General features: G+C 33.9%; 2 protein-coding genes across 2 annotated transcripts; both read left to right on the forward strand.

Annotated features, from left to right (window-relative positions):
• The first annotated feature begins 11747 nt into the window (after positions 1–11747).
• On the forward strand, positions 11748–33808 carry LOC133324288 (apoptosis-stimulating of p53 protein 2). Its single transcript, XM_061533133.1, has 10 exons — positions 11748–11897; positions 11940–12053; positions 16361–16628; positions 28787–29001; positions 29116–29437; positions 29519–30667; positions 30737–31520; positions 31598–31815; positions 33381–33583; positions 33671–33808. The coding sequence occupies exons 1-10, from the start codon at positions 11748–11750 to the stop codon at positions 33713–33715; spliced, it is 3468 nt and encodes a 1155-aa protein (XP_061389117.1). The 3' UTR covers positions 33716–33808.
• Positions 33809–53710: 19902 nt separating this feature from the next.
• LOC133324289 (UDP-glycosyltransferase UGT5) lies at positions 53711–56037 on the forward strand. Its single transcript, XM_061533135.1, has 4 exons — positions 53711–53941; positions 54007–54468; positions 55098–55301; positions 55373–56037. Exons 1-4 carry the CDS (start codon positions 53719–53721, stop codon positions 56035–56037), a joined length of 1554 nt encoding a protein of 517 aa, XP_061389119.1. The 5' UTR covers positions 53711–53718.
• Positions 56038–72089: the final 16052 nt, after the last annotated feature.

Here is a 72089-nt window from a genome sequence, read left to right on the forward strand (position 1 = left end):
GATATAGACCCATGGTTCCTTTTGAGAAGATGCATAGAATCACTTTCTGAGTCGATATATGCATGTCCTTCCGTCCATGTATTTTTGTGAACAAAGTACTGGTCGCATTTGTGATCCGATTTGGATGAAAATTGGCACAGTTCACTTACTTGGCCCAAGGACCAACCCTATTGGGATTCGAATTGGAAAAAATCGGTTCAGATTTAGATATATCCTTCGATTTGCACGAAATTTGGCACAGCGTACTGAATTAAGTCTAGAACGATGTGTGTTAAATTTCGTGAAATTTGGTTCAGATTTAGATGTAGCTCCCATATATATTTTCGTCCGATTCTAGGTAAATAGTGCATCAAAGTCCCTATATATCCTTCGATTTGCAAGAAATTTGGCACAGCGTACTGAATTAAGTCTAGAACTATGTGTGTTAAATTTCGTGAAAATCGGTTCAGATTTAGATATATCTCCCATATATATTTTCTTCCGATTTTAGGTAAATAGTGCACCAAAGTCTCTATATTTTTTTCGATTTGCACGAAATTTGGCACAGCGAACTGAATTAAGCCTAGGACGACGTGTGTTAAATTTCCTGAAAATCGGTTCAGATTTAGATATAGCTCCCATATATATTTCCGTCCGATTCTAGGTAAATAGTGCATCAAAGTCCCTATATATCCTTCGATTTGCAAGAAATTTGGCACAGCGTACTGAATTAAGTCTAGAACTATGTGTGTTAAATTTCGTGAAAATCGGTTCAGATTTAGATATATCTCCCATATATATTTTCTTCCGATTTTAGGTAAATAGTGCACCAAAGTCTCTATATTTTTTTCGATTTGCACGAAATTTGACACATCGTACTGAATTAAATCTAGAACGATGTGTGTTAAATTTCGTGAAAATCGGTTCAGATTTAGATATAGCTCTCATATATATTTTCGTCCGATTTTAGGTAAATAGTCCACCAAAGTCCCTATATATCTTTCGATTTGCACGAAATTTGGCACAGCGTAATGAATTAAGTCTAGAAAGATGTGTGTTAAATTTCGTGAAAATCGGTTCGGATTTAGATATAGCTCCCATATATATTTTCGTCCGATTTTATGTAAATGGTGCACCAAAGTCCTTCGATTTGTACGAAATTTGGCACAGCGTACTGAATTAAGTCTAGAACGATGTGTGTTAAATTTCGTGAAAATCGCTTCAGATTTAGATATAGCTCTCATATATATGTTCGTCCTATTTAAAACGATTTGCACGAAATTTGGCACAGCATACTGAATTAAGTCTAGAATGATGTTTGTTAAATTTCCTGAAAATCGGTTCAGATTTAAATATAGCTCCCATATATATTTTCGTCCGATTTTAGGTAAATAGTGCATCAAAGTCCCAATATATTCTTCCATTTGCACGAAATTTGGATTTATAAGTAAATGAAGAACTCAAAATGTGGCCGAGCATGTGACAAGTTTCGATGAAATCGGTTTAGATTTCGATATTTTGCTTTATATTTATTTACATAATTTTGTCCCATTGTAAGAAGCAACTCTCTGTCTGTGTCTGTTAGGATCCCATCTGTTGAATATACCCTAAGTGGTGAAGGGTATCATATATCCGACTTTACTGCTTTCCTTTTTTTTTTTTTTTTTTTTTTTTTGTATTTTAAAAGTAACGTCATTATATGTCATTGAATATCATCATATCAAGGCACTTGGCCAACAAATTTGTCTCGATTTTTTTCTACAGAAATAATTTGGTCACGATTTTGTTCTTTAAAGTTTCTTAAAAATAAAGCAGACACATTGAATTGGGAAGCTACAAAAATACCATTATCCCAAGTATAGCTGGCTACGGAGAATGGTATTTTTATAGCTCCAGAATTCAATGTGTCTGCTTTATTTGTTAAAAATGTTTAAAGACAACAAATCGAGACCAAAGCCTGAGTCTAGCTTCTTAACATTTCGCAATATAGCCTAAGTGATTATGTCTGTATGTATGTATTTAAATTTTCACACGCACACACACATAACTTGCAGCTTAATTGTATCTTCTTAGAATTTACTAAGTGACTTTGACTTTGATGTTTATATTCGCAAAACAAAAGAAATCCGGCTTTTGTAATCACATTTTCATCCCCTTCGTCGCAGTGTCAATAAATGGCATCTATGCCATGGAAATTCCCTACCACAGCAGTCTTGAATGTAAACCTGATGAAAAGATAAATTTAATAGCTTGTGGAAAAACGATTTTTTTCCAGGAAACATTTGTTCGTGTCAGCCTTTTGCTGATATTGAAGTTTATTAAATACGCACGATAAAGGTACACGACCTACCTACCTACATACAAAAATATATATAGTCATTAATTAATGGCTACAGACGAATTATTTAATAAAGACATTGAAGAAAAAAATATGATTCCCTCCCCCCCTCTTGACTATCAATCAACTGAAATGTAATAACACACAATTTATCTGTTAACAAATTGTGTGGGCATTAAGCGTTTTTTTTATATTGCCAGGGCAATTATTTGGTAGATATTTTTATCAGCATGTCCTCAAATTAATTGCTTAATACCTATTTATTAAGAATTTATTGATTAATACTTGTACATAGATTGGTATGTATCTAAGTTTTCTCCTCATAAAAAAATATCATTCCAAAAAAATCTACCAATTTTCTGTTATTTAATATAGCAACATGATTTATTTTATGGTTTTATGGCGGTAGTTTTCTAAACCGAAAACTAATATTTTTCTATTTGAAATATGAAATGACAAAATGTTGACAGCATAGCTAGGGTCAGTATATTGCATTTTCAGTTGTCCTTGTCATATGTTTGGAAAACTAAATCTAAAAACATGAATTGCATTGGCGCAATATCAGGGTAGCAGAATATAGAAAAAAACACACTCCTACGGAAATCTATAAAACAATTGATTACAATAAAAAAAATATTTATTTTCAATTTTTTTCTATACGGGAAAATTGTATCGTAGCATTGAAAAATGGTTCTCAATTTTTTTGAAAGAAAACTATTTTTTTTGTATAGTATTTCTTTTCTATAAAAATGGATTTTATATTTTTTTTCTATAGAAAAAAATGGATCTTAATGTTTCTATAGACAACAATGGGTATACATTTTTTGTATAGAAAAAATGCGTCTAAATTTTTTTCCTATAGAAAAAATGGGTCTAAATTTTTTCTTTAGGAACAAAAAATGAATCTTAATTTTTTTATAGAAAAATCTGATTTTTTTTAATTGTAAATGTTTTTTATGAAAAAATGGGTCTCAATTTTTTCTATAGGAAAAAATGTATCTCATTTTTTTCTATAGGAAAAAATGTATCTCATTTTTTTTTTCTACAACAAAAAATGGATCTCAATTTATTTTACACGAAGAAATGGGTCTCAATTTTTTTCTGTAGAACAAAAGGATTTTTTCTATTTTTTTTAATGAATCTTATTTTTTTTCTAGAAAAAATCTGATTTTTTTAAATTGTAAATGTTTTTTAAGAAAAAAATAGGTCTTAATTTTTTCTATAGGAAAAAATGGATCTCAATTTTTTTCAACACGAAGAAATGGGTCTCAATTTTTTTTTCTGTAGAATAAAAGGATCTTAAATTTAAAAAATAGATCTTAAAAAAATAGATCTTAATTTTGATTTATAGAAAAAAAAAAATATAATTTTTATATACAGAACACAATGGGTCTCAACACAATTTCATAGAAAACAATGGATCTAATTTTGTTATAGAAAACAATTGGTACAAAATTTTTATATAGAAAAAATTGGGTTTGAATTTTTTTCTATAAAAAAACAGTTCTAAATTCTTTTCTTTAAAAAAAATGAATCTTATTTCTTAATAGAAAAAAATCTGATTTTTTATTGAAATAATGGATCTCATCTGTTCTTATAGAAAAACAAAAATTGAGTATCGATCTGATTTTTTATTAAAAAAAACGGATCTCATTTGTTCTTTTAGAAAAAAATGGTTATAAAATCAAAATTGAGTATCAATTTTTTTCTATAGAAAAAAATGTGTCTCAAATGTTTTTCTATAGAAAAAAATGTGTCTCAAATGTTTTTCTATAGAAAAAAATGGGTCTCAAATTTTTTTCTATAGAAAAAAATGGGTCTCAAAATTTTTTCTATAGAAAAAAATGGGTCTCAAAATTTTTTCTATAGAAAAAAATGGGTCTCAAAATTTTTTCTATAGAAAAAAATGGGTCTCAAATTTTTTTCTATAGAAAAAAATGGGTCTCAAATTTTTTTCTATAGAAAAAAATGGGTCTCAAATTTTTTTCTATAGAAAAAAATGGGTCTCAAATTTTTTTCTATAGAAAAAAATGGGTCTCAAATTTTTTTCTATAGAAAAAAATGGGTCTCAATTTTTTTTCTATAGAAAATGGGTCTCGATTTTTTTCCTATAGAAAAAATGAGTCTCAAATGTTTTTCAACAGAAGAAAATTGGGTCTCAAATTTTTTTCTATAGAAAAAAATGGGTCTCAAATTTTTTTCTATAGAAAAAAATGGGTCTCAAATTTTTTTCTATAGAAAAAAATGGGTCTCAAATTTTTTTCTAAAAAAATGGGTCTTAAATTTTTTTTGTATAGAAAAAAATTGGTTCTCAATTCAATTTTTTTCTATAAAAATAATTTTAACCATTTTTCCTGTAGAGAAAATGGATACACATTTTTCGTAAAGAAAATAATAGATCTTACATTTTTTTTCTATAGAAAAAATTTTGGGATTTTGTGACCAATTTCTTTACAGAAAAAATTGGAGAAATGCTCAAGATCTGGTACTACAGACTAATGTATATAGCTCATCTATAGTCATAATATTGCCAAGCATAGAATACCTCCTTAAGCTTTTCTAGGTATCTTTCGTTGGACCTTGAAAGAATCTACGCTTCCGTTGTTCCCTAAAATCATAAAAAATCTAGCCTTTTATTGGTCCTTTAAAATTCCTAGGTTTCTGTTGATCCTCCAAAATGGTTCTAATCGCAAAAAAAAAATTACGCTGTTGGTATTTAAAAATATCTATATACACAATCGCCACATCCTTCCAAATATTTTTCTTGAACCAAATGCCTTGCTGTTGGTGCTTAAAAAATTATTCGTTATTGGTATTCGTTTCGGATCTGACCCTTGAAAAAAAGTTCTTTAAAAAATATACACATTTTTGTTGGCCCTCAAAAAAATATTAAAAAATCAGAAAATATCAACGTTGCTTGGTGGTGAAAACTTGGCAATTTTTTCTATAGGGCAATTTTCTACAACAAAATAAGTTCTTTTTTTCTATAAAAGAAAAAATTTAGAAAGAAAGAATTTATTTTTAGACTAATAATATTAATGTTAATTGCCGACATTATTATCCTATAAAACAATTCGGTTGGTTTATGGATGTTCACATTTTTATGCTCTTTATTTCACCATCACTGTCACTTCATTGGTTTAGCGGGTAAATTTCTTCGAGTTTTTTTTCGTTGGTTGATTTGGCGTGAATCGAATATCGTCTGATGTCAATGTTGTCAGTGGCAACACTTTTCAACAAACACTCAACACACACACATATATACACCCACAATATTTTTTTCACACACACTGACACACCACCTCAACTATTCAATAGTAAAAGCTTACAGCTAGTAACTAAGCTAGCACCACGCACTCCATTTCATGCGGGAGGACTCTTGGTGTCAAGTAAGACAAGCACCACCAGCAGTAGCAACAACAGCAGCGGAAAAAGAAGAAGGCAACAAAAACTGTGGAGTGGAAAAAACCGGAAAACTAAAAATCAGCTAAAAATGCCAATAGTGGTAGACAAGAAGAAAAAAACACAAACAGTGAAGCAAACCAAATGTCACAAAATACACATGCACACACTCGTACACACACATGCACACTCACACGTACAATTTCATAGAACACTTGAAAATTGTGAAATGGAATGAAATCATTTGATGTGATGTTGTTTCTCGCCGCCAGCACCAACAAAAAAAGGATAAAGGAATTGAAAGTGCAAACAGCCATGCTCACCCATATATCTGCAAACAATTCATCCGCACACGTACTCCATAGCGGGGAAGTATGTGTGGCGGATATTGTCTAACAAAAAAAAAAAACAGAAAGAACGGATTGACAATTGAACACGTTTTAGTGAATTGTGGGTGGATGGTGTTCCGTTTGAATTTTTCGTTTCGTTTTTTTATTTTTGTCGCAACGTTCAAAATTTTTCCAAAATGAAAAGCAATGAAATTCCGCTGCGAAAGGAAGGATGGAGGTGGGGATTTTAGTTTAGCGATATTGAATGAAAAGATAATATAATTTTGATGTGGAATAGAAATATGTTATCTTCTATATGTTTTTTATACCCTACATCATGCTGTGGTACGGGGTATTAAGTGTTTGATAATTTGTATGAAACATGCATAAGGATGCTAGACAGATTCATTGCTATTGACTATGAGGCTATACTTTGAATAACTAAGGATTATTTTAAGGACATATCCTGTTGAAATTGTTGAGAATTGTTTCAGATTTAGATAAAGCTCCCGTATATATTTTCGCCCGATTTTTGATAAATGATGCACCAAAGACCCCACGTTTGTCTGAATAGCAGTTTACCGAATTCTGCACCTAAGGCCCAAAGATTATACGATTGACACAAAAATTTGCATAGCAAACTGGTAGTACAAAATGAAAAAATTCGCTGTTGCAAACATAAATTTACTGTAAAAAATAATTACTGGAATGATGTGTGTTAAATTTAGTTAAGATCGGCTCAGATTCATATATAGCTCCCATATATATTTTCGTCCGATTTCAGATGTCCGATTGACACGAAATTTTGCATAACGAACTGACTGGAGACTGGAATAATGTGTGTTAAGTTTGTTTTAAATCGGTTTAGATTTTGATATAGCTCCCATATATATTTTCGGCCGATTTCAGGCTAAATGGTTCGCCAAAGGTCTCATGGATGCCCGATTGATACGAAATTTTGCACAGCGATCTGAAAAAGGTCTGGAATAATGTGCATTAAGTTTGGTTAAAATCGGTTCAGATTCATATATGCCTTCCCTATATATCTTCGTCCGATTTCAGGAAAATTATTCACCAAAGCGCCTATGTTTGTCCGATTTTCGTCCAATTTCATCAAAATGATTCACCAAAAAAAACCATATAACGGTTCCACCCCCTTTTTGAATATTTGGGGGGATTTAGCTGAATTTTCCAACAGAAGGGAATGTCACTTTTGTAGGCTCTTGATGGGTATAAAAGTCTTCGCAAAAAAAAAATAGTATAGGTCTCTATTTCGATATTGCCCCCATATAAAAAGTTCAACCTAGTTTAAGTATTTTGATGATCCTAGGCACATTTTCAAAAGGAATTGCATTAAATTTGGGTGCTTCATGGGTAAGAAACTTCTGCGTTGTCAATATAGGTCCATGTTTTGACATAGCTTATATACAAAGATTCTGGGCCGTTTTTAATTATTTCATGGTCCTAAGCGCATTTTCAAAACGAAGTGGTAGTAATTTGACATTGAGTTGGTAAAAATTTCTTCGCAGAATTCATTTTAACGATTCCGCCTTATTATCGGATATTGAAGAAATGTCAATATCCTGCGCCTGGCTCTTTTTAGTTATTTCAGATCCTTAATGAATTTTCAAACCCATTTGATGATAGTTTGGCACTAGTTAGGGTCTTCTCACAACTTTTTACAAATAGGTCCCCAATATATATTCGGATTTTGAAGGTTCCTGCGCATTTTTTCACCGAAGTGGCTGTTATTTGGCCTTGTATGCTCTTGGTTGGTTACAAAACTTCTCAAAACTGACATAGGTATTTGAAGTCCTAAGCCAATTTTCGAAGTAATTTGGCATTGGGTAGTTTCTTCGCGGAACCTTTTGCAGATGGGTCCTGAGTTGATATAGTCCTCAATATAAATTTTGCGTCTTATTATCGGATTTAGAAGGTTCGTTCTGCATTTTCCAACTGAAGTGGATTTCATTTGGTATTTCAAGTTCTTGGTATACACACAACTCCTTCTCCAAAAATGTCCAATATAGACCCTCATATATAGGTCCTATGCTATTTTTAGGTATTTCATGATCCTTTTCTCATTTTTCCAACGAAGTTGTTGAAATTTGACATTCCAGGTTCTAGGCGTGTAAAAACCGCATTTGCAAAATATTTCATATATAGATCCACACTTTTACATAAAAGTCCCGTCATATTTTGGGGCTTTTATGGTTCCAAGCGCTGTCTCCAAACGAAATTGCAGTGGAATTCGTGGCCGATGCTTCATTAAAAAATATTACCAATAATTCCAATATACAATATCCGACCATATTTAGTCCTTTGCATGGACCTTTGTGGATTTCCCAATCGATATGGTTGTAGTTTGGCATTGGGTGGGTAAAAACTTCATCGTAGAACTTATTATGCGATTGTTATTGATCTTTCTAGGTTCATTAAGGGTACGAAATTTCTTTTTCAAAAAAAAAAAAATCTTATATACCGCAACCCTACACCCCAACAGTGATCGTAACTCAAAATTTCAAATCCAAATTGTACCAATTATAGTACCAATTAGTACTTTTCGTACACGTAAGTACAAATACCTCAACAATTCAATAGAAATGTTATTTCCGATTTGAAGTCTTCCAGCTCTATAGGTTTACTTAAAATTCAAGTTGTACCAAATTTATTATCATTTAGTACACATAAGTACTAATATCCAAAACTATGTACATACCTATATTCTAAAATGCAGTAGTAATCTTATATCCAAATTTCTGTGCTAAAGCTCTATCGATTCACCCAAATCTAAATTGTCCCAAATATAGTACAATTTGGTATTTTTCGTAAACAATAGTATAAATACCTCAACAATCCAATAGAAATCTTATTTGTCAATTTTTTGATTCCAGCCCAATCGGTTTACTCAAAATTTAAATTGTACTAAATTTAGTACCTTTTTGTACACATAAGTACTAATGTCCAAAACTATGTACATATTACAATTCTACAATGCGGTATTAATATTATATAAAAATTTCTGTGCTCCAGCTCTATCGATTCACCCAAATCTAAATTGTACCAAATATAGTACAAACACCGACGGTAATGTTAAATTTCAAATTTCCAAATTCCAGCTCCATCCGTCCCTCCAAACTCAATTTAGTACTATTCGTATACATGAGTACACATTTCCAAAACCACATCCTTATACCGACCATGCTTCTCATTCTTGATACGCATTATAAATTTCAACTTTTTAGCTTTAGCCCATCACATGCTACGAAATTGTACAAAATTAAGTACATTTTTGTACTTTTTGGATACTTATAATTTGAATTTCAAAAAAAAAAAAAAAAAACTTTTTGATGCAGCTATCCCACACTCCATCAGTGGCCCTCATTCCAAACTTTAGGGTTCTAGCTCCACAGCGGACCACAAATGCAAATGGTAACATATTTAGTACCTTTCGTACCGTTTTAGTACGAATTTCCAGAAACCCAGCCTTGTATGACACCTTCAGAGTAAGAAGGTGAGCTTTGATGGATCCTTAAGTCAGTCACTCAGTCAATCATATCGAGTCATTCATTTTGAAAGAGGTTTAAGGGGACCCCCCCATTATCGGTGTTAAATATTTTTGATTTAATTCGAATCTACAATAATTCAAGAATATCCCAATAAAATTTCAAGTGAAAATCTCACGAACTCTTGAAAATATAGCCGATTTATTGTGTCAGCATCAAGTGACGGCTAAAGAGCTTCTCAAACTAATAACCCAATCAATTCAAAATTTTTACACGTTTCTCTGTGAGTGTATAGCTATCGTATGAACTAGGATAAAGCCAATCGGTAAAGATCTTCCTTATTATACCCTTCACCACACTGTGGTACAGGATATTATGTCTTTGTGCATATGTTTGTAACAGGCAAAAGGAAACGAGATAGACACATGGTTCCTTTTGAGAATATGCATAGAATCACTTTCTGAGTCGATTTATGCATGTCCGTCCGTCCGTCTGTCCGTCTGTAGATGTTAAATTGTAAACAAAGTACAGGTCGCATTTATGATCCGATTTAGATGAAATTTGGCACAAGTCACTTATTTGGCCCAAGGACGAACCCTATTGGGAAAAATCGGTTCAGATTTAGATATAGCTCCCATATATATTTTCGTCCGATTTAAGGTAAATGGGGCACCAAAGTCCCTCTATATCTTTCGATTTGCACGAAACTTGGCACAGAGTACTGAATTAGGTGCAGAATGATGTGTGCCAAGTTTCGCGAAAATCGGTTCAGATTTAGATATAGCTCCCATATATATTTTCGTCCGATTTATGGTAAATGGTGCGCCAAAGTCCCTATATATCATTCGATTTGCACGAAATTTCGCACAGAGTACTGAATTAGGTGCAGAATGATGTGTGCCAAGTTTCGAGAAAATCGGTTAGGATTTAGATATAGCTCCCATATATAGTTTCATCCGATTTAAGGTTAATGGTGCGCCAAAGTCCATATATATATATATATATATATATATATCCTGTGTATATATATATATATGTACACAGGATTTCATTTCGGGGGGGACCGGTAGTACAAAATGAAAAAATTCGCTGTTACAAACATACATTTACTGTGAAAAAAAATCACTTCGGGGGGGCCGGGCCCCCCGGGCCGCCCCCCTGCGTACGTCCCTGATATATATTCTTCCGATTTAAGACATTGCACCAAAGTCCCTATTTATCACTCGATTTGAAATTTTGCACAGCGTACTGAATTAAGTCTAGAATAATATGTGTTAAATTTCGTGAAAATCGGTTTAGATTTAGATATACCTCCCATATAAATGTTTCACCAAGGTGGGTCCAATCGGCACAAAATTTTGTACTACGTACTGAAGTTACTGTAACATAATGTGTGGCAAGTTTAGTTGAAATCGGTTAAGATTTAAATTGATTTACAATAATTCTACTTCATACGAGAGCCAGACATGTACTCTTTCTAACACCGTTGGAATTTTTGGATTCCGATGTTCCAGTGAGGAGTTATCATGCCCGCCATCAAAAATAAGGACTTTTCTTTAATTACAAAAAACAACAACAAAACAATAACGAAATTTTTTTGTAAATTATTTTTCTTCTCTTTTAAATCTTCAATTATATATGTGCAAAGTTACAAACCTTAACAAGCATTGGTATTGATTTACCAGCCCATTGAAAATCGAGAATGGGTGGGGTTCCCTTAAGTCGATTTTTCTTATATCGGGGCTTGGCTTTGATTTGTTTCAAAAATATTGTTAAGTTGTATTAATTTTGGTATATTACATCTTATGTTTTGTAAACTATTCAAGAAAACCAAATTTGCCTCACAAACTAAAATGGACTTAAACCCATTTCAAATTAAACGACTCAATATTACTCTTTTATTAATATAGATATAGTTTTAAAGCACACCGTAACAAAAACTAATAAATAAATCCAAAAACAAAACAAAAAAAGTGTAACCCGAAGAAGAGAAGAACAGGAAAACAAAATAAACCCAAATTTTGGACGGTTGTAAAAAAAAAAACAAGAAAAACAAAAAAGGAACGTCTTAAAGACTTTTCTTTCTGGTAAAAGTGTCTTAAAGTTTCAACGAAAAAGCAACGAATAACACTCGACCATCCGCTCAACACCCCCGCGGGTGAATATTTAGCTTGAAATCGCATCAACATCATCATGTTGACTTGTGTGTGTCGACCGGTTTCGGGAAATCTACCAAAAATGCCGCCATCCTCAGTTAGGCCCACAGCGAGGCAACGTTCGTTTCATAACAACAACGGCAACAGTATATTCATCAATAGTGATAGTAATAATAATAACAGCAACAACAAAAATAATAATAACAACAATAATAATAATGATGACAACAATAACAACAGTTTCAACTTTAACAATTGTGACAACAACGATGATAACAACAACATCAACAGCTACAACAGCAAGAAACATATGACGGTGGTAACAGCCGAACCAAAATTAAATGTAAGTCGATCCTGACACAACCAAGCAACCATTCCAAACCAACGAAACAATTGCATGGCAACCACCACAAGCAATCAGCCCTTCCTTTTTTTGGTTTTTATAATATTTTCCCCTTTTTCCTTGCATGGCATTAAGCCTTAAGGTCCTTGCCGGCTGACGGCTGGCTTCCCACAGGTGTTGCTACACTGTTGCCCACACCTGTTTCGTTGTTTTATTTTATTTCTTATTTTTTAGAATTTTTTTCTTTCTTCATCCCTTTCTGTGCATTTGTGTGTGTGTGAGTGTGCCTGTCTGTCTGCCTATCAAACTTTGTCGCAGAAGTTTTTTTTTTCTTTATGTCATAAATTTTGTTTAAAGTCCTGTCTTGTTGGTGTTGCTTCTCTTCATTTTGTTGTTGTTGTTTTATTATAATAGCTGATTGCTTTTCATTTTTGGTAAGCTTATTTGTTAAGTTGTATTTATTGCTTGTGTCTTTTTTGTTGTTTTGTTTTTTTTTTTTTTTTGAATACATTTATTTGTTGTTGTTTTTTCTGTTATTATTGAAAGTATCTTAAGTGGAATTACGTTTTATGAACAAAACTTTTATATTTATCAATCGAACGAACAAACAAAAAAATGCCAACATTTTTACAATTCTAATATATATGGAGGTGTGTGCGTGATTATTAAATTTTTCGAATTCGCAACATTTTTACACCATTTTCAGACAAAATTCCCAGAAGTAATAACAACAGCATGTTGAGTGTGTCGTTTATCAAAAGAAATAAGTGGGTGATATTAAAAACAATATAAATTGCAAAAATTATATTTTTTCTCTGGAAGGATTTTTGATATGAGGCACTTGTAATAGAATTTCTATAGAAACCAAGTCTTCCTATATAAAAAAATTGTTCAGAATTTATTTTCATTGAAAAAAATCGGTGTGAATTTTTCATAGATAAATAAATTGTTCTGGATTTTCCGAAATTTTGACAGGTAATTTGGGATACCATTTGTATTTCGTTTTTGCAAAATAGTCAGGCTGAATCCCAGTTTGTTGTTTTTATATGAAACAACAACTATTTATTAGTGGGGTAGGTATTGCATTTCTGATATTTGCACCCTCTTGCCCGATTAGAGGTCAACAGCAGCTTTTCCTTACACTGACATATTTTCCGAATATTACAAGTATAGAATTCCCTTCACGCTGGGTTGTGTTGTGTTGTTTGGTTTATAATTGTGGCATAAATATCGTCCCCAAAAAACACAAAAAATTTAATTTTGGGTCCACTTCATACAAAAATTATTATCTGATCGACACGGAAAATTATAGGTGTTGTCCTTGACCATAACTTTAGTGGGGTATGTATGGCATTGTCTGCCATGCGATAAGGCAGAGAAGACTATAGTTTCTGATTTCGCCACTGATCCTCATCAGTTCTTTTGGTTTTTTTTTCGATATTAAAAATTGGTCAGGAGTCAGGAAAACCCCAAACAAAATAATTTTCTCTATAAAAAAATAAATTGGTTTCTATAGAAAAACTTCCGTCAGGAATACTTTTTCTTAGAAACAAATTGCTCACGTATATTTTTTTTTATGGAATAAATTGTTCGGGAATATTTTTTTTTCTATTAAAAAAAATTGATAAGGTATTATTTTTTACATAGAAAATAAATCCATAAAGGAATATTTTTTCTATAAAAGTTAAATGACAATAGGATATATTTTCTATTATAAAAATGCTGAGGAATGTTTTTACTATTAAAAAATTGGTCAGGAATATTTTTTTCTATAGAAAAATATTGGTCAGGAATATTTTCCTATAGAAAACATTTCTCAAGAATATTTTTTTTATTGAAAAGATTACTCATGAATAATTTTTCTATACCAAAGGATTGCTCAGGAATATTTTCTTCTATCAAAATAAAATTTTCAAGACTTCTCAGAAAAATTGTTTCTATAAAAAATTATCAGGAATATTTTTCTATAGAAAAAAATTATCAGGAACATTTTTCAACAGAAAAAAATTGACTAGTAATATTTTTCTATAGAAAAAAATATATAAGAATCTTTTCTATAGAAACAAATGCTGCGGAATATTTTTTCTGTAGAGAAATTTGCTTAGAAATTTTCTCAGTAAAATTTTTTTTCTATAGAGAAAAATGATCAAATTTAGTTTTTTTATACAAACAAATTGTTCAGGGCTAATTTTTTTTAGAACATAAAAGTGCAAAAAAATATCTTAAAAAATTGTTCAGGAATATTTTTTTGCATATTTGTTTTCCTATAGAACAAAAAAAAATTCCTACAGAAACAAATTGCTCAGGAATATTTTTCTATAGGAAAAAATGCTCAGGAAAAAAATGATGAAAAATTAAATATGAAAAAATGATCAGGAATTTTTTTTTCTATAAAAAAAAATTTTCTGAAATTTGTTTATATAGAAAAAAACTGTTCAGGAATATTTTTTCCTTAGAAAAAAAAATTGCGCAGGAATATTTTTAGAAATAGATTGCTCAGGAATATTTTTTCTCATGAATATGTTTTCTATAGAAATTAACCGTTGTGACCATAACTGGAACCTCATAGAAACTTTCAAATCGATCCGCGCTTTATTTCCGCCTTCCAGTGTGGCAATGGGTTACTAAATAATATGTGAATACGTAATTTAAAGGTCAACCTCTTGGTTACACTATCAACTTCTCGGGCCTTCAGGAGCAAATATATACACCATAGAATACCAATTTTGTAAATTTTCACACAAAAGTCAGGGTCCATTTGACCCTCTAAATATTGACCGGTCTTTATTAAAACAGGCATGTTTATTATTTGGCCCGATTCCCTTCTCCATGTAAAAAATCGAGATGTTTGGGTCATAATTGCGGCCTTTGGAGCGACCAGAAAAACCGACAAAAATTAAGTATTTGATCCATTTTATCTCCTAAATGTTAACCGATCTTTACGAAAAACAATAGGGGTCTTTATTGGTCAGAACCCATCCTACATGCAAAATTTCGTGAATATTGTTACATAACTGTGGCCTGTATCGTGTTTATAAATTATAATGGACATACAGACAGACGGGCAGACGGACGCACATTTCTAGATCGACTCAACTAGTCGAGATATGACGATCGGTATAATTAAAGGTGGGTTTAGGACCAACATTTCGCGGCGTTACAAAATCTTCATCTTCTGCACAAAGCAAAAATTCCCTGACCCATCACCACACTAGAAGGCGGAAATATTCCGCTTATCGCTTTGAAATTTTCCATGAGAATCCAGGTATGGTCAAGGACAACGCCTATAATTTTCGGTGATGATCTGATAATAATATTGGGATGATGTGGACCGAAAACCTATTTTTTTTGTGTTTTTTCGAATCGATCTATATGCCACTATTGAAAGCGGAACATCGTAACACAGACCACGGTGAACGAAATCTGGACAAGTAATTAGAAGAGCTGTACTGAATATTATTAATATTTGTTGACTTCTAGTCGGTCAAGAGGGTGCAAATATCGCAAAATATTGCCGAAGCTCAAAACTACACCGCAAAAAGTTAGATTTTTGTGTAAGTGGTGTAGGGTATCATATGGTCGGCCTCGTTCGACTATACTGCACCGCTCACTGGTTTAAAAATATTATTTAATATTCTTTAGAAAATCCACACCTATAACTGTGATAGTGGTTGAGAAATATTCGTATATAATAGTCATTTAAAATGAATTTGTTCATTTGTTCGGCACACCAATTATTACCTACAAAAGGATAAGAACAAATACAGCCTTTAATCTTTCTTCTTTGATATCTCCACTAGAAAACCTAAAGGAAAATACTTAAAATATTTCCTTGGGCATTATTTTAAATAAATATTCAAATGTATAATTTTTACCTTTTAAATCTATTTTAAATACATATGTATGTGTGTGTAATTGTTATCTGATGTTTTTCATCTCTTTAATTTATGTCTGGCCATGCAAAACGAAATATTTATTCACACAAAAGTTAAAAAGCCTAGCAAATAAAACTAGGATAAGGCTACTCAAAACAACTGATGTTTGTTTCCTAGTTTTTTTCCTGTTTTTGACTTTTGCCCCAGGCTTTATATTACCTGCCTGACAGCCTGCATGTTACACATGAGCAAGTTTGTGTCATAAATTTTCCCAAGAGTTCTTAAGGAATTATCGTTTCAAGTCATTTTCGGTTTTTTAATTTCTTTTATTTTTGTTTTTTTTTTTTTTTTTTTTTGCATTTTAATCACTTTTGGTACATCTTTTTTTATTTTAAATTAAATCTAAATCTTGTGTTTTTTTAAATTTTCCAGGTGCCTGGCAGGCTGACGTCAGCCGAATTAAGGGCGATGGCACTACGTCAACAACAACAAATCGACTCCCAACATCAACTGCTGGCCACCAAAGAGCAACGTTTACGCTTTCTGAAACAGCAAGAGGTTCGCAATGCCGTTGCCAATGCTGAGGGTGAACGTTTGAGACGTTTGCGGGAGCGCGTCGAGGCCCAAGAATCCAAATTGCGTCGTTTACGTGCATTACGAGGTCAAGTGGACTTACAGAAAACCTATAATGTTACCTTAAGTGAGTAGAAGATTATTTCATGTTTTCTTATGTTTTTTTTTCTCTCCAACTTAAAGTTGTTCTTAAATACGGAAAGAAGACAAAAATTCAACTGTTAGGAACATGTTTCCAAGGAACGACAACAACAAGCAGTCGCATCAATATACGATTATTTCCTTCCTTGTTGTTGTTATTATTATTGATGTTAGAGGCAAAATTTGCATTTAGATGAAAATAAAGAAAACAACCAAAAGGGGCAGGGGTGAGCAACCGAAGAAGAAAAACATTGTATCAACAAATAAAGGAAATAACCAAGAATTGTCTATAGAGCATACACACCAAAAACAAAAAAAAGAAACAAAATATGAAAGGAAATTTGTCAGTTCCACAAACAGAAATCAAAAGCTTAAAAAGGATATTGGAAAAAAATATTAAAGGCAAATTTTTCACAAATATTCATTTTTACATTTCAAAGGAAAGAATTTTATTAGCGGTAGTTGAGCGGAAATTTTTTGAAATAAAAATGTTCAAAACCGAAGTGGGAATTTGTTAAAAACACTTTTTTAAAGATCCAATACTATGCGCGATTTTCTTAAAATGTTTTTCAAGGTCCAACTGGAGTAGAAATTATTCAAGGTCCAAACTTAACGAGGATTTGAATAAACCATATAAATAAAAAGGCATAAAAACAAAAACTCAAAAAATTCAGCTTGAGCCCGGCTTGGATTTGAACCCTGTTGATGTCCGCCGCCTTAGCGTTCAAAACCACCTCCTTATCTTCCTAAGGTTGCACAATATGCAGTTGCATACCATTGAAGAAAAATATTGCAGTCTGTATGGAAAAAAGTCCGTCACTACAAGAAAAATCTGCTCTGAAAAGGAATGTTGTGGTGTGATGCCAAATGTCCGAACCTTGACACGATTGAATTTAAATCGTAGATGCAATTTCGCAACAATAGTCGACATAAATACAACTTATCAAGTAAAGACATTTGTAAGCCACATTGCCCAATATGTCTGATGAGCCGCTTAACCAACGGCGAAACGCGCCGCATAGAGGTGGGAATGTAGTATCTCTCTGGCTTTCCTTTTCATTGCAACTCCGATCATGTAGCTCATCTCGAAAGAGAAATTAATAAAATATTTTTTATGTCTTGGGTTTAAAAAAATATTTTTAGGGTATAAAACTAAATTTATTTAAACATTTTTTTAAGATCCAAAACAAAGGAATATTTTCTAACTAAGAGTTTTTTTTAACATATTTCTTAAGATGCAGAATTAAATTTACTTTAAATATTTTTTTTCAATTCTTGGTCCGAGGCGCGGATTTTTCAAAAATATTTGTTTAATACCTAGAAAAAGGTGTGTATTTTTTTCAAACATGGGCGCGGATTTTTCAAAAAATATTTGTTCAATACCTAGAAAAAGGTGTGGATTTTTCCAAACAAGGACAAGACTTTTATTTAAAAAATATTTTAACCATAGAACGAGGCTTGTATTTTTATACTCTTCATCACACTGTGGTATAGGGTATTATGTCTTTGTGCATAAGTTTGTAACAGGCAAAAGGAAACGAGATAGACCCATGTTCCTTTTGAGAATATGCATAGAATCACTTTCTGAGTCGATTTATGCATGTCCGTCCATCTGTCCATCTGGTAAATTGTAAACAAAGTACAGGTCGCATTTATAATCCGAATTGGATGAAATTTGGCACAGCTCATTTATTTGGCCCAAGGACGAACCCTATTGAAATTGAGAATAATCGCTCATATATATTTTCGTCCAAATGGTGCACCGAAGTCCCTATATATCTTTCGATTTGCACGAAATTGGGCATGACGTGCTGAATTGAGCCTAGAATGATGTCTGCTACGTTTCGTGAAAATTGGTCTAGATTTAGATATAGCTCCCGTATATATTTTCGTCGATTTTATTTAAATGGTGCATCAAAGTCCCCCTATATCTTTCGATTGCACGAAATTTGGTATAGCGTTCTGAATTTCGCCTAGAGTGATGTCTTCCAAGTTTCGTGAAAATCAGTCCAGATTTAGATATAGCTCCCATATATAGTTTCGTCCGATTTATGGTAAATGGTGCACCAAAGTCCCTATATATCTTTCGATTTGCATGAAATGTGGGATAAAATTAAGACTAGAGTGATGTCTGCCACGTTTAGTGAAAATAGGTCCAGATTTAGATATAGTTGCCATATGCCATATGGTGGATATGCTGTGACAAGATTTGAAGAAATCTGCTTAGATTTCGATATAGCTTTTCTAAATATTTTCGTCCTATTTTAAGTAATTGTGTACCAAACTCCTCATGTATGTATCCATATAATTAACGGGTGTCCGATTGATATTTGCTTTAAATTGATTTACATAATTTTGCCCCATTGTAAGAAGCAACTCAATATCAGACCAAATTTAGTATAGGTTGCAGAAAGACATGTTTATGGGTCCAATTTCATTTTACTGGTCCTTCAAAAATGCGACGTCTGTTAGGATTCATCTGTTGAATATACCCAAAGTGGTGAAGGGTATCATATAGTCGGCCCCGTCTGACTTTACTGCTTTCCTTACCAATATGTAATTATTTTAAATTTTAGTCAATTCTCTGTACTTCAATAATAATGTGCTTACCTCTTAATTAATTTAGTATCATTGAAAATATCAATTGTATTGCATTTATAAATTTATTCCAATTTATTCAATTTAGATTTTTAAATCTCCCTCTTGAAATTTTCCAGTAAATCTGACAAACGAAATCACATACCAATTTGTATAGTATGTTCAGTTTAATATTTGTTCGCCCAAAATATGAAATAAACGCTAAAGCTTTTAACTCAAGTGACCCTACATTAGTGAACTCTTCAGTTCAGAAGCTACTGCTGGTGGTGGTGTCGGTGCTGCAGTAGCAGCTTCATGGTGCTTATGGCGCTACTTGACTATTATATTTCATCCAATTTAAACATTGTATAAGGACACTTAAACCATAAATCGCCGTGCATTGGATAAACCTTTTTTGCTGCCATTGCCAGGGGCCAAACACCCACCATCACCCAGCAACCCATGACCCGCACCATCACCACCACTCACCAAGGACATTAAAGTATATAATCACACTATTACAAAGTTCTTGTCATTATTATAACGAACTATAAAAAATATATAGTTCCATTAGTATAAAGCGAAAAAAAATCAATTATATTTTTTCCTTTCTTCCGTTTTGCCACGTTTTCTCTCACATTCCTGTTTGAAGGTCACGAACTATGTGCCGGCTGGTTGGTTGGCAGTCAGGGTGTGGGTGACATGTTTTTTCGTACTGGCTGATGCGGATGGCAGAATGGATGGTGAATGGTGTGGAATTTTTTATGACGACAAAGAATACGACAAAAAACGAATAACGAGCAACAAGAGGAGCAGTCCCCCAAAAAACAGATGGGGAAAAAAAGAAACTCAAAAGTTGTCTCATGTAATTTAACATTTTATTTTTTCTTGAATGACAGTCACTATTAATTTTCAACATTTCGAAACATTCACAAGAGTCAAAAGTCAAACTGTTACTCGCCAGCCAAACCAACCCACCAACCAACGAAAAACAATTTAAAAAAAGAGACGAATCCGTCATCCAACTAAGCCAAAAAAAAAGAAAGTAAGGGTAGTGAAGAGGACAAACTCTTTCATTTGTTGCATAGTTAATTTTACATGAGCTATGAGCTTACACATGGCCAACACCAGCACACACACACACACATATATATAGTATAAACAGTAAATGGGTATATAAAGTTATGGCGTTTAGCTTGAGGGTAGGAATTTATCACATTGCGAGCAATAATAAAAAAAATGACATAATTGGACATAAGATGGAGTAATGCGGGAATGTGTTGTAATTTTGAAAGGATACACGTGATTTAAAAAAAAAAAACAATATTTAAACAACGAATTTTTTTACCCTTCACAACACTGTGGTACAGGGTATTATGTCGTTGTGCATATGTTTGTAACAGGCAACAGGAATCGATATATACCCATGGTTCCTTTTGAGAATATGCATAGAATAACTTACTCAGTCAAGTTGGTGTTACATTGTAAACAAAGTACAGGTCGCATTTATAATCTATTTGGTCCAAGGCGAACCATATTTAAAGAATTAGAATTAGAAGAATTAGATATAGCTCCCATATATATTTCCGTCCGATTTAATGTAAATGGTGCACCGTGGGTTTTTTCCAGAATTTGCGCAGAGTGAAAATCTGGTCAATGGTGGATTTGCCAGGTCTGAAGCCGCATTGGTATGGTCCGATGATGTCATTGACCATTGGCTTCAATCGTTCACACAGCACACTGGATAGCACTTTATGTGCGATGGGAAGGAGACTTATTCCTCTATAGTTGGCACATATCGTCTTATCTCCTTTTTTGTGCACGGGACACAGGATGCTGAGGTTCCAATCATTGGGCATGCATTCTTCTAGCCAAATTGTGCTAATCAGCTGGTGCATGCTCCTGACCAGCATTTGGCCACCAGTCTTGAATAGTTCGGCTGGTAACCCATCGGCTCCTGCTGCTTTGTTGTTCTTGAGCCGATTAATTGCTTTTATGACCTCATCTTGGCTAAGTGGTATACACTCTATACCATCATCTCTTATTGGTTCTATTTGATACAAGAAGCTTTTCGAAATGCTCCTTCCAGATCCTCAACACGCTGTCTGTATCTGTCACCAGGTTTCCTTCTTCATCTCTACAGGAAGATGTGCCTGCACCAAAGCCTTCGTTTTGGTGTTTTACTCGTTGGTAAAATTTCCGGACTTCATTCTGACTCCTGTACATCTCGATTTGCTCACGCTCACGTTTTTCTTGTTCTTTCTTCTTTTTTCTGAAAACACGTTTCTCCTCTCTCCTTTTCTCCCGATAATTCTCCATCACGTTAAGTGTTGCTACTGTCTGCAGGGTTGCCCTATACGCTGCGTTTTTCACATCAGTAGCATTACGACACTCCTGATGGGTACCATGGGTATCTTGGTGGTGGTTTTTGGTACCCAATTATTCTTTTTGCTGCAGTTTGTAGGGAGTGGGCAATTCTTTGTCATTGTGCTTCTATACTATTATCGGGACAAGAAGTGCTTTCTTCAAGCAGATGGGTAAGTTGAGCGGAGTAGGCCTCGGCTACCTGTTGTGTTTGCTGCTTTTCGACGTCGAGTTTCCGTGTTGTATTAGATCGCACCTTTGCTGCACGAGTGCGTACCTTGGCTGCCACAAGGTTATGGTCCGAATCGATATTCGCTCCTCGGATCGATCGGACGTCTATAACACTGGATTAATGCCTTCCGTCTATCACAACATGATCAATTTGATTTTTCGTTACTTGATCAGGAGAGATCCAGGTGGCCTTGTGTATATCGAGATGCTTCAATCAGGTGCTGCTAACTACCATGTTTTTTGCTGCCGCGAAGTCAATCAACCTCATACCGCTGTCGGATGTTTCTTCATGAAGGCTAAATTTTCCGACGGTGGGGCCAAAGATATTTTCCCTTCCAATTTTTGCATTAAAATCTCCTAACAGAATTTTAATGTCATGGCCAGGGCAACGGTCATATGCTGTTTCTAGGCGCTCGTAAAATATGTCCTTGGACTGTTCATATTTATCTTTGGTCGGAGCATGGGCGCAAATTAGACTGATGTAAAAAAACTTCGCGGATTATAGCAATTCGCTCATCTACTGGAGTGAATCTGTAGACAAGGTCTTTTATTCTGATTTACTTACGCCTGTCCCTTTCCATCGCATTACCTGTGAGGCAATAATATCGGCTTTGTACTTCTTGAGTATATCCGCCAAAGCGAACACTGCGCTTGTTCTGTACAACGTGCGCACATTCCAAGTGCAGATTCGCAGATCGTGGTCCTTTATACGTTTGCGGGGGTCGTCAACATTAGGGGGGTTTGGTTATCTTTTTCTTAACTTTTTCATAGTAGGTTGGGTTTTCCGAGAGTGGGCAACTAACCCGACGCCTCAACCCTTTTTTTTATAGTTCTTATGGGTGAACTCGCGGCACATATTAGCTCACTATTTCATCGGGTGATGAGAACAGCTCCCCAGGTGGCACCGCGGGGAGGTCAGTGTCCACAATTGAGATGAAAGAGGGACCAAGATAAGCCTGGACTTCGCCATGTTAAAGCCAATCAGAGCCGTTGCTTGGTATCTATCATCCCCTACATCCCCTAGATATAGCTCCCAAATATATTTTCGTCCGATTTAAGGTAATAGTGCACCAAAATCGCTAAATATCGATTTGCACGAAATTTGACACAGCGTACTGCATTAGGTCTGGAATGATGTGCGCAAAGTTTCGTGAAAATCTGTTGAGATTTACATATAACTCCCATATATATTTTCGTCCGATTTAAGCTAAATGGTGCTCCAAAATCCCTATTTTTTTCGATTTACACGAAATTTGGCATATCGTACTGAATTAGGTCTAGAATTATGTGTGCTAAGTTTCGTGAAAATCGGTTCAGATTTAGATATAGCTCCCATATATATTTTCGTCCGATTTAAGGTAAATGGTGCACTAACGTCTCTATATATCTTTCGATTTGCACAAAATATGACATAACGTACTGAATTGAGTATAAAATAATGTATGCTAAGTTTCGTGATAATCGATTCAAATTTAGATATAACTCCCATATATAGTTTCGTCCGATTTTAAGTAAATTGTGCACAAAATACTCAAAGTTTGTCCGATTGGCACACACTTTTCTACAATGTACTGAAGTGAATATATAAATAAATCTCTGGCAAGTTTCGTAGAAATCTGATTTTTATTTAGATATAGCTCCCTATAATATTTTCGAATGAAATTTAGCATAACTTGCACATAGGCATATCTAAATTCGTTTAATTTTATGTCAAATTATGCATGCATATGCATGAATATTTAGATTATACCCAAAGTGGTGAAGGGTATTATATAGTCGGCCACTGTCCGACTTTACTACTTTCTACTTTTTGTTTTTTTTTCATGTTCTAACATGGATTTTTAAAAAAATATTTTTTTAATGGCCTAGAAATTTTAATGTAAACATATTTTTTTAAACCTCGATTATTTTTTTAATATTTTTCTAAGTTCCACCCTATTAAACACTGACTTATTAAGCTAATTTCATGTAAATACTTCATTCAACAACAAAAACATATTTTGCTACATATATGTATGTAGTTGTAATGACCAACAACTACATACATATAACTATCTCCCACACACACACATATATATGCAAGTTGTTAATATTCACTCCTTCACAAAATCCACAACAGTCGCTCCCAAATCCACATGTGAGCACATACACACCCTCACGCCCAAGTATATCCTCTGGTTTATGGACCCACCCAATCATCTTCAGCTATTGTCCAAGTAAAATTTATCGGTTCGTTAGCGGGTCGCAAGCAAATTTCATATGTAAATTTACACACAATTTTATATATGTACTCGTAAGTATGTTAAACATGAATGTACCAACTGTTCGGTGGGCAAACTTAATTTGTTCGATGATATTCCTTACACAAACATAAATTTGGTTAGAACATGTGTGTGTAAGTAACGATAGGGGATATGTGGTTTTTAACTTCTGTATAGGTAGATAAGTAGGTAGTGATAACAAAATAATTATATAATTCCAAAATGAATCTGTATAGGAAAATATCTCCTCAGGTCATCTATATAAAAAATTCCCCGAGGCCCAAATGAGGTATTTTATAAGTAAGAAGACATATTGTTGTCTTCTATATATGAGAAGTACTTCCAAGGACTTCTATATGTGAGTAGACTTCCCAAGTAGTTTTTTTTAATATGTGATCAGACTTCCTGAGATAAATGGATATATGGAAAGTCCTTCTGAGGTCTCCAATATATTTGAAGACTTGTTGAGGTCCTCTAAATATGTGAAGACCTTATGAGGTATTTTATCAAAGAGTAAAGCTGTCTTATAAATATGAGAAAACTTCCTGAGGGCTTGGATATATGAGTAGACCTTCTCAATTTATGTGTGGACTTTTTGAGGTCTGCCAAATATGTGAAGACCTGGGAATACCTTCTCATGTCTCTAAATAGTGGAGAAGAAGTCCGAATTTAAAAGCCACACTAAAATCTTTTTTTTTTTTTGGGATAACCTCCATCTTAGGACTTATATATGTGAGAAGGCTACCCAAGGTATTCTATATATGAATAGCCATCCTGAGATGTACTAAATATTGGTGGTCCTCCTGAGGTCTTCAACATATGTGAAGACTCTTGAGGTCCTTTAAATATGTAAAAACCTCCCAAGGCATTATATCAATGACTAAAGCTGTCTTATAAATATGAAAAGACCTCCTGAGAACTTCGATATATGAGTAGACTTCCTGAATTTCTGCTTGGTAGGTAAGTAGGGAGTGATAACAAAATAATTATATAATTCCAAAATAAATCTGTATAGGAAAATATCTCCTCAGGTCATCCATATAAAAAAAAACTCCCCGAGGTCCAAATTAGGTATTTTATAAGTCAGAAGACATATTGAGGTCCTCTAAATATGTAAAAACCTCCCGAGGCATTATATCAATGAGTAGAGCTGTGTTATAAATATGAAAAGACCTCCTGAGGACTTCGATATATGTGTAAACCTCCTGATATCCTGACGTTCTCAATTTATAAGTAGACCTTTTGAGGTCTGCCAAATATTTGAAGACCTGAGAATACCTCCAAAGCATTTTATCTATGAGGTCTTATATATTTAAGAATACCTCTCCTACATAAATGAGAAGACCTATATACTCTAATAAATCGAACTCCTCAGCATTTTTTGAAGCTCTCAGAAAATTTTCTCATAACAAGATGATGGTATCCAAAGAATAATTTTATTTTGAATTACCAACCAGTTGCTGATATTCCCCTGCCACCGGTTTGATACAACCACCCATTAATGTTCCCTCGAACATAAATCTAGAATTGGTGTTGTTGGCACGTTTCCGTTGTTATTCACTTGTTGGCAGTTTTAATGTGCCAAAAAAAAGCCAACAACATGCCATCAAGAGAAAATAAAATAAAATTACAACAAAAAAAAACTCGACACCAACAAAACACATCATTTACAAACATGTTGAGGTAGGTGTTGAAATAAGCACGTGTTCGAGGTTTTTTGCTCATTTCACCTAATAAGAAGAAAAGTACAATGTAATAAAGTAGGGCAATTTTTTTTTGGGAAAACATTACCGGCATCTTGGCCTCAACAAAAACAAGTACAACAATATTATTTGCAGTGTCAGGGGAAGGACTATTATTCGCAGTGAAGCTGGCGGTGCGAAAGCGTATAAGTGGATTATTTGTATAATCTGTAGTGATTTCCCAGTGTGTCCATAATATATATAGATGTGAGTGTTAGCACACAATCTTACATATATACAATGAAAATCTACTACCGTTGAGTGTTTAGTTTTTATAATAAGTAGGTCAATTAGAATTGCAATCGTTCACATTAATTGAGTTCAGACTTTTTCTCTAAAAAAATGAAATAGTGAACAATTAAAAAAACATCGTTTGAAGTATCGACATGGAACGAAACAAACGAATATGGACTTTATTTTTTAAGAGAACAAATTTAAAGCATTTTAGGTCCGTGGTGAATTTCAAGAAAAACTCACCACACCCTTAAAATTATGTGATATACACATACAAGTTCAATAAATATTTATGATATAAAATTAATTCTTTCAGGACATTTATTTTAAATAAAACCAGTAAGAAAAGTAGTAAAATCGGACTGGGCCGACTATATGATACCCTTCACCACTTTGGGTATATCGTACATTCTAGACACAATTTAGTAAGCTATGCCAAATTTCGTGCAAATCGAAGAATATATAGGGTCTTTAGTGCACCATTCACATTAAATCAGACGAAAATATATAGGTGCTATATCTAAATCTGAACCGATTTTCACGAAACTTAGCACACACCATTTTGGACTCAATTCAGTATACTGTGCCGAATTTCGTGCCAATCGAAAGATATATAGGGCCTTTGGTGCATCATTTACATTAAATCGAATGAAAATATATATGGGAGCTATATCTATATCTGAACCGATTTTCACGAAACTTAGCACACATCATTCTAAACACAATCCAGCACACTATGCCAAATTTTGTGCAAATCGAGATACATATAGGGTCTTTGGTGCATCATTTACATTAAATCGGACGAAAATATGTATGGGAGCTATATCTAAATCTGAACCGATTTTTACGAAACTTAGCACACATTATTCTAGACTCAATTCAGTATACTGTGCCAAATTTCGTGCAAATCGAAAGATATACAGGGTCCCTGGTGCATCATTTACCTTAAATCGGACGAAAATATATATGGGAGCTATATCTAAATCTGAATCGATTTTTACGAAACTTAGCACACATAATTCTTGGCTTAATTCATAACGATGTGCCAAATTTCTTGCAAATCTAAAGATAATTATGGACTTTGGGGCACCTTAAGTCGGACGAAAATACATATGGGAGCTATATCTTAATCTAAATCGATTTTCTCGAAACTTAGCATACATCATTCTAGACCTAATACATTACGCTATGCCAAATTTCGTGCAAATCGAAAGATATATAGGGACTTTGGTGCACCATTTACCTTAAATCGGACGAAAATATATATGGGAGCTATATTTAAATCTGAATCGATTTTCACGAAACTTAGCATACATCATTCTAAGCTCAATTCGTGCCAAATTTCGCGAAAATCGAAATATATTTAAGGGCTTTGGGGCACCATTTACCTTAAATCGGATGAAAATATATATGGGAGCTATATCTAAATCTTAACCGATTTTCACGAAACTTAGCACACATAATTCGTGGCTTAATTCATTACGATGTGCCAAATTTCGTGCATATCTAAAGATATTTAGGGACTTTGGTGCACCATTTACATTAAATCGGGCGAAAATATATATGGGAGCCATATCTAAATCTGAACCGATTTTCACGAAACTTAACACACATCATTCTAGACTCAATTCAGTATACTGTGCCAAATTTCGTGCAAATCGAGAGACATATAGAGTCTTTGGTGCACCATTTACCTTAAATCGGACGAAAATATATATGGGAGCTATATCTAAATATGCATCGATTTTCACGAAACTTAGCATACATCATTCTAGGCTCTATTCAGTACGCTGTGCCAAATTTCGTGCAAATCGAAAGATATTTAGGGACATTAGTGCACTATTTACCTTAAATCGGACGAAAATATATATGGGAGCTACATTTAAATTTGAACCGATTTTTACGAAACTTAGTACTCATCATTATAGACTTTAGTCAGTACGCTAGGGCAAATTTCGTGCAAATCGAAAGATAAATAGGACCTTTGGTGCACCATTTACCTTAAATAGGACGAAAATACATGGGAGCTATATCTAAATCTTAAAAAATTTTCACGAAACTTAGCACACGTCGTTCTAGGCTTAATTCATTACGATGTGCCAAATTTCGTGCATATCTAAAGATATTTAGGGAGTTTGGTGCACCATTTACATTAAATCGGGCGAAAATATATATGGGAGCTATATCTAAATCTGAATCGGTTTTTCCCAATTTCAATAGGGTCCGTCCTTGGGCCAAATAAATGAGGTGTGCCAGATTTCATCCAATTCGAATCATAAATGCGACCTGTATTTTGTTTACAATTTATCATGGACGGGCAGACGGACGGACATGCATAAATCGACTTAGAAAGCGATTCTATGCATATTCTCAAAAGGAACCATGTGTCTGTCTCGTTTCCCTTTGCCTGTTACATACATATGCACAAAGTCATAATATCCTGTACTACAGTGTGGTGAAGGGTATAAATACTCATCGGTGGGCACAGGGCCGCAACATCCCCAGTCAAAACAACCACCAAGACCAAATCCAGCAACCACAGGTCTTGAAAAAAGATCTAACAATTGAAATCTGATTTTTTGACGAATTTTTTTATTGGATATTTCGATATTTTTTATATAGATCTAAGTTTTTGATTTTTTTTCTATTGACCAAAAATTATTAGGATTTTCCATAATTTTTATCGTATGACTAGTTGACTATTTTATTTCCTTCCTCTTTCCCCCATCTTTCAGGCAACGATTTAGACTCAATACGTGCCCTTTTCAGTGAAAAGGAAAAAGAACTGAGTTTGGCTGTGGCCAAAGTAGAAGCTTTAACACGGCAGCTGGAAGATTTGCGGCGCGATCGAAGATGTCCCATAAATTTAATAGCAGGTGGCAGTACCACGGGTCAGCCATTGCCGCCACAGGCCTCCAGAGAATTGGAAAAGTTACGAAGAGAATTGATGGTAAGTGGAAATAACAACAACAAAAATATTAAAAATAAGAAAAAAAATAAATCTAATTTCAAATAATCTATGAACCATTACAAAAACTAAAAAAACACACATCTCCCCTTACAGTATCGAAATCAGCTGTCACTGCAACAAGATGCACGTCTCCACTTACAGCGTGAAGCCTTACAACAAAGACAAGCCGAATTAAGATCAGTCGATCAGCGAATTTATGAACTGCAAACGCGTTTGCAGCGTAAAAAGGCAGCCAATGTACAAACGAATCAACAGCAGCAGCATCAGTCGCAGCAACAACAACAACAACAGTCGCAGCAAGTGCAACAACATCAGCCACAACAATCGAATATTAGTCCGAATCATATCATAGCAACCCAACAACAGCAGCATCAACAACAACAAGTACAACAAAATCAAGTGCAACAACAACATACGACACCACAAAATCACAATGCCTTTAATGCAGCTCCGGGTAGAACCGCCGAACTTTTGGATGGTTCCGCAAATTATCCCCCTAATCATATGGCCCCCAAAACCGGGGTAGCTGCCTTAAAACAACAGTTGCTACAAAAACAAGCCAATCAGGCAGCTGCGGCGGCAGCAGCAGCCGCCGCCAATGGCAACCAACCGGGCTACAACAACAAATTTGCCAATATCATTAATCGGGCAAATGATAATCGCAATATACCCCGAGGCAATGTGGCGGCCGTCGAACCCTATATCCATACCCCACAAAAATCCACCATTACACCAACCTCCAGCTACTTGGGTAATATCCTGAAACATGCTGCCGCTACGGCCAATACCAATCAACAAAATCAGCTGATACAAGAGCATACCCATGCAAAACTGAACTTGGCGGCCAGTCATCCTGTAAGTGGTCAGGCTGGACCACCAGGCCACTTGACTTCGTCGCCGGGTAGCAATACAAGTCCGAATTTCTTTATGGCCGAAAGTGATGAATCGAAATTGGCCAAGAAAATGTTGACAGCTGCCATAACCAGCAAACAGCTGCATAGTTCGGAAGCAGCACCCCAAGTCCAGGTTACCGAACCACCAGCACCACCCCCACCATCGACCGTTGCCAACAAGGTGGATACCTCGCATCATATTTATGCTGAGGTGGGTCCGAAAAAACGTGATTTGGTCAAGGAGGTCGCGGCCAATCTGGAAGCCCAAACAGCCAGCTCGGCCGCCAGCTCCCAACCCACAAGTAAAATTCCCAAAAGCATTACCACCGCCACATCTGCCTCAGCTTTAATTAGCAAACTGAACAATGCCGCCAGTGGTAGCCACATACCTCAAAGGGAAAAATCCGATTTGGAAAAGAAGGCGGAAATTTCGGTGACCAGTGAGACACTGCTGGAGAAGAACACCCATCAGTTGACGGTTCACAGTATGCCACTGGGTGCGGCCAATAAATCGGTGGCCACAGGGGTATCGAACAGCACAACATCCTCAGCTACCAGCACCACCACCACAACCAACTCCAGCCACAGCTGCGAAAATGCCACCCCAAAACCCAAACCCTTGTCATCGGGCAATTTAGCAGTACCTCCCCGTAAGCCCATCAGCAGTGTGGCACCCACATCGGTTTCTAGCTCCATACCCAAAATGATTACCTACAGTCCAAAAGTTAATCGGGTAGCACCCAATGTAGTTAGTTCTAGCCTGGCAACAACGGTTTCCACAGCCTCATCATCGACCACAACAGTGGCGAGTAATTCCACAGCCTCGGATAGGCCAGCATTGCCTCCAAAGCCCCACAAGATGTCAGGAGCAGAGGTCACAGCCCAAGAGCCGAAGAAATCTCCCACAGAAACCTCTAACTCTGCAACATCGACAACAACACCCTCATCCTCATCTAGTTCCGCCTCTTCAAGCTTGCCCATACAAAACATCAACGATAATTTACCCATCAAGGCGAAACCTTTGACAATACGAAAACAACCTCTATCCGAACAGCCTCGTCTCAAATCCTCCACCACCAACAACAACAAATCAAATTCCGGCCAACAAAATTCCCGAAAATCGGAAATAAATTCCAGCAACAATTATCTTTACAATGAAAGAAGATCCCTGAATTCTGCCGCCGCCTCGGAAGCGAATTCGGAAAGCAATAGTGAAGCCAATTCCACGCCACAATATTCTCCAAATATTCCCCAAAACCAATCGAATACCCCACAGCAATCCTCCGCGAATCACGATGAACCTGATCGTTCCGATGCCAATAGCGGAAATCAAATAACCGAAGATAAGTCACCCGACAGCCTGAAGCGTCGTCTACGTGGCATGTCATCGGGTAACAATAATTCGACTCCCGGTAATGGTAAACCCAAACTAACACGCCGCGTTAGTTTCGACCCCTTGGCCCTGCTACTGGATGCCAGTCTGGAAGGTGAACTGGAATTAGTTAAGAAAACTGCCATGCAAGTTGCCAATCCCAGTGCAGCCAATGATGAGGGTATTACAGCGCTGCACAATGCCATTTGTGCTGGCCATATCGATATAGTCAAGTGAGTAGAAGAAATAGTGAGAGAGGAGGAAGAAGGAGTAGTGGTAATTTTATTTTTTAATCTATTATTTCTTTTAGATTCCTGGTTGAATTTGGTTGTGATGTCAATGCCCAAGATTCCGATGGTTGGACACCGCTGCATTGTGCCGCCAGTTGTAATAATTTGGCCATGGTTAAGTTTCTGGTGGAGAATGGCGCCTGCTTATTTGCGGCCACATTGTCGGATCATGAAACACCCGCCGAAAAATGCGAAGAGGATGAAGAAGGTTTCGATGGTTGTTCGGAGTATTTGTACAGTGAGTATTGAACATATATAAATTTATATTATGAGTGTCAAAAAAGGATCCCAGGTCTTCAGAATTTTTGTCTATGGAAAAAATAGTGCTTTTTGGGGGTCTGCAGAATTTTATTGTATTGAACAAATCACACAATTTTTTTTCTATAGAAAAAACACAGACCTGGAGGTCATCTGAATTTTTTCTACAGAAAAAAAATCACAGACCTGTGGTCGGACGGGGCCGACTATATGATACCCTTCACCACTGTGGGCATATTCAACAAATAAATCCTAACAGACGTCGAATTTTTGAAGGACCTGTAAAATGCAATTGGATCCATAAACATGTTATTCTGCCACATATACTAAATTGTTCACTTGTGAAAACGTTGTGCCAAATTATTGTCAATCGGCCTAACTTTGGGTCTTTGTTGAACCATTTATCTATCCGACGAAATTATATATGGGTGCTATATCTAAATCTGAACCGATTTACACAAAAGTTAACACACACCGTTCTGGACCTTATTCAGTACGCTGTGCCAAATTTTGTGCAAATCCAAAGATATATAGGGACTTTGGAGACCCATATACCTTAAATCGCAGGAAAATATATATAGGAGCTATATATAAATCTGACCCCATTTTCTCGAAACTTGGCACACATCATTCTTGACCTAACTCAGTACTTTATGCCAAATTACGTGCAAATCGAAAGATATATAAGGAAAATGCCCCATTTACCTTGGGGGACGAAGCTATATATGGTAGCTATATCTAAAACCACAGATTTTTTGGAAACGTAGCACACATCATTTTTCAGTACCCTATGCCAAATTTCGTGCAAATCGAAATATATATAGAGACTTTGGAGACCAATTTACCTTAAATCGGACGAAAATATGTATGGGAGCTATATCTAAATGTACACCGATTTTCATAAAAAATTTCATTCTGGACCCAATTCAGTACCCTATGCCAAATTTCGTGCAAATCCAAGGATATATAGGGACTTTGGTGCACCATTTACTTTAAATCGGACGAAACTATATATGGGAGCTATATCTAAATCTGAACCGATTTTCTCGAAACTTGACACACATCCTTCTGCACCTAATTCTATACTCTGTGCCAAATTTTATGCAAATCGAATGCTTTTTAGGGACTTTGGTGCACCATTTACTTTAAATCGGACGAAACTATATATGGGAGCTATATCTAAATCTGAACCGATTTTTCCCAATTTCAATAGGGTTCGTCCTTGTGCCAAATAAGTGACTTGTGCCAAATTTCATCCAAATCGGATCATAAATGCGACCTGTACTTTGTTTACAATTTAACATCTACAGAAATAATCACAGACCTGGGGGTCAGCAAATTTTTTTTCTATAGAAAAATAACACAGACCTGTGGGTTAGCAGAATTTTTTCTATAGAAAATTGTAGAATTGAAGACCTGTTAGATAAATGATTTTTTTATAAAAAATGTGGTCCTGGGGACCATGGAATTTGCTGAACATATTTTTTTCTGTTACTTTTTTTAATTATTTTTTAATTTCCATATTCCCTCCTACCCCAATTTCAGGCATCCAAGAAAAACTTGGCATACTTCACGGCGGTGAAGTGTATGCTGTATTCTCCTACGAAGCACAAAATAGCGACGAATTGACATTTACCGTCAATGATCGCCTTATAATTTTGAGGAAGGGTGACGATGCGGAAAGTGAATGGTGGTGGGCGAAAAATGAACAAAACGAGGAGGGATATGTGCCACGTAATCTGTTGGGAGTAAGTATAAATGTCAATGAATATTGAAATATAACAGGGAAATGGGAACTAATTTAATATTTTCCTTCTCTTCCTCTTCTTTTGCAGCTCTATCCCAGAGTGCCACCGCAGACCACAAATTATGCTGATTAGCAGTTAATACGTTTTTGTGTACTAAAAAAGAAAGCTGGACGTTTAATACAAAAACGTTACATATCAAAGTTTTTGTAAGCAACAACAACAACAACAAGAGACTACAAAAACAAACCACACTCACACACACAGAGACTCACAAAACGAAATGACCACGAACCATTTGAAACGGAAGTGCATATTAAACAAAAAAGTGGGAAACGGATGTTTAGTATTTTTACAACAGCTGTTTCCGAACAATTGTAATCCTAAGGACCCATTTAGTCTATAAAATAAAACCACACACATACTCACAAAATACAAAAACCATTTATTAATGACAACATATGTGCAACATATAACAAAATGTTTTTATGCTCCTCCCCACCCCGAATCCCACTCTTCTGTCTATTTTTTTTTCTTTCTGCATTCTTTTGTTAAAATTTAAGAAAGTTATGATAAGAAAAAAACACCAATTTATTATTATTTTCAAAAAATTAATTATATAAAAATAATAATAATATAAGCAGAAGATAAATAAAAAAACTAATAACAATAATACTAATAAAATATAAGTAATAATTAATACAAACACACAAATAAAGATACATTTCAAATTGACATATATACCTGCATTAAAACACACATATACACGCGCATATTTTTCTCATATATATATGTATAAATACATACACACGCATACTTAACATATACACACAGAAACACACACACACATATTCGTATTAAGTACATGACCTTAACTAATTGATAATCATTAATTAATTATATAGTCTAACAAATTTTGAATTAAAAAATTATAAAAACAAAAAATGAAATAAAAAATTGTTTGCATGAAATTATTTTTGATCACAAAAAATGACCACCTATTAAAAAAAATTCATTTAAAATTTAAACAAAAAATTAACAAATTTTAGTTTTTTCGTTCGTTACTACTTTGCCTACTACTTAATGTGATTTTTCGGATTTTGTAAAACTTAAAAAAAAATAATAATAATTATATATAACAATGAAATCAAAATATTAAAAGACATGTAATCAACAATACTGGAAAAATGAAATTAATAAGAAAAGGAATAGAAATGTAAAAAATATATATTTAAACAATTAAACAAATGTGTATTATTTAATAAAAAATATTTTTTCAAATGCCAAATAAGGCGTAGATTTTTTAAAGAATATTTTTTCAAGGACCAAATAAGGCGTAGATTTTTTAAAGAATATTTTTTCAAGGACCAAATAAGGGGTAGATTTTTTAAATATTTTTTCAAATGCCAAATAAGGCGTAGATTTTTTAAAGAATATTTTTTCAAGGACCAAATAAGGCGTAGATTTTTTAAAGAATATTTTTTCAAAGGCCAAATAAGGTGTAGATTATTTAAAGAATATTTTTTCAAGGACCAAATAAGGGGTAGATTTTTTAAATATTTTTTCAAATGCCAAATAAGGCGTAGATTTTTTAAAGAATATTTTTTCAAGGACCAAATAAGGCGTAGATTTTTTAAAGAATATTTTTTCAAGGACCAAATAAGGCGTAGATTTTTTAAAGAATATTTTTTCAAGGACCAAATAAGGCGTAGATTTTGTAAAGAATATTTTTTTCAAGTACCAAATAAGACGTAGATTTTTTAAAGAATATTTTTTCAAGGACCAAATTAGGCGTCGATTTTTTAAAGAATATTTTTTCAAGGAACAAATAAGGCGTAGATTTTTTTTAAAGAATATTTTTGTCAATAACAAAATAAGACGTAGATTTTTTAAAGAATATTTTTTCAAGGACCAAATTAGGCGTCGATTTTTTAAAGAATTTATTTGAGCCACCTGTAAAGCCATAGGCGTCGATTTTTTAAAGAATATTTTTTCAAGGACCAAATTATGCGTAGATTTTTTAAAGAATACTTTTTCAAGGAACAAATAAGGCGTAGATTTTTTTAAAGAATATTTTTGTCAATTACAAAATAAGACGTTAAAGAAAGCTCCTTGGGTTTCAATAATGCTTGCCCCACGTTGGGCGTCAATAAAGCAACTCGAAACACCAAGATTTAAAATAATGTTGGCTACTCCTTGTTTAGGAACTACTTCCCGCTTATGATCTAGTCCATCAACTTGGGCAAGCGTGGGTAATGATCTTAAGCCTTCAGTGTCCGCTAAACGAATTAGAGCCGGGTGGTCCAGGACTCGGAGTGAAGCTGATTTTATTGAAATTAGATTGAGCTTAGGTACTAATTATGAGAAGCAAGATCATCGTCTAGTATTGGTTGTGTAATAATGTAGTAGATTCACAGATGTAGTTTTTAGTACTATTTACAAAATATTTACATAGTTAACCTTAATTTCAAATGTTTAAAACTGAGTTGCATTTTAGTATTTAAGTGATCAATAAAACGTATGTGTTTATACTATTGTAATTAAAATTTGAATAAAATAGAGTTGATACGCTTCAACGTAGATTTTTTAAAGAATATTTTTTCAAGGACCAAATAAGGCGTAGATTTTTTAAAGAATATTTTTTCAAGGACCAAATAAGGCGTAGATTTTTTAAAGAATATTTTTTCAAGGACCAAGTAAGGCGTAGATTTTTTAAAGAATATTTATTCAAGGACCAAATAAGACGTAGATTTTTTAAAGAATATTTTTTCAACGACCAAATAAGGCGTAGATTTTTTAAAGAATATTTTTTCAATCAACAAATAAGACGTAGATTTTTTAAAGAATATTTTTCCAATCAACAAATAAGGCGTAGATTTTTTAAAGTATATTTTTTCAATCAACAAATAAGTCGTAGATTTTTTAAAGAATATTTTTTCAATCAACAAATAAGGCGTAGATTTTTTAAAGAATATTTTTTCAATCAACAAATAAGGCGTAGATTTTTTAAAGAATATTTTTCCAATCAACAAATAAGGCGTAGATTTTTTAAAGAATATTTTTTCAATCATACAAATAAGGCGTAGATTTTTTAAAGAAAATTTTTTCAAGCACCCACCAAAGGCGTGGATTTTTTAAAGAATATTTTTTCAATCAACAAATAAGGCGTAGATTTTTTAAAGAATATTTTTTCAATCAACAAATAAGGCGTAGATTTTTTAAAGAATATTTTTTCAATCAACAAATAAGGCGTAGATTTTTTAAAGAATATTTTTTTTCAAGGACCAAATAAGGCGTAGATTTTGTAAAGAATATTTTTTTCAAGTACCAAATAAGACGTAGATTTTTTAAAGAATATTTTTTCAAGGACCAAATTAGGCGTAGATTTTGTAAAGAATATTTTTTTCAAGTACCAAATAAGACGTAGATTTTTTAAAGAATATTTTTTCAAGGACCAAATTAGGCGTAGATTTTGTAAAGAATATTTTTTTCAAGTACCAAATAAGACGTAGATTTTTTAAAGAATATTTTTTCAAGGACCAAATTAGGCGTAGATTTTTTAAAGAATATTTTTTCAAGGACCAAATTAGGCGTAGATTTTTTAAAGAATATTTTTTCAAGGAACAAATAAGGCGTAGATTTTTTTTAAAGAATATTTTTGTCAATAACAAAATAAGACGTAGATTTTTTAAAGAATATTTTTTTTCAAGGACCAAATAAGGCGTAGATTTTTTAAAGAATATTTTTTCAAGGACCAAATAAGGCGTAGATTTTTTAAAGAATATTTTTTCAAGGACCAAATAAGGCGTAGATTTTTTAAAGAATATTTTTTCAAGGACCAAATAAGGCGTAGATTTTTTAAAGAATATTTTTTCAAGGACCAAATAAGGCGTAGATTTTTTAAAGAATATTTTTTCAAGGACCAAATAAGGCGTAGATTTTTTAAAGAATATTTTTTCAAGGACCAAATAAGGCGTAGATTTTTTAAAGAATATTTTTTCAAGGACCAAATAAGGCGTAGATTTTTTAAAGAATATTTTTTCAAGGACCAAATAAGGCGTAGATTTTTTAAAGAATATTTTTTCAAGGACCAAATAAGGCGTAGATTTTTTAAAGAATATTTTTTCAAGGACCAAATAAGGCGTAGATTTTTTAAAGAATATTTTTTCAAGGACCAAATAAGGCGTAGATTTTTTAAAGAATATTTTTTCAAGGACCAAATAAGGCGTAGATTTTTTAAAGAATATTTTTTCAAGGACCAAATAAGGCGTAGATTTTTTAAAGAATATTTTTTCAAGGACCAAATAAGGCGTAGATTTTTTAAAGAATATTTTTTCAAGGACCAAATAAGGCGTAGATTTTTTAAAGAATATTTTTTCAAGGACCAAATAAGGCGTAGATTTTTTAAAGAATATTTTTTCAAGGACCAAATAAGGCGTAGATTTTTTAAAGAATATTTTTTCAAGGACCAAATAAGGCGTAGATTTTTTAAAGAATATTTTTTCAAGGACCAAATAAGGCGTAGATTTTTTAAAGAATATTTTTTCAAGGACCAAATAAGGCGTAGATTTTTTAAAGAATATTTTTTCAAGGACCAAATAAGGCGTAGATTTTTTAAAGAATATTTTTTCAAGGACCAAATAAGGCGTAGATTTTTTAAAGAATATTTTTTCAAGGACCAAATAAGGCGTAGATTTTTTAAAGAATATTTTTTCAAGGACCAAATAAGGCGTAGATTTTTTAAAGAATATTTTTTCAAGGACCAAATAAGGCGTAGATTTTTTAAAGAATATTTTTTCAAGGACCAAATAAGGCGTAGATTTTTTAAAGAATATTTTTTCAAGGACCAAATAAGGCGTAGATTTTTTAAAGAATATTTTTTCAAGGACCAAATAAGGCGTAGATTTTTTAAAGAATATTTTTTCAAGGACCAAATAAGGCGTAGATTTTTTAAAGAATATTTTTTCAAGGACCAAATAAGGCGTAGATTTTTTAAAGAATATTTTTTCAAGGACCAAATAAGGCGTAGATTTTTTAAAGAATATTTTTTCAAGGACCAAATAAGGCGTAGATTTTTTAAAGAATATTTTTTCAAGGACCAAATAAGGCGTAGATTTTTTAAAAATTTTTTTTTTTCAAGGACCAAATAAGGCGTAGATTTTTTAAAGAATATTTTTTCAAGGACCAAATAAGGCGTAGATTTTTTAAAGAATATTTTTTCAAGGACCAAATAAGGCGTAGATTTTTTAAAGAATATTTTTTCAAGGACCAAATAAGGCGTAGATTTTTTAAAGAATATTTTTTCAAGGACCAAATAAGGCGTAGATTTTTTAAAGAATATTTTTTCAATGTTCAAATAAGGCGTAGATTTTTAAAGAAAATTTTTTCAAGGACCAAATAAGGCGTGGATTTTTTAAAGAATATTTTTTCAAGGACCAAATAAGGCGTAGATTTTTTAAAGAATATTTTTTCAAGGACCAAATAAGGCGTAGATTTTTTAAAGAATATTTTTTCAAGGACCAAATAAGGCGTAGATTTTTTAAAGAATATTTTTTCAAGGACCAAATAAGGCGTAGATTTTTTAAAGAATATTTTTTCAAGGACCAAATAAGGCGTAGATTTTTTAAAGAATATTTTTTCAAGGACCAAATAAGGCGTAGATTTTTTAAAGAATATTTTTTCAAGGACCAAATAAGGCGTAGATCTTTTAAAGGACCAAACAAGGCGTAGATTTTTTAAAGGACCAAATAAGGCGTAGATTTTTTAAAGAATATTTTTTTAAGGACATCGATAGGCTTAGTTTTTTAAAAGAATATTTTTTTAGGGACATCGATAGGCGTAGATTTTTTAAAGAATATTTTTTTAAGGACATCGATAGGCTTAGATTTTTTAAAGAATATTTTTAGGGACCTTTGATAGGCTTGGATTTACATAAGATTATTTTTAGGGACCTTTGATAGGCTTGGATTTATATAAGATTATTTTTAGGGACCTTTGATAGGCTTGGATTTATATAAGATTATTTTTTAGAACCATCAATAGGCTTGGGTTTATAAAAGATTATTTTTTAGTAACCATCGATAGGCTTGGATTTATAAAAGATTATTTTTTAGTAACCATCGATAGGCTTGGATTTTTTAAAGAAAATATTTTAAGGGCCAAACAAGGTTTAGACTATTTAAAGAATATTTTTTCAAGAACGCCTGACAAATTTGTTTCGATTGAAAACTAATATTCTTGGCCAATTACTCGTCCTGAGTATTTTTATACCCTTTAGCACACTGTGGTACAGGGTATTATGTCTTTGTGCACATGTTTGTAACAGGCAAAAGGAATCGAGATAGACACATGGTTTCTTTTGAGAATATGCATAGAATCACTTTCTGAGTCGATTTATGCATGTCCGTTCGTCTGTCCGTCTGTAGATGTTAAGTGGACCGCAGACGATCATGCATGCATTACATCAAAATCGTATACGTGTGTACAGACAATGTCCACAACGGACGAAAAAATTTTTCAATTTGTCCTTGTGCTTAAAAAGTAGAGAAAATGCTGAAAAAGGGCTGAGAACGACCGGCATACTTCCAACAACTCTATAACATTTTTTTCGCAGTATCCGACATCTCTCCCTTTGAAAAAAACGTCACAAATGAGAATATGCATGATGCCTCCACCGCACACACGTCAAAATCGAACGTCATGCATGCGAAAAATCAAAAATTTTTGATTTTGCTTCATGCATCGTAGGTGTGACACATACCTACAAATTTTCACTAACACCACAAAATGGATGTCATGCATGCATGACCGTTTACGGGCCACTTTAAATTGTAAACAAAGTACAGGTCGCATTTATGATCCGATTTGGATGAAATTTGGTACAAGTCACTTATTCGGCCCAAGGACGAACCCTATTGAAATTGGGAAAAATCGGTTCAGATTTAGATATAGCTCCCATATATATTTCCGATATAGGCACCAAAGTACCTATATATCTCTCGATTTGCACGAAATTTGGCATAGAGTCCAGAACGATGTGTGCCAAGTTTCGTGAAATTCGGTTCAAATTTAGTTATAGTTCCCATATATAGTTTTGTCCGATTTTAGGTAAATGGTGCACAAAAGTCCTTATATATCTCTCGATTTACACGAAATTTGGCATAGAGTACTGAATTTAGCCTAGAATGATGTGTGTTAAGTTTCGTAAAAATCGGTTGAGATATAGATATAGCTCCCATATATATTTTCGTCCGATATTATGTAAATGGTGCATCAAAGTCCCTGTATATCTTTCAATTTGCACGAAATTTGGTGTAGCACACTGAATTGAGTCTAGAATTAGATATGTTAAATTTCGTAAAAACGGGTCAGATTTAGATATAGCTCCCATATATATTTTCGTCCGATTTAATGTAAACGGAGTACCAAAGCCCCTATATATCTTTCGATTTCACGAAATTTGGCATGACGTACTAAATTAAGTCTAGAATGATGAAAGATGATGAACCTGAAAATCGGTTCAGATTTTACAAAAGCTCACATATATATTTTCATCCGATTTATTGTAAATGTTGCAATATATGTTCCGATTTCCACCGTATTTGGCATAGCGTACTGGATTGAGTCTAGAATGAGGTGTATTAAGATTCGAGAATATCGTTTCAAATTTAGATATAGGTCCCACATATATATTTTAGTCCGATTTTAGGTAAATGGTACACCAAACTCCTAATGTTTGTCCGATTGACACGAAATTTTGCTCAACGTATCACATTTATATCGAACGGGTGTCCGATTGAGTTTATAATTTTAACAGTGCGGCAAACTTATTCGCGTGTATCATGTTTACTATAGATCGATTTCCTTAAATCTGATTGAAATTTAATTTAGCATATGTTGACATGACATGAAATTGTTAGGATACATATATATATATATATAATATACGTATAGTGGTGAAGGTTATCATGTAGTCGGCCTAGTCCGATTTTACTACTTTCCTTACTGGATTCCTATTGAAAAAGTTTTTTTCTGAAGAAAAAATATTTTTGTCAATTTTTTTATTAAAAAATATTCCTGCCAATTTTTTTTTAATATATACATATATATATATATAATATACGTATAGTGGTGAAGGTTATCATGTAGTCGGCCTAGTCCGATTTTACTACTTTCCTTACTGGATTTCTATTGAAAAAGTTTTTTTCTGAAGAAAAAATATTTTTGTCAATTTTTTTATTAAAAACATATTCCTGCCAATTTTTTTTTTTTTAAATATTTCAGACCAAATTTTTTTTCCTTTAGAAAAGAACCATCCTGACCAAGTTTTTCTGTTACAAAATCATTCTGATCATTTATTTTCTATAAAAAATAATCCTGATCAATTTTCTCTTATCAAAAAATATTCCTGTTCAATTTTTTTCTGTAGAAAAAATATTTCTGAAATAAATATTCTGTCTACCGAAAATATCTTGAATATTTTTTCTATATAAAAAAATATTCATGACCATTTTTTATACAAAAAAATATTTCTGAGTAATTTTTCTATAGAAAAAAATTCTGAGAATTTGTTCTCCACGGGGAAAAATTCTGAGCATTTTTTCTATAGAAAAGTATTCCTGATAAATTTTGTAGAAAAATATTCCTACGTTTTTTTCTATAGAAAATATATTACTATAGAAAAAATATTTCTGACCCAATTTTTTTCTATAGAAAAAAATTCCTGAGTATTTTTTTTTCAGTAAAAAAAAATATATTTATAAAATCTTCCTGACCATCATTTGTTCTATAAAAAAATATTGTTGACAAATTTTCTCAGGAATATTTTTTTATTACATGGAGTCTTAATGCACGGGCTGAAGGGAGTCTTTATTGACAAACTGAAGGGATTATTTATAGAGCATCTGAGGGGAGTCTTTATAGAGCGTCTGAAGGGAGTCTTTATAGACGAATTGAAGGAAGTCTTTATGTCTGAGCAGAAGGTAGTCTTTATAGACGAGCGGATTTTCCAAGGATTTTTTTATTATAAAACAACAACCATTATAAACAATTTCGTTTCGCCTCCCCTTTTATTTATTATTAATGTCAGGTTTTATTTTATCCAATCATTCGGAAACTTCCTATTCTCAATTCCCCACACTGCAAATTGAAATGTCATTTTCACATTGATTAACCTCTAATGTTGGTAAATATTTGAAAAGATTCTTAAATTACTATTTATGGAAAGTGGAATCTAAATTTTCATTTGTAAATATCTGTTCATTGCCATGCGCGTTAATGTTGAGACTAACTCCTCGTGCGGCAATTTGTGGCATGCCGTCACAAAAATTACAGATCATCTGATGATGATGATTTGCCGCCCCGGCAAATTTAGACTACAATTTATTTTTATTAATTCAATTGAATATTTGAGCATGACAAAGCAAATAACAAACCGGCGCACAATGCCTGGGAAAGAGTGAGTGATCGCTTCAGTTACTCTTTGGAGTGATCAAATCTCACAGTAATGACAAAACAAAATTTATAAATAAATGGGCTAACAACAAATATACAATTTTATTTACATTGTTGTATTCCTGGACTGTATATACGTAAAACAATAGAGGGAGGGTAGAAGTTAATTGCATATGATAGGCTTAATTGTGGCTTACGTGACCACAACTTTTTAAAATTTTTAATAGCAACAATTTCATATAGATTTGCATTTTTGCCTAAAATCAATTAAGCTATCATAAAGGTGCGGTGTCATTCCAAAAGCAGATTAAAAAATATAATTGGTTTTTATAAATATTTTTTTTTCGCTATAAAACTCTTCCGATACCGGATACTTTTTAGCACCCATAAAAACCTGATAAATCTTGTTCTACCAATAAATGGATTTGAGCTGAGTGGAGTCTTTATAGACGAGCTGTGGAGAGTCATTTAGACGATCTGAGAAAGTCTTTATAAACGTGAGCGGGAAAACAATGCATAGATTTATGGATTTTTTAAAGAATATTTTTTTCACGCAACAAATAAGACGAAAAAATTTTTCAACGGACAAAACTAGGATAAGTGGATTTTTTTAAAGAATATTTTTTTCCGGGACCAAACAAGGCGTGGAGTTTTTAAAGAATACTTTTTTTAGGGACCAAACAGGGCGTGGATTTTTTAAAGAGAATATTTTTTTTTCAGGGATCAAACTAGGCGTGGATTTTTTAAGAATTTTTTTTTTCAGGGACCAAACAATGCGTGCATTTTTTTAAGAATATTTTTTTCAGGGACCAAACAATGCGTGCATTTTTTAAAGAATAGTTTTTTCAGGGACCAAACAAGGCGTACATTTTTTAAAGAGAATATTTTTTTCAGGGACCAAACTTGGCGTGGATTTTTTAAAGAATAATTTTTTTTAGGAACCAAACAAGGGGTGGATTTTTTAAAGAATATTTTTTCAGGGACCAAACAAGGCGTGGATTTTTTAAAGAATTTTTTTTTTTCAGGGACCAAACAAGGGGTGGATTTTTTAACGAATATTTTTTCAGGGACCAACCAATGCGTGGATTATTTAAAGAATATTTTTTTCAGGGACAAAACTAGGTGTGGATTTTTTAAAGAATGTTTTTTTTCAAGGACCAAACAAGGAGTGGATTTTTTGAAGAATATTTTTTTCAGGGACCAAACAAGGAGTGGATTTTTTAAAGCATATTTTTTTCAAAGGACAAAAAAAGGCGTAGATTTTTAAAGCATATTTTTTCAAAGGACAAAAAAAGGCGTGGATTTTTTAAATCATATTTTTCAAAGGACAAACAAAAAGGCATGGATTTTTAAAGCATATTATTTTCAAAGGACCAAACAATGCGTGGATTTTTAAAGCATATTTTTTTCAAAGGACCAAACAATGCGTGGATATTCCAGATATTTTTTCTCCTATAGAAAAAAAGTCCTCATAATGTTTTCTATATTCCATTTTTTATATAAAAAATATTCCTGATTATAAAAATAATATACTTGGCTAATATTTTTCTATAGAAAATGTTTTCCCCATAATTTTTTTCTATAAAAATAATTTTCCTGACCCAAATTTTTTTCTATAGAAAAAATTTCCTGACCTCTTTTTTTCTATAGAAAAAATTGTCCTGACCAAATTTATTCTATAGTAAAAATGTTCCTGACCAATTTTTTTCTTAGAAAAATATTCCTGATAATTTTTTCTATATTAAAAATATTCCTGGCTAATATTTTTATATAGAAAACATATTCCTTACCATTTTTTTTTTTTTTTTTTGTACAAAAAATATGAATGGCCATTTTTTTCTAATGAAAAAATATTTTTATTATATTTATATTTATATATTATATTATATTATATTTTTTCTATAGAAAAATCTATCCCTTACCAATTTTATTGTTTTTCAATAAAAAACAGAAAGGAAAAAACCAGTCGGACTGGGCCGACTAGATGATACCCTTCACCACTTTGGGTATATTCTACATACGTATCCTAGCAGACGTCATGTGTAGAATATATCTGAACCGATTTCACGGAAACTTGCCAGAGACTACTTTATATTACACCAGTACGTTGTGTCAATCGGCCTAGCTATGGATCTTTTCACGAAGCTTAGCAACATCATTCTGGACTTAATTCAGTACCCTATACCAAAATTCGTGCAAATCGAAAGATAATGTCCCTATATATCTTTCGATTTGCATTGGTGCACCAATTACTTAAAATCCGATGAAAATATATATGGGAGATATATGTAAATCTGAACCAATTTTCACGAAACTTAGCACACATCATTCTAGCCTTAATTCAGTACGCTATGACAAATTTCGTGCAAATCGAATGATTTTCAGAGATTTTGGTGCACCAATTACCTTAAATCGGATCAAAATATATATGGGAGCTATATCTAAATCTAAACCGATTTTCACGAAACTTTGCACACATTATTATAGACAAAATTCAGTACGCTATGTCAAATTTCGTGCAAATCGAAACATATATAGAGACTTTGTGGTGCACCATTTACATAAAATCGGATGAAAATATATATGGGAGCTATATCTGAATCTGAACCGATTTTCAGGAAACTTTACACACATCATTATAGACCTAATTAATTATGCTGTGCCAAATTTCGTGCAGATCGAAAGATATTTAAGGACTTTGGCGCACCATTTACGTTAAATCGGACGAAAATATATATGGGAGCTATATCTAAATCTGGACCGATTTCCAGGAAACTTAACACACATCATTCTAGACATAATTCATTACGCTATGCCAAATTTCGTGCAAATCGAACTATATATAGGGTCATTGGTACACCAATTACCTTAAATCGGATGAAAATATGTATGGGAGCTATATCTAAATCTGGACCGATTTTTCCCAATTTCAATAGGGTTTGTCCTTGGGCCAAATAAGTGACCTACGGCAAATTTCATCCAATTCGGATCATAAATGCGACCTGTACTTTGTTTACAATTTAACATGGACAGACAGACGGACGGACGGACGGACGGACATGCATAAATCGACTTAAAAAGTGATTATATGCATATTCTAAAAAGCAACCATGTGTCTATCTCGTTTCCTTTTGCCTTTTACAAACTTATGCACAAAGACATAATACCCTGTACCACAGTGTGTTGAAGGTTATAAAAATTCCGACCAATATTTGCACGAGCTGAAGACAGTGTGTCCATATAGCCGAGCTGACAGATAAGCAGTTTTATAGACGAACTGAAATACAGGCGGTCTTTACATATTAGCTGGAAGGCTATGGGTCTTTATAGACCCAATAAGACCTATAAAATTATTAATAGGGAAACGAAAACATTTAAGAAGCATTTACAGGCCAAGTAAAGAAGAGAATCTTTAGTAGACGAAGCGGGGAGTCTTTTTAGATCAGCAAAAAGTCTTTTTAAACGACATGAACGCATAATTATACCCTACACAACTATGTTGTCAGGGTATTATAGCTTTGTGCAGCCTCAAACGTTTGTAACGCCGCAAAATATTAGTCCTAGACCCACCTTTAAGTATACCGATTGTAATATCTCGACTAGATGTGTTGATCTAGAAAGGTGTGTCCCTCCGTCCGTCCGTCTGCCAGAATAGGTTCTGGGCAATGAAGACCCCTATTGTTTTTGGAAAAGATCGGTTAATATTTAGAGGATGAAATGGACCAAAAACCTTATTTTTGTCTGATTTTCTGGTCGCTCCAGAGAAGGGGATCAGGCCAAAGAATAAGCATGCCTGTTTTAATAAAGATCGGTCAATATTTTGTGGGTCAAATGGACCCTGACTTTTGTGTGAAAAACGACAAAATTTGTATTCTATGGCGTATATATTTGCCCCTGAAGGACCTAGAACCAAAAAGTTGATAGTATGTTCAAGAGAAGTGGTTGACCTTTAAATTGATACCAATTATATGGTCGTATGTACTCAGATGTGGGAGCTGCACTTAAATATTTACAGGTACTTACGTATTCAGACATTATTTAGTAACCGAAAACCACACTAGAGGGCTTTGAAAATTTCCATGAGATTCCAGTTGTGGTCAAGGATGACACCTATAACTTTCGGTGATGATCAGATAATAATTTTGGGATGAAGTGGACCGAAAACTTAACATTTTGTGTTTTTTTAGTCGATCTATAGGCCACAATAGAAAGCCCAACATCACTACATAACCCACGGTAAAGAGAATCTGGACAAGTACAGCCCTCGTCTACTGAATATTAGTAATATATGTTGACCTTTAGTCAGGTTTCAAGAGGGAGCAAATAACGCAAAGTTAGATTTTCGTGGAAGTTGTGTAGGGTAGTATATGGTCGGCCCCGTCCGACTATACTGCTCCGCTCACTGGTTTTATTTTATTTCTTATACGGCAAAAATATGCCTCATCGAAATATTGGTTTTAGCCGCCCATTTTTCTTTGGACCAAATCCATTTCAGAAAATTTTGAGTCGATTTACAAATGTCACACTCGAAGGGAGTGATCGATTTCATCCAAACTTTGATGGGAAACAAATCTGCATCATTAACTGGAAAAATCATGATTTTCGATTTTTGCCGGTCTTGCAGCAAATTAGCGATATGTAAAAGTAGCACAACTATTATGTTTGTCAAATAAAAATTTCCAAATAATGATTCAGCATTTTTGTGCTAAATTTATTCACATCCCAGAATACAACACCGAAAAAGACCTACCAGCAAATATGCAACCTCACATGTAGCATATCTAGCACGTGTTTGCCCCCAAAACAATGATACTCAAAAATTGACTGATCTACTCAACAGCTATTTGTTGCTTTAAAACGATAAGTAGTAGTAGTTGTTGTTGTTGAATTGTATGTTCGTATTATTCGCCTTTGAAGGTTTTGTTCGTCAATTATCTTTCTGCTGGTCGTGGCAAAATTATTAGATAATCGGCAACATTTTCAATGCCCTCTAGTAATGCGGATGTTTTATCGTTAATCAACCAGTTTACGAAAGGGTGTCGAATGTAACGGACATGCGAACGCGAAACGGAAATATATTCGCAGTGATTTAAACGGAGTTTGAATTTTTGAAAAAAGAAGAAGACAATAATAAAGTTAATATTTTCGAATTTTAAAAGCGCAATTATTTTACAAAAAAAAGAAAACTAAGTGAAAATGGTAATTTTATAAAATATATTCCTAAAAAATAAAATAAATAAAATAAAAAAATAATCACAGCAAAGAAATGTGTGCTATTTTAATCGTATATAATAAAATATAAGAAGTGAAATTTTGAAAAATAAATGTAAACTCAAATTCAGCAAATATACATCGAACAACAAGTCCATACAACAACTACAAGATGTATCCCCATTTATTTGCTTACCTAAAATATTTTCAAATATTTCGACAGCAACCAACAAAGCCTGGATTTTTAATACATATTTCGGAACAATCATTTTGGCGTCGGTTTTTTTAAATACATTTTTAGAATGGTCACCATGTGACATAGATTTTGAAAATATATTCTTGACCATCATTTAGGATTTGATACGAAACACATATACTTTAAAATCTATTGTTTTATTACTATCTAGGCCAAGATTTTTTAACCCTACGGTCAATAACCGGGTACATTTGTACCTTTTTTTGAATAAAAATGCTGTAAAATTTTTAATGATGGAGATATTTGGATCAAATTTTGAGGAATCATTCTTGAGGTATTTTCACACATAATCGAAGAAAAAAATTATAAATATTTTCCATATATATAATTTTTACAATTTTTTAAACTCATTAAAAAATTGGACTATCGTGAGGTTTTTTGATTTAAATTAGTCTATGCGGATCTGGTCTAGATGTAGGAACTCAAAATTATATATAGGTTAAAATAATATATATTTAAATCCATGCTTAAATGATAATCTACCTAAAATAATCATAGCAAATTCGTTATAGCTTTCGAATGGGTTAAGCTTTTTTAGTTATTTCTTATTGGGATCTTATTTAGGTGTTCCTCAACACCTCTGCCAATGTTTGTGGCCCTTGACAACATGGGACCATCAGGGCGACTCGTGGAAGTCAGAAACTACCCTGGTTTTCCCTTGATATACAGGGAAAAAACAATGATTATTGTCCGTAATTATCCAATTATTCTTCATATTGGGCCTGAAACCTTTCCTATAATCGAATTAGTCTGATTTATTACAATCCTAAATTGGCGTAAATATATAAAGTATCATTAAATAACGTTTTAATGTATTAAAAAGTGTTAAAAATGCGCCAATCACAATCTCTAAACTCATAAAATATGAATAATTGGCAATAATTATTGTTTTAGTCCCTGTATACCAAAGGAAAACCAGGGTAGTTTCTGAATTCCACGAGTCGCCCTGTTGGTCCCATGTTGTCTAGGGCCACAAAAATTTGCAGAGGGTTTGAAGAACACCTAAATAAGATCCGAATAAAAAAATAACTAAGAAAGATTAACCCATTCTATAGCTATAACGAATTTACTATGATTGTTTTAGATAGATTATCATTTAAGCATAGATTTAAATATATATTATTTTAATGTATACATAATTTTGAGTTCCTACATTTAGACCAGATCCGCATAGACTATTTTAAAACAAAAAACCTCACGATAGTCCAATTTTTTAATGAGTTACAGACCTAACTTTGGATGGGTACAAATGTACCACGGTTATTGATCTACGTATACTTTTTTGGTTATTGACCGTAGGGTTAAATATGTTTTCTCAATCACCATATATGAGTAGTTTTTAAAAAAATACTTCTTGAAGAGAATCTGATTATAAAAAATTATTTTTTTAAGCGTTAATTTTTAAAATATTGTTTTTCAACAGTCATTTAAACATAGATTTTTTTAAGATATTTTCCAGCCACCTGTAGATTTTTTACAAAAATGTTCTCTTCAACCATCATCTAGGCATCGATTTTTTTAATATTTTTATTCATAGAATCACTTTCTAAGTCGATTTATGCATGCCCGTCTGTCCGTCCGTCTGTAGATGTTAAATTATAAATAAAGTACAGGTCGCATTTATGGTCCGATTTGGATGAAATTTGGCACAGCTCACTTCTTTGGCCTAAGGACGAACGCTATTTAAATTGAAGAAAATCGGTTCAGATTTGGATATAGCTCCCATATATATTTTCGTCTGATTTAAAGTAAATGGTGCGCCAAAGTGCCTACATATCATTCGATTTGCACGATATTTGCCATAGCGATTTAAGGTAAATGGAGCACCAAAGTCCCTACGTATCTTTCGATTTGCACGAAATTTGGCACATGTCACTTATTTGGCCCAAGGACGAACCCTATTGAAATTCATGAAAATCGGTTCAGATTTAGATATAGCTCCCATATATATTTTCGTCCGATTTAAGGTAAATTTTGCACCAAAGTCCCTATGTATCTTTCGATTTACACGAAATTTGGCACAGCGTAATGAATTAGGTCTAGAATGATGTGTGCTACGTTTCATGAAAATCGGTTCAGATTTAGATATAGCTCCCATATATATTTTCGTCCGATTTAAGGTAAATGGTGCACCATAGTCCCTATGTATCTTTCGATTTACACGAAATTTGGCACAGCGTAATGAATTAGGTCTAGAATGATGTGTGCTACGTTTCATGAAAATCGGTTCAGATTTAGATATAGCTCACATATATATTTTCGTCCGATTTAAGGTAAATGGTGCATCAAAATTCCTAAATTTCATTCGATTTGCACGAAATTTGGCACAACGTACTTAATTAAGCCTGGAATGATGTGTGCCAAGTTTCGAGAAAATCGGTCCAGATTTAGATATAGCTCCGATTTATAGTTTCGTCCAATTTTAGGTAAATGGTGCACCAAAGTCCCTACGTATATTTCGATTTGCACGAAATTTGACACAGCGTAATGAATTAGGTCTAGACTGATGTGTGCCAAGTTTCCTAAAAATCGGTTCAGATTTAGATATAGCTCCCATATATACTTTCGTCCGATTTTTAGAAATGGTGTACCAAAGTCCCTATATATCTTCCGATTTGCATAAAATTCGGCATAGCCTACTGAATTAAGTCGAAAATGATGTGTGCTAAGTTTCAGTTCAGATTAAGACATAGTTCATATATATATTTTCTTCCGAGTTTATGTAAGTTGTGCTCTGAAGAGCCAAAGTTTCTGTGATTGCCACACAATTTTGTACAATGAACTGTAGTTAATATAAATTAATCTCTGGCAAGTCTCTTTGAATATAGATTTACATATATATTTTCGTCCGATTTTACACAACCTAGAAGTTAGATATAAAATCTGCACCAAACTCCACAGGTGGGTTCGATTGGCATACATTTTTGCGCAAGGTACTGAAGATACTATAACATAACGTGTGGCAAGTATTGTTTAAATCGGTTCAGAATTAGATATAGTAAGAAGCAACGCTATATCTGACCAAATGAAAAATTTCGTATAGTTGCAGAATGACGATGTTCATGGTTCCAATTTCATGTTAAAAATGCGACGTCTGTCTGTTCATCTGTTGAATATACCTAAAGTGGTGAAAGGTATCATATAGCTGACCCAGTCCGACTTTTCTGCTTTCCTTACTGGTTTTTAATCGAAAATTTGTTAAAAATATTTCGCTGATCCATGTCGGGCTTAATATGATAAAAAATGTCTATTTTCTGCTTCTAAGGGAAATTTTCAATAAGCTCTATGGGCCTATGGGCAAATGTTCACAATACCTTAATGCAGACCTCTTTAATATTAACAAAAAGAACAATTTCTCCGACACAAAGGTTTTCAAACTTTAAACAGATTCTAAAATTGAGATTTTGAACATTTTTTTTCTATTACCAGGCCTTTAATCAGCTTCTGACGATCTTTATCTAAACCTCTTCTAAAGGAGATATTTTACCGCTGTTGCTGGGGGTATTTTTAATAGTTGGAGTGTATATTAAATCCTGTCATCCCGGTCACATTTTGTTATAGCCCCCGTCCATGTTTTAGGTTAGAGGTCTGGTCCCTATGATCCTAGCCGAATTGTGCATTATAAGTGTATCGGATGTAGTATTTCGTTTTCTCAGAGGGTAATAAACCTCATGGCAGACCTTTGAACAGGTCGAACTTAAAGTATGTCATATGTATATTCATTTTAAAGGTTACCTCTGTACCTATCAGCTAAAATTTATAAAAATCCAAAAAATATAAAATAAAAAATGTATGAGGCTTGAAAGCAAAGTTATATTGGATTTTTAATTAAGAACCCTCACAAGCCGGCATGTTGTTAATAAAGACTTGTAAAGACCCGTAGATCTTCTAATGTCTTTCTTATGGCCTATAATAGGTCTCCTAGCAATATAAAACAAGATCATTGTTATACCCTACACAACTATGATGTCAGGATATTATAGCTTTGTGCAGCCCCAAGAGTATGTAACGCCGAGAAATATTTGTCCTAGACCCACCTTTAACTATACCGATCGTCATATCTCGAATAGCTGAGTCGATCTAGACATGTGTGTCCGTCCGTCCGTTCGTCCGTCCGTCTGTCCTTTATAATTTGTAAACACGATACAGGCCACAGTTATGGACCAATCTTTACGAGATTTTGCATGTTGGATGAGTTCTGGCCTAGACCCACCTTTAAGTATACCGATCGTCATATCTCGACTAGTTGAGTCGATCTAGACATGTGTGTCCGTTCGTCCGTCCGTCTGTCCATTATAATTTGTAAACACGATACAGGCCACAGTTATGGAACAATCTTCACGAGATTTTTCATGTTGGATGGGTTCTGGCCAATGAAGACCCCTTTTGTTTTTGGTAAAGATCGGTTAATATTTAGAGGATGAAATGGACCAAATACTTAATTTTTGTCGGTTTTTCTGGTCGCTCCAGAGGCCGCAATTATGGCCCAAACATCTCGAATTTTTACATGGAGAAGGGGATCGGACCAAAGAATAAGCATACTTGTTTTGATAAAGATCGATCAATATTTAGCGGGTCAAATGGACCCTGATTTTTATGTGAAAAATTACAAAATTTGTATACTATGACGTATATATTTACTCCTGAAGGACATAGACCCCAGAAATTGATAGTATATCCTAGAAGAGTGGTTGACCTTTAAATTGATACCAATTATATTGTCGTCGGTACTCGGATGCGGGAGTTACACTTAAATATTTTCAGGTGCTTACGTATTCATATATTATTTAGTAACCTATTACCACACAGGAGTGCGGAATATAGCGCTAATCGCTTTGAAATGTTCCATGAGGTTCTAGTTATGGTCAAGGACAACGCATAAAATGTTAGGTGATGATCAGATAATAATTTTTCGGATGAAGTGGACCGAAAACTTATTTATTTGTACTTTTCGAGTCGAAAGCCGAACATCACAACACAACCCACGGTGATGGGATATAGAACCACAGAAAGTTAGATTTTCATAAATGTTGTGTAGGGTATCGTATGGTCGGCCGCTTCCGACTATACTGCTCCGCTCACTGGTTTCTATCTATAGAAATCATGCAGCAGATACTTTATATATAGAAGTGAATAAATTTGTAAAAAAATATTTTTTTATTTTCCCCAGCTTGGAAAACATTTCACATTGGCGGCGCTAAGCATCACCCTACTCTTGATGCTGAGCTATTATCCCACCGGCAGTGAGGGATCTCGGATATTGGCAGTTTTTTCATTTCCCGGAAAAAGTCATTATGGAATGCATTCTGCCCTGATTAAGGAACTAATCGATCGGGGACATCATGTCACAATGGTGGCGGCATTTTCATTGAAACATCTTAAATTGGGACAGAATTATACGGAAATTCTCATAGAGCCGGTCTATGATTTTTGGAGTGATAGTAAGTCTATACAATATTTTTTCAATTTATTTGCAAATTAATATAATGATCTGTTCTTATTTCAGTCAAGGCCCATTTTAAGGCGAAAACGATTTTCGACTTGAGTACCATTGGTGTTTTGGAGAATCACTTTTTGCTAGAAGTCCTTGGGTTTGGCACCACTGAACATGCCCTGCAACAATCCGCAGTCCAAGATTTGATTAACGAACCAAATCCTCGGGGCAAATATGATTTGTTGTTGTGTGAACAATTCTATCAGGAACCATTTTTGGCATTGGCAAAAATCTATGATATACCTGTGGTTACAAGTGGTACATTGGGGTTTGAAAATCATATGAGTCAAATGATGGGTTTGCTGTCGCCATGGTCATTTGTACCGCATGGTTTTACGGATTACAATGATCATATGACGTTTAAAGAGCGGCTATTGAATTCGTACTACTCATTGGCCGAAGATTTCCTACGGGAATATCATTATTTTCCCGAAATGGATAAAATGGTGAAGAAATATTTTGGCCATTTGAATGGTAAGTTTGGTAAGGAGAGGTTTTTTTAAGAAATATTTTTCAAGGACCGGGTGTAGACGAAGGGAATTTTAATAGATTTTAAAACAAAATATTATTTAAAGGTCCAATAAATACTGAAATACTGAAAATCGGTCCAGATTTAGATAAAGCTCCCATATATATTTTCGTCCGATTTAAGGTAAATGGAGCACCAAAGTCCCTATGTATCTTTCGATTTGCACGAAATTTGGCACATGCCACTTATTTGGTCCAAGGACAAACTCTATTGAAATTCAAGAAAATCGGTTCAGATTAAGATATAGCTCCCATATATATTTTCGTCCGATTTAAGGTAAATGGGGCACCAAAGTCCATATATATCCTTCGATTTGCACGAAATTGGACACAGCGTAATGAATTAGGTCCAGAATGATGTGTGCCTACTTTCAAGAAAATCGGTTCAGATTTAGATATAGCTCCCATATACATTTTCGTCCGATTTATAGAAATGGAGTACCAAAGATTTGGATTTTTTAATAAATATTTTTTCAAGGTCCCTTTAGGCGTGGATTTTTTGATAAATATTTTTTTCAAGGCCCCTTAAGGCGTGAACTTTTTAATAAACATTTGTTTGTCTATTTTATTTTCAGTTACAATTCCCTCAGTCTCAGAAATGGAGAAGAATATTTCGGTTATGTTATTGAACAGCCACATTCCATTGACCACGGCAAGGCCTTTGGTCCCAGGTATCATTTTTGTAGGAGGTATGCACATTTATCCACCCAAGAAGCTACCACAGGATATTCAACAATTTATGGATGGAGCCAAAGATGGTGTGATTTTCTTTAGCTTGGGTAAGGACCTCCCAGAATTTTATTTTAAACGTACAAAAATATTATTTTTACATTTTTCTTGAATATTCCAGGAAGCAACGTCCAATCCAAAGACATGCCCGAAGATAAGTTGCACATTTTCCTGGATGTCTTTGCCGCGATGAAACAACGTGTTATTTGGAAATTTGAAAATGAAAGTATTCCCAATCTGCCCGAGAATATCATGATCAAAAAATGGCTACCACAATCGGATATTTTGGCCCATCCCAATACGAAAGTTTTCATAACCCACGGCGGTCTGTTCGGTACCCAAGAAGGTGTTCACCACGGTGTACCCATGCTGGGTATACCCTTCTATTGTGATCAACAATTGAATTTACGGAAATCCGAAAGACACGGTTATGCCATTAGTTTAGATTTCCTTACAATTACACACGATCTGCTTCGCGATTCATTAAATAAGCTGATCTATGACCGCCAGTATCGTGATAATGTTCAACGTTATTCACGCATCTTTCGTGATCGTCCTATGGGCTCCCGGGAAACTGCTGCCTATTGGATTGAATATGTGATACGTCACAGGGGGGCACCTCAGCTACGTTCTGCCGGTTTGGATTTGAAATGGTATCAATTTTATTTATTAGATGTTATTGCATTTGTTGTTGTTCTGCTATTGGCTGCTATTTTAGTTGTACGTTACGTGTTAAAGAAGCTACTTTTTGGTATTAGTTCGAATAGGAAAATCAAAACGAATTAGATTTGTAGATTATTTTTATATTATATGTTATATTTTATTGTACAGAATTAAGTAATAAATATTTATGAAATTTAAATAAAAAAAAATTATTTTTTTCAAGACACTGTGGATTATAATATTTCAAGAGCCGCCACGAGGCCTGGACTTTTCATAAATATTTTTTAATGGATAAGAAAAGAAATATTTTTTCAAATACCTCCACGGGACATAGATTTTGTATACCCTTCACCACACTGTGGTTACATATGTTTGTAACAGGCAAAAGGAAACGAGGTAGACACATAGTTCCTTTTGAGAATATACATTGAATTCCATTCTAAGTCAATTTATGCATGTCCGTCCGTCTGTAGATGTTAAATTGTAAACAAAGTACATGTCGCATTTATGGTCCGAATTGGATGAAATTTGGCACAGCTCAATTCTTTGGCCCAAGGACGAACGCTATTGAATATTTTCGTCCGATTCAAAGTAAATTGTGCACCAAAGTGCCTAAACATCTTTCGATTTGCTCGATATTTGGCATAGCGTACGTAATTAAGTCTATAATGATGTGTGCAAAGTTTCTTGAAAATCGGTTCAGATTTAGATATAGCTCCCATATAAATTTTCATCCGATTTAATGTAAATGGTGCACCAAAGTTCCTATATAACTTTCGATTTGCACGGTATTTTGTTCGGTATACCGAATTAAGTCTAGAATGCTGTGTGCTAAGTTACGTGAAAATCGGTTCAGATTTAGATATAGCTCCCATATACATTTTCGTCCGTTTTAAAGTAAATGGTGCACCAAAGTGCCTAAATATCTTTCGATTTGCTCGATATTTAGCAAAGCGTACTAAATTAAGTCTATAATGATGTGTGCAAAGTTTCGTGAAAATCAGCTCAGATTTAGATATAGCTCCCATACATATTTTCGTCCGATTTATGGTGAATGTTGCACCAAAGTCCCTATATATCCTCCGATTTGCACGAAATTTGGCATAGCGCACTAAATTAAGTCTATAGTGATGTGTGCTAAGTTTCGTGAAAATCGGTTTAGATTTAGATATAGCTCCCATATATATTTTCATCCGATTTAAGGTAAATGGTGCACCAAAGTCCCTATATAACTTTCGATTTGTACGAAATTTGGCACAACGTACTGAATTAAGCCTAGAATCGGTTCAGATTTAGATATAGCTCCCATATATATTTTCATCCGATTTAAGGTAAATGGTGCACCAAAGTGCCTAAATATCTTTCGATTTGCACGAAATTTGGCACAACGTACTAAATTAAGCCTGGAAAGATGTGTGCCAAGTTTCGTGAAAATCGGTTCAGATTTAGTTATAGCTCCCATATATATTTTCGGCTGTTTTAATGTAAATTTTGTTCCAGATGCAGCCATAGCTTCCATATGTATTTCGAACGGGTGTCTGATTGAAATTCAATTTCTAACAGTACCGAATAGATTGTATCAGTATATGGGTATATGGGTCTCCAAAATTCCGCGGGACCCTTCTTTATTGTTGGAAAACAGTATGGGTGTTTGTGGGTAAACGTCCTTCGACCGGGGATTTAAGACTTTCCCCTATGGACAAACGTTAACTACGGCTACGCGACCGAATCTCCTTTTTGTTAGAAAAGTGTTTGTAAGTAGCCGACGTTCGGCCGGAGATTTAAGACTTTTTCCTATGGACTGATGGCAGCTCCGGTTACGCGATCGCATCTCATTTTAATTTGAATAGTATTATTGTAATCAGTACCTCAAACGCTTTAAATTGATACCCATATTGCCTAGGTAAATGTTAAAAACCGTGAGAAAATATAAGGGTACCAACGGAACTTTGTAGGCCCCTATGTCCGATTTCCAAAAAAAAACAAAGGACACCGTTGTAATCAGGACCCCAAGGACTACATGTGGTAAACATTTCAATACGATCTTTATTTTTTTTATTATAATATGTTTTAAAATATAAGGGTACCAACGGAACTTTGTAGGCCCATATGTCCGATTTCCAAAAAAAAAAAAAAAAAAACAAAGGACACCGTTGTAATCAGGACCCCAAAGACTACATGTGGTAAAAATTTCACTACGATCCTTAATTTTTAAAAAAAAAAATATCTTTTAAGTTCATTCACGTTCATAGAAATGTATCTTGTTTATTTGTCGTTTGCCATGATCGATTTTTTTTTTTTTTTTTTGAAGTACCCTGCCTACCACATAGATTATGGTCTAATCAAGTGATTTCCCATTAGTTATGGGTGTTATCTAGAAACAATCAAGGTTTCCTAGGTAGAAATGCGTACCGATTATTTTTATAATTTTTTTTATTATTGGCAAAATAACTATTTTCAGATAAAGCATAATATTATTACCACCACCACCTTGTTTGACGATTAATGTTTTGCCACTGAGTATGAAACACCTGTCAGGGCATGAAGGTTGATAGTTTATTAAATATCACTGAGGGTGGTCAATGATTCTAGAAATATATACTGATAAAAATTATAATAAAAACAACAATATTCAGATAGGCCTATCATGCTAACGAAAACAGACCACTTGAAAAATCAGACATCTATTCTTAGGGTTTAGAAAAATATTAATCTGGTAATGAAAAATATTAATCGGACAAACATTAGGAGTTTGGTGCACAATTTATGTAAAATCGAATGAATATATATATATATATATATATGGGAGCTATATCTAAATATTCACAGATCTTCTTTGCAAACATCATTCTAGACTCAATTCAGTACGCTATGCCAAATTTCGTGCAAATAGAAGAATATAGGGTCTTTGGTGCTTCATTTACATCATATCGGTCGAAAATATATATCAGAGCTATATCTATATCTGAACCGATTTTTACGAAACTTAGCACACATCATTCTAGGCTTAATTCCTTAAGTAAGTAAGCTGTGCAACATTAAGGGGACCCCACCCATTCTCGGCTTCAAAAAATTTAAATTTGTATTTTGATTTAAGGGGACCCCCCATTCATGGGGTCAACATTTGATTTAATTTGAATCTACACTAATTCAAGAATGTCCCTACAAAATTTCAATTGAAAATCTCAAGACCTCTTGAAGATATAGCCGATTTATTGTGTCAGCATCAAGTGACGGCTAAAGGGCTTCTCAAACTTTAAACGCGTTTTTATACCCTACACAACTATGTTGTCAGGGTATTATAGCTTTGTGCAGCCCCAAGAGTTTGTAATGCCGCGAAATATTGGTCCTAGACCCACCTTTAAGTATACCGATCGTCATATCTCGACTAGCTGAGTCGATCTAGACATGTGTGTCCGTCCGTCCGTCTGTCCATTATAATTTGTAAACACGATACAGGCCACAGTTATGGACCAATCTTCACGAAAATTTGCATGTTGGATGGGTTCTGGCCAATGAAGACCCCTATTGTTTTTGGAAAAGATCGGTTAATATTTAGGGGATGAAATGGACCAACAACTTTATTTTTGTCGGTTTTTCTGGTCGCTCCAGAGGTCGCAATTATGGCCCAAACACCGTGAATTTTTTACATGGAGAAGGGATCGGGCCAAAGAATATGCATGCCTGTTTTGATAAAGATCGGTCAGTATTTAGGGGGTCAAATGGACCCTAACTTTTGTGTGAAAAATGACAAAATTTGTATTCTATACCGTATATATTTACCACTGAAGGACATAGACCCTACAAGTTGATAGTATATCCAAGAGGAGTGCTTGATCTTTAAATTCATACCAATTATATAGTCGTAGGTACTCGGATGCGGTAGTCATACTTGAATATTTAAAGGTGCTTACGTATTCATATATTTTTTAGTAACCTATTACCACACTGGAGGGCGGAAATATAGCGCTGATCGCGTTGAAATATTGCATGAGGTTCCAGGTATGATCAAGGACAACGCCTATAGTTTTCAGTAATAATCAGATTAAATTTTTGGCATGAAGTGGACTGGAAACTAAATTTTTTGTTTTTTTTTTCGAGTCAATATATAGGACACAAGACGAAAATCACAACACAACCCACAGTGAAGGGAATTTGGACAAATATTTAGAAGGGCTGTACTGAATATTGGGATATTCGGTAAAGGAAGATGTGCTTTTGATCTCTAATCGGTCAAGAGGGTGCAAATATCACTAAATATTGACCCAGTTCGAAATAAACATACGCAAAAGTTAGAGTTCCCTGGTAGTGGTGTGAAGATCTTCCTTATTTTTTAACTTAGTTTGTGGTCAAAAATCGGCGATTTTCCAAAAATATTTTTTCAAAGGTCCGCCATTTTGTTAATTTTAAAGCGAAGTCATACGAGAGCCAGACATGTACTCTTTCTAACACCGTTGGAATTTTCGGATTCCGATGTTCCAGTGAGGAGTTATCATGCCCGCCATCAAAAATAAGGAATTTTCTTTAATTACAAAAAACAACAACAAAACAATAACAAAATTTTTTTGTAAATTATTTTTCTTCTCTTTTAAATCTTCAATTATATATGTGCAAAGTTAGAAACCTTAACAAGCATTGGTATTGATATACCAGCCCATTGAAAATCTTGAAAAATTAAAATCGAGAATGGGGGGTTCCCTTAATTCGAACCTACACTGATTCAAGAATGTCCCTATAAATTTTCAAGTGAAAATCTCAACAATTTTTTAAGATATAGCCGATTTATTGCATTAGCATCAAGTGACAGCAAGAGGGCTTCTCAAATTTTAAACGCGTTTTTCTCAAAACAACGGTTTTGCGAACCAAATCGATTTCAAATTTTGGGACGTTTCACTGCAAGTGTATAGCTATCGTATGAACTAGGATAAAGACAATCGGTGAAGATCTTCCTTATTTTTAAACTTAGTTTGTGGTCAAAAATAGGCGATTTTCCAAAAAAATGTTTCAAAGTTGCGCCATTTTGTTAATTGCTATGCGATGTCAATAATCCTAGTTCATACTATAGCCAGACATGTACTCTTTCTAACACCGTTGGAATTTTCGGATTCGGATGAAAAATTGTATGTCAATCGGATACTTTTGTGTACCATTTGTATGAAATCTTTACCGATTTTAACTAAACTTCATGTACATCAACCTGGACCTTATTCAGTATGCTGTGCAAAATTTTGCCTCAATCGGACAAAAATTGCGAATTTGGTGCACAATTTACATAAAATCGAAGGAAACTATATATGGGAGCTATATCTAAAATTGAACCGATTTCCACAAAACTGCGCATACATCAAACTGCATCTAATCTAGTACGCTGTGCAAAATTTTGACTTAATCTGAAAATCGGACGAAATTCTATATGGGAGCTATATCTAAATCTGAACCGATTTCAATGAAACTACACAAATATCAATCTGGACTTCTTTCAGTACGATGTGCAAAATCTTGTCTTAATCGGACAACTATTGGGAGCGTGATGCACCATTTACCTAAAATCGGACGGAAGTATATGTGGGAGCTATATCTGACTCTGAACCAATTTCAACAAAACTTCGCAGATATCAGACTGGACTAAATTCGGTTCGCTGTGCAAAATCTTGGCTCAATCGGACAAATTTTTGGGAGTTTGGTGGACCACTTACCTAAAATCGGACAAAATTATATATGGGAGCTATACCTAAATTTTCAATTTCAATCCGAATTGGATCATAAATGCGACCTGTACTTTGCTTACAAAAATACATGGACGGACGGACATCCATAAATCGACTCGAGAAAGTGATTCTATGCATATACTTAAAAGGAACCAAACATAAGCACAACCACATAATACCTTGTACCACAGAGTGGTGAAGGTTATAGGAAAAAGAAAATCTTAATTGCAAAGGGAGCTATAAGGCAATATTTTATATTAATAAAACGCATATGTTAACAATAAAATTATTATTTCATAAAATCAGTAATCCATCACAAATGCAAATAACCATTTTACCGCAATTTGCTGTTAATTGGAATGTTGTTTTTTTTATTAACAAATAGCAGGTATTATTAACAATGTAATGTAAAAATAAGTAATTATTCCTTTAATAGTTGCATTTCAAACCACTTCGCGTGATTAATTTTCTCTCAGTAATGATCTCAATATGAATTTAGAAATTAATCTGGAAAAAAAAATATTTCTACAAAGCAAATATGACAGATTAGAATAAAAAAGAAATATTTGTTGTACTCTCCTCACTCCTGTATCTTATCTGTAAATGTTTTAATAAACAGAACAGCCAAATTAGTGACATCTATTGGCTATGATAAGCATTACCGAATACAGTGGGCAATATCGGTCATTTAATGTAAAACCGACATAAATCGAAAAAAACTCGATTTTGCAGAAAATGTGTTGTAGGATTTCAATTGGCTCACACCTTACAACGAACACAGGTACTTCTATGGCTTCTGCAGCAGAGTGTGATACAACCTGAACACTATAGCGAAAAACACGATTTTTTGATTTATTCCAGTTTTGTCGCACATGAGCGATAAGATATTGGAAATGGATCTGGATTATAAATTAATTTCCAAAAAAAGATATCCAATTAAAACCAGTAAGGAAATTAATAAAATCGGACGGGGCCGACTATATGACACCATCACCACCCCCCCCTTTGGTATATTCAACAGTAAAATGAAATTGGGTCCATAAACATGCCATTCTGCAGCCGATACTAAATTTTTCATTTGGTCAGATATAGAAGCTATATCTAAATCTGAACCGATTTCTACGAAACTTAACACACATCATTCTAGACTTAATTCAGTACGATATGCCAAATTTCATGCAAATTGAAAGATATATAGGGACTTTGGTGCACCATTTACGTTAAAGCGGTCGAACATATATATGGGAGCTATATCTAAATCTGAACCGATTTTCAGGAAACTTAACACACATCATTCTAGGCCTAAATCATTACGCTGTGCCAAATTTCGTGCAAATCGAAAGATATATAGGGACTTTGGTGGACCATTTTCATTAAATCGGACGAAAATATATATGGGAGCTATATCTAAATCTGAACCGATTTTCAAGAAACTTAACATACATCATTCTAGGCCTAATAAATCGACTCAGAAAGTAAACACTAATGTAAAACAAAAAGCAGCCCCTTCAGTAATCGCAAGTGGAAAGGTAATATTATTCAGAGCCTATATCAAAAAGTGCACCGATATTTTCCATTCAAGAAGTCCTTCATAACAAGGCATAACAGTTTTTTTTATAAGAAAACCTACCATTCACATTTGAGAGACCTTGTTTTTTATAAATATTTTGCCAACGACCAGAATCAGGATTGGATTTTTTACAATAATATCTTCAAGAACATCTAGAAGGTGTTGCCTTTTTGCCAAGATCATAAATTGGCTTTGATTTTTAAATAATATTCCAGTGATCTAAAAGCATTATAACCAGAGTGCGCCAAAATTCGCTCGAGAATGATTCAAAATACGCTCGTTTTGTTGGGGCTCATTTTGGCGGATGAATTTAGCGTTATAAATTCTTTACCAAACGAGCAAATTCCGCAAACGAATGTTCGCACACACATAACAAACGAGTGAGAGCACACAACAACAATCGTTCGTTGTGTTGGTGATTGAAATTCTTTCTGACATTCACTTACGAATGACAACGAAAATTCTCGAATGCTCGCGAATTTTCACGAATGCGCAAAACGTCCATGAACTCAATAGTTGTTGTGCATGTGTTTTGTTATTCCACACATGCTCAACAGTTTCTGCTACGCACACATTCATTCAATGTGTGTGTTTACTTTGTTTATGATATTTTTGTTTATAGTTGTTTTTATCAGTGTTCGCGAGCATTCGCGAAAATTTGTTGTTTGTGTTCTTCAAATGAACGCTCTTCAGACATGAATGTTCGCGAAAGATCGAGTCGGCAACGCTTGAAGCATTAAAGTTTTACCGATCGTGAATTGTTCGTACAATGCGATTTATGCATGTACGTCCGTCTGTCGCATTTATGATCCGAATTGGATGAAATTTTCATTAGGCTAAGGACGAACCCTGTTGAAATTGGGACAAATCGGTCCATAGTTAGATATAGCTCCCATATATATTTTCTTCCGATTTAAGAGAAATGGTGTAACAATGTCCCTATATATCGTTCGATTTGCACGAAATTATGTCTAGAATGATGTGTGTTAAGTTTCCTGGAAATCGGTCCAGATTTAGATATAGCTCTCATATATATATTCGTCCGATTTAAGGTAAATGGTGCGCCAAAGTCCCTAAATATACTTCGATTTGCACGAAATTTGGCACAGCGTAATAAATTAGGTATAGAATGCTGGGTGTTAATTTTCCTGAAAGTCGGTTCAGATTTAGATATAGCTCCCATATATATTTTCGTCCGATTTTATGTAAATGGTGCACCAAAGTCCCTATATACTTCGATTTGCACGAAATTTAGCACAGCGTAATAAATTAGGTATAGAATGCTGTGTGTTAAGTTTCCTGGAAATCGGTCCAAATTTAGATATAGCTCCCATATATATTTTCGTCCGATTTAAGGTAAATGGTGCGCCAAAGTCCCTAAATATCTTTCGATCTGTACGAAATTTGGCACACCGTAATTAATTAGGTCTAGAATTATGTGCGTTAAGTTTCCTGAAAGTCGGTTCAGGTCCGACTTTACTACTTTCCTTACTGGTTTATATTAAGACTTACTGGCCTTCTACAAATACCATCTTATAAGAAGACTTTCTGGGTTTCTGATAGAAGTCCTTCTGTTTTTATATAGGAAGACCTACTTTATGGTCCTTAATAAGAGGACCATATGGTTTTCCATAAGAATACCATCTGATCTGGCCCAGGCGAAACTTATTACTCTCCCATATGGGTTTTGTATAGAAAATAAATAAATTCGATTTAGACACTTATTTGAGGGCTATAAGGGTTACACCAAAAATATTTAACTGCGAACAATTTATTTAACCATCAAGAGGTCGGTACTTCAAATTACATCATATTAATTTTTCAGGTATAGTGTTTCTAATTCTCCAAGAACCTAGAATATTAAATTATAGTCTATTTGGTTGAAAATGTCGCTAGGAAAATCGATATACCTAATAAAGGTGGGAACATTCGGTTCTCCCTAACCGTGGACCTATAATTCTGTAGAGTACAAATGTGTTCCTATAGAAAACAAGTGAAAAAGCGTTAAGTTCGGCCGGGTCGAACTTTGGATACCCTCCACCATAGATATACTGACAGGTACTTGAAATGAAAATATAGGGAACATACCAAAAAATGGACCTATACCGACATTTCTACAATCCAATTATGTAAACAATAATTTTTAATAGACAATTATACCCTCATCCTTATGGCTAATTAGTGTGTATACACTTTCACACGGTGAAAATGTGCCTCATCGAAATATTGGTTCTAGACCCCATGTTTCTTGGGACCAAATCCGTTTCAGAAAAATTTGATTTCATCCCATCTTATTATGTCTTCCAAACATAGTTCATGTCCGAATTTGGGGAATATCGGCCCATGCCTTCTGGTACCTCCCACACAGGGGCTATGGCTTAGCCTAAATGCGGACTATAGTTCACATATAGTTCATTATCGAACCGTACGTTCTAGTTTTTTATCTCGATATCCTTCGCAGGTGAAATGATTACAACAGAGTGTTACAACCAAACCCAAAACGCGGAAAAATCAGATAATTATATTAATATAAAAAATGGGGTTATATGGGGACTACGCCTAAAAGGGGTTGACTATTAATAATTTTTGGTAGGGAGATTTGTTTCCATATACGGCTACAAAATACCAAATTTCAGTGATTCCGGTTGAAAAACGCGCTCAAGATCCCCCAAATGCCGAAATTTGGGGGTACCTTTATATGGGGGCTACCAGAAAAAAATGGACTTATATTTATAATTTTTAGTGGAGATATTTGGTACCCAATAAGAACCCAATATACCAAATTTCAGCGAATTCGGCTGAAAAATGCGCTAAAGAATCCCAAAATACCGAAAATTGGGGGTACCCTTATATGGGGACTACCAGAAAAAAGGACTTATATTTATAATTTTTAGTGGAGATATTTGGTACCCAATAAGAACTTAATGTACCAAATTTCAGCGAATTCGGTTGAAAACGCGCTCAAGTACCCCAAAATACCGAAAACTGGGGGTACCCTTATATGGGGGCTACCAGAAAAAATGGACCTATATTCATAGTTTTTTGTGGAGTGATTTGGAACCTATTTAGAACTCAAAGCACTAAATTACAGCCAATTCGGTGGAAAAATACGACCAAAACCCCCAAAATACTAAAAATTAGGAGGTACCGTTATATTGGGGCTACCAGAAAAAGTGGGCCTATATTTATAATTTTTTGTGGCGACATTTAGTACCCAATAAGGGGAGCTATTCCTAAACGTGGACCGATATATCCCATCTTCGAACTTGACCTACCTGCGGACAAAAAACAACCCTATGCAAAATTTCAGCACCCTATCGATTGCGTGATTACAACAGACGGACGGACGGACATGGCTAGATCGTCTTAGAATTTTACCCTGATCAAGAATATATATACTTTATAGGGTCGGAAATGAATATTTCGGTGAGTTACAAACGGAATGACAAAATTAATATACCCTCCATACTATGGTGGAGGTATAAAAATACACAGTCGCTGCGGACACGTTTTAAAAAAATAAACCCCCAACGATTCCCCACTTCAAAATTGTTTCCAACATTCAACAAAATTCTCCGCCTATTATAAAAACGTATTGAGTGCTACCAAGAAATGTGTGAACAATTTTGCCCGTCATTGTTATTAAAAAATAAAAACTAAAATAACTAGTTGATATTTGTGTTTGTAAGTCGCGTGTAGATAATGATTGAAAATAAAATTTTGTTGTCTTGTTTTCATTTTCGTTAGACGGGCAGATCTAAAAAATCAAGAAGCCGGTTGTAAAAACCTCCACATTGTGTTCGGATGTAGTAAAATCGTAATTAATGTCGATCTTAATAGATTCCGATGCTGGTTAGGTGCGAAGATCGTTTGTTGTGTGTGGAGGCAAGTCAATAGAAAAAACATTTTACTCTTCATAATCATTACAATAACAACACCTAGTAAAACCGCTTCTTCAAACAAGTTGCGTCTGAGAGATTCTTAGTATATAATACAAATGTACGTGTGTGAGTGTGCATGCGTGTAGCTATGCCCATTTTTGTTGTATCATTGTATTAACTCTCAAATTGTCTATGGTTCTCACCATAATAATGACTCGGCGTTTTTTTTTATTAAATATTAGTGGTCATAACAACAGCTCCAAAAATATTTGTTTTGAATTGATAGTTAAGAAACTAATATTGCATGATAAGAGATTAAAAAACTAGATGCTTCGTAAGTTAGTTTGAACCGGTAAGCAAAGGCATCGACTATGTGATACCCTATACAAATTCTGAGTCTTTCATGCGGTCACCCTCAATCTCTCTCAAAACTGATTATTTCTATAGAAAAAGAAAATGGTCAGTGGATTGATTTTTTTCTTCGGAAAAAATCCTCAGGCGCTGAGGACAGATTTTTTTCTATAAAAAAAAATCCTTAGTCACTGAGGACAGGTTTATTTCTATTGAAAAAATTCCGCAGTCGCAGAGGACAAATTTTATTCTATAGAAATAAATTTCTCTGTCACTTAGAACTGACTATTTTCTATAGAAAAATTCCTCGGCTATTGAGGACAATTTTTTTTCTATAGAAAAAAAATCCCCAGTCACTGCGGACAGTCGTCTTTAATGACTGAGGAATTTTTTTTATAGAAAATATAGAAAAATTACCTCAGTCAATGAGGACAGATTTTTTTCTATAGAAAAATGTCCTCAATCACAGAGGACTGCATTTTCTTTCACTGAGGACAGATTTTTTCTATAGAAGAAAATTCGTCAGACAGTGTGGGCAGATTTTTTTCTAGCCACTTAGGACAGACTTTATAAAAAATTCCTCAGTAACTGAGGACTAATTTTTCTTAATAGAAAATAATTCCACAGTCTCTGAGGATAGATTTTTTTCTATAGTCACCGAGGACAGATTTCTATTTCTATTGAAAAAATTCCGCAGTCGCTGAGGACAGATTTTTTTATAGAAATAAAATTCTCTGTCACTTAGAACTGATTAATTTCCATAGAAAAATTCCTCGGCTATTGAGGACAAATTTTCTTCTATAGAAAAAAAGTTCCCCAGTCACTGCGGACAGATTTTTTCTATAGGAAAAAAAATACTCAGTTCCTGAGGACTGATTTTTATACCCTTCACCACACTGTGGTACAGGGCATTATGTATTTGTGCAAATGTTTGTAACAGGCAAAAGGAAACGAGATAGACACATGGCTCATTTTGGGAATATGCATAGAATCCCTTTTTGAGTCGATTTATGTATGTCCGCCCGTCCGTCTGTCTATGTTAAATTGTAAACAAAGTACAGGTCGCATTTATGATCCGATTTGGATGGAATTTGGCACAAGTACCTTATTTGGTCCAATGACGAACCCTATTGAAATTCGAAAATAATCGGTTTAGATTTAGATTAGCTCCCCTATATATTATCGTCCGATTTTAGGTAAATAATACACCAAAGTCCCTATATATATTTCGATTTCCGCGAAATTTGGCATTGCGTACTGAATCAAGTCTAGAACGATGTGTGTTAAGTTTCGTGAAAATCGGTTCAAATTTAGATATAGCTCCCCATATATATTATCGTCCGATTTAATGTAAATGGTGCACCAAAGTCCCTATATATCTTTCGATTTGCACGAAATTTAGCGTATCGTACTGAATTAAATCTAGAAAGATGTGTGTTAAATTTCGTGAAAATCAGTTCAGATTTTGATATAGCCTCAAATATATTTTCGTCTGATTTTAGGTAAATAATGCACCAAAGTCCCTATATACCCTTCGATTTGCAAGAAATTTGACACATCGTAATGAATTAGGCCAAAGTCCCTATATATCCATCGGTTTGCACGAAATTTGTCATAGCGTACTGAATAAGGTCTAGAAAGATGTGTTTTAAATTTCAGATTTAGATTAGCTCCCCATATATATTATCATCCGATTTAGGCCTGAATCTTCTCTATAGGAAAAAATTGCCCAGTCATTGAGGACTTATTTTTTTCTCTTGAAAAAATTCCTCAGTTACAGGGGACCGAATTAGATTAATCATTATGATATCTTATCTGGGTGGGTGGCTCCCAAAGCAGCACCATCATTCGATAGTTTGTAATATTTCGTAATAAGATTTTTTATCTTGTCATATCTAGTATTCAACGGATTATCTCTATATATACTAATAATATTCTAGTCGAATTGATGCATTATCATTTACATTTGAAAACCCACCCGTTTATCTTTTTTTACAAATATCCCCATTTTTATTATTATTGGCATTTCATTAAAAATGCTTCAGCCCAGCTGTGTTTACCTCCACTCAAATAATTCGAATTTTGTTATTAATTTTTATTATTAAATTGTGTGTTTTATTTGACAAACACAACAGCGAAATGAATAGAACTGAAATGAATTGGTAGCGATAACAAACAAACACCCCAACAAAATTCTTCTCCAAAATCTTGAATTCGAATTCGAATTCAGTAGTAATTCGCCCAAGCATTCGTTAACAACGATCGTGTGGCGCCGGCGGCACGGGTGATATTCTAGAACGATCAACGTGTAGAGAAATTGATTTTGTATACAATTGTGAATGAATTGATTTAAAAAATATGGTAATTTATTTAATATGAAATTGTGAGAACTTTTGTGAATAAATATGAAAAAAATTTAACGTGTCAAAATCGGATTTAAAAATTGTAAAAATATGTGATTTGTTGCTGTCCATCCTTTGAAAATCGACTTCATAGATCAGTGGTTTATGTTTGCTCAATTGTTTTTAGTGTCGCATATATATTTGAAAAGAAAAACATTTGGACTGATAAAAAAGCAATCAGAATCGATTTCAAATAATATTCAAATCTAAAACTTTCTTCAAATAATACAATGTTTTAAAAATTGAATGTAGAGTTAATAAATATACTGTCTACTTATACCCTACCCAACTATGAAATATTGGTATTATACCCACCTTTTAGTGTACCGATGGTCATTGCTAGCTGAGTCGATGCAGACATGTCCGACATGTCTGAATAGACATTTTTACCCTTACGAAACCTCAAATGCCAAATTACAACTACATCCGTAGGGAAATTCCAAAAAAGTGACATGTGCCAAATTTCGTGCAAATCGAAAGATACATAGGGACTTTGGTGCTCCATTTACCATAAATCGGACGAAAATATATATGGGAGCTTTATCTAAATCTGGACCGATTTTCAGGAAACTTAACATACATCATTCTAGACCTAATCCATTACGCTGTGCCAAATTTCGAAGTGAATGTGTACCACATTAGATTCAAAACAAATTTAAATTCTTTTTTTAGGTTGTTCATCATTAAAAACCATTAAGGAAAGTAGTAAAGTCGGCCTTTTGTCTACAATCGGATGAATTTATATATGGGAGCTATATCTAAATCTGAACCGATTTTCACGAAACTTTGCACACATCATTCTAGACTTAATTCAGTACGCTATGCCAAATTTCGTGCAAATCGAAAGATGTATAGGGATTTTAGTGGACTATTTACCTAACATCTGAGGAAACTATATATGGGAGCTATATCTAAATCTGGACCGATTTTCACGAAACTTTGCACACATCATTCTATACTTAATTCAGTACGCTATGCCAAATTTCGTGAAAATCGAAAGATATATAGGGACTTTAGTATACTATTTACCTAAAATCGGGCGAAACTATATATTGGAGCTATACCTAAATCTGGACCGATTTTCACAAAACTTTGCACACATCATTTTAGACTTAGTTCAGTACGCTATGCCAAATTTCGTACACCATTTACCTTAAATCGGACGAAAATATATATGGGTGCTATATCTAAATCTTAACCGATATTTTCAATAGGGTTCGTTCTTGGGTCAAACAAATGAACTGTGCCAAATTTCATCCAATTCGGATCATAAATGCGACCTGTACTTTGTTTACAATTTAAAATGGACAGACAGACAGACATGCATAAATCGATTCAGAAAGTGATTCTATGCATATTCTCAAAAGGTCTATCTCGATTATTTTTGCCTGTTACAAACATATGCACAAAGACATAATACCCTGTACCACAGTGTGGTGAAGGCTATAATTATAGGCATCGTCCTTGAACATAATCGGAATCACATACAAAATGTCCTAGCCATCAGCGATACATTTCTGTCCACTAGTGTGGTAATGTTAATACTAAACAATATCAGAATAGCTACAGACCTATAAATATTTATCTATAAATCCGCTATTCGAGTACAATATAATTGATATCAATTAAAAAATTAACCACTCCTCTTGTATATACTATCAACTTCTCCGGTTTATGTCCTTCAGCAGTATGTATATACGACAATGAGTGACAATAATTTCCCATTTTGGGTCCACTTGACCAGCTAAATATGTACCGATTTTCATGAAAAGTGTCACACTTGTTCCTGCATATCAGATCTCTTTCGCTGTGTAAAATTTCGTGGTGTTCGGGTCATATTTGTGGTCTCAAGAGCGACAAACAAAAATAAAATTTTTGGCCCATTTCATCACCTAGGACTCGAATCGGTCATATATGCAAAATTTCTGACGGACGAACATACATTTCTAGATAAACTCAGTTAGTCGAGATAGTCAGTATAGTAAAAGATGGGTCTATATTTTGCGGTATTACAAACTCTTGGGGCCACACAAAGCTATAATACCCTTATAACATAGTTGTGCAGGGTATAAAAAATGCTATGTCGATGTTGCCATGTTCGTATGTCTGTACGTCTAATGAAATCAATGGTTGATATTTATAAAGGGATTCATTGGACCACGTTTTGGTATAGCTACCTTTTCATATTGACTCAAGTTTCGGGATAGCAACCGATCTGCCTGTAATTGTTTAATTTGGGTTCAAGTCTGCTTACCAAAAACTA

Source organism: Musca vetustissima, unplaced genomic scaffold, assembly GCF_032173495.1.
Source record: "Musca vetustissima isolate MV318-11 ecotype Yass unplaced genomic scaffold, APGP_CSIRO_Mvet_v1 utg11553, whole genome shotgun sequence".
Lineage (NCBI taxonomy): Eukaryota > Metazoa > Arthropoda > Insecta > Diptera > Muscidae > Musca > Musca vetustissima.

What these genes read in the sequence shown, in the direction of transcription:
- LOC133324288 (XM_061533133.1), top strand. Translation starts at nt 11,748, where the DNA reads ATGTTGACTTGTGTGTGTCGACCGGTTTCGGGAAATCTACCAAAAATG. An exon ending in GTAATAATAATAACAGCAAC is followed by an intron (nt 11,898 to 11,939) that starts AACAAAAATAAT and finishes AATGATGACAAC; the next exon opens with AATAACAACAGTTTCAACTT. An exon ending in TCAAGTGCAACAACAACATA is followed by an intron (nt 29,438 to 29,518) that starts CGACACCACAAA and finishes CAAATTATCCCC; the next exon opens with CTAATCATATGGCCCCCAAA.
- LOC133324289 (XM_061533135.1), top strand. Translation starts at nt 53,719, where the DNA reads ATGCTGAGCTATTATCCCACCGGCAGTGAGGGATCTCGGATATTGGCA. An exon ending in ATATTTTGGCCATTTGAATG is followed by an intron (nt 54,469 to 55,097) that starts GTAAGTTTGGTA and finishes TTTTATTTTCAG; the next exon opens with TTACAATTCCCTCAGTCTCA. An exon ending in TGTGATTTTCTTTAGCTTGG is followed by an intron (nt 55,302 to 55,372) that starts GTAAGGACCTCC and finishes TGAATATTCCAG; the next exon opens with GAAGCAACGTCCAATCCAAA.